This window comes from Pleurodeles waltl, chromosome 3_1, assembly GCF_031143425.1.
Source record: "Pleurodeles waltl isolate 20211129_DDA chromosome 3_1, aPleWal1.hap1.20221129, whole genome shotgun sequence".
Classification (NCBI taxonomy): domain Eukaryota; kingdom Metazoa; phylum Chordata; class Amphibia; order Caudata; family Salamandridae; genus Pleurodeles; species Pleurodeles waltl.
In genome coordinates, this window is record NC_090440.1 from 906,819,144 (window position 1) to 906,891,232 (window position 72,089).

Here is a 72,089-nt window from a genome sequence, read left to right on the forward strand (position 1 = left end):
TGTGGAGACCCCTAAAAAATAAGGATTAAAAACCCAACCTATAGACAAGAATGCAATTTAGTTATTAAAAGCATACTCAAAAAAGTGAGATTAAGTTTAGGGTAACTCTCATGATCTTAGGCTCCAATTATATGGTGGCCTAATTTATGAGCAGGGGTACTTTGTGCCTGGAAGTAACATTTCCCACTTGTATCCCTAACCATAAATCAAGTTATGATTAGTGTTTGCCCATGGAATGCAGACGTGTGTGGACTCATAATTACTGGACCCAAATCTGCATCCAGTGTCCCCATTCTGGTAGCAAGTCCGCTTACAATTGCCACCAGCTCGAGAAGGTGGTAAATGAAAGAGGGTGCTGATTCGGACAGAGGAGAGGAGGGCACCAGGATTTAGAAGAGGCTGTATGCTGGAAGGGGAGGGGGTGAAGTATGAGAAGCGGCCAAGGCCAAGCTGAGCTAGCAGTCCAAGCTTCATGTGATTTCACCACATGGATTTTCTGGCCAGTAAAATTGGTTTTAGTATTCCTGCACTTGAAAAATCCAGTTGTGGCAGCACCATGCTGGTTATAATTTTGCATAGTGGTAGCCGATCTGGAAATACCACTCCCCAAATGTATATATGCCGTGTAGCAAAAGACTAAGCTTGCATCCCCCATATATTGGCCCAAAATGTGTGTTTGCCTGCCTCGCTAGAGTAATTATGTAATGCTTCAAAGTAATATGTTCTTTAAATATGATGCCCCAAAAAATCACTGCTTATGTATGCACCATGTACTACTACCGCAAGGAAGGATCGGTATAAACCAGATCTACCCTCCATAACCCTTATCCACCCTTGCACCTAGTAATCTCCACAACATTTACTTGAAAGCCTGGAAACAATTACATTTTGCAGTGCACCATTTTGAGTTACTGACCATAAACCGTGCTTTTATTGAAAATGAGGGCTCCAATAAATAACGATAAATATTAACATCGAGTACAGAACAAAATAACTAGGTTGTGCAGCCTGTTATTATCATTATGCTTTGAAATTGCCCTGACCTCATCTCCTTCGTCACAGTATTTCAGAACAGACAGGCACTGATGTCACAATCACCGTCTTTGGTCACACTCAGAGTCAGGTCTCATCTCCATGGCTTGCAATACCAGTCGTTCATCCTGTCAGCTGGCTCTCTGCTGCATCTCAGCCCTGGAGCCTAAATCAGAGGAGTTTGTGTTCAAATTCCGATCTCGGTTTCTGATCTGCCCCCATTTTCCTGTCAGCTATCTGGTGACATGGATCCCCTTGCCTCATTTGTAAGCCTCCCTCATGCTCGGGTAACTGCTTTGTATCTTGTCTTCTGACACAGTCTTCAATATTTAGCTTTCATAACTATGCCTCTGCTTTGCCTTCAGACTTCAATCTGCCCTGGCTTGTGTGTTGATGCAGCACCACAAGGTCCACGAATGAACGTTGGTCAGGCCACAACTCAAACAATGGTAAGCAATGGTAACAGTTTTCTTTAATTTAGTGCCAGATGTACGACCCATAGTTTTACAACTCGCAAATTGTCAGTTGCAAAACCATATGTACAACAGTGTACCTCACACTGTTTGCAATTCCCAATGGGGTCGAAAATGACATACCTCATTAATATTCATGAGGTAGGTCGCAATTTGCGACCCCATTGGGAATTGGTGCACTTACAGGGATGGTGGCCTGCTGGGGACAGCAGACCACCATGGCTGTGAGTGCTTTTAAATAAAGCATTTTTTTTTAAATGCAGCCTGTTTCCCTTAAAGGAAAACGGGATGCATTTAAAAAACAGGAATGAAAAGATTCCTTTTCATTTTTTCAGATCAGGAAGTGGTCCATGGGACCACTGCCCGATCTGAAAAAATATTTTCGGTACCATTCACAAAGGGGAAGCGGTCTCATGGGGACCCCTTCCCGTTTGTGAATGGGTTAGCACCAGTTTGAAATTGGTGCTAATTGCAATTGTTGTGTGACTGCATTCACGGTCACAAAATAGTCATACATCACACTGCGACTCGCAATTAGGAAGGGAATGCACCTTCCTAATTGCGACTCACTAGCCATATTTGCGATTCGGTAAAGAGATTACCGAATCGCAAAATTGGGTTTGTGCATCGCCAAATGCTTTTTTCTTTCTGCGAATCAGGCCGTTTGCAATGAGAAAAAAGCTTTGTCATGTGGCCCTTCGTTTCTTAGATGTTTTTCAAGTTCCTTCATCTCTGAAGCTTATGACTCAGATCTGCTCACGACATTCCTGGCTTTCTACATCCCCGCTAATCTCTAACACCCTTCTTAGCATCTGCCCTTTGTCTGTGCAGACATGCCCAAGCACTCATCCCCAGATCAGCATCTAAGTAAAGGCACCATTGAAATACAACTGAATTATCGCCTTTCTGGGGAATCCCATAAGCATGTTGAGGCACAAGTATAACTCGTTTGGGTCATAAATGGAGAAGATGTCCCCATTCATCAAGCTCAGAACATTGAGGGTCTTTTGTTTTTGTCTCTTGGTTAGCCAGTTCTTCCAAACCATTGGTGTCACATCCTTCACGTTATAGAGGGAAATGTGGAATCACGTTTCAACTGGGGCCTACCCGGGATATACTATTTCAGGTTTTCAGGCGGAAATCATGCACATTTTTGCTATTTTGAACCCGTTTCCAATATTGGTCCCTTTAATATTGGAGACTATATAAGTGACCTCTACATGCTTTGTCCTATGATGTAGGGTCATAACCAACTTTGAAGAAATCTCTTTGGAGTCATTAGAAATTATTCAGTATTTATTTTTTGATGATCTTGTCTACTGTGGTAGTCATGAAGTGAAGCAATGTACCTCACATTTTCAATCGTAAAGAGAAAAGATTGTGTTTTTTTCGAGAGGAAATTGGTTATGAATTGAATCAGAATGTTTCTTCAAAAAATCTAAGTTGCATCAACATAGTCTTGTTACATTTTCAAAAGTGTTTTTCACGTAGGATTGGAACAAAGTTGTTTGCTTAACTGCTAAACAGTCTACAAGATATGTTTTCAGTATTCATAATAGGTTGGCCTTGCAGCATCACAAGCTACTGTTTAATAGTCGGCAAAGAAATGGAGTATGACCTAGAATGGCATGAAGCTAGTAGGATGTACCTTGGGAATTTTGTAAGGAATTCTCTAAGATATTATTATAACTACCAAATGAAGTTTTTCACTGTATGTCTCTATGGACGACTGAAAACAGTTTAGGTTGCCTTAGGCTGTCAAAGCCTAAGTTGTGGATGCGCAGACTGTCAAAGTTGTCCTTTTTCTTCTGTCAAATGATTTGCATTGCTCTTCATGTTGTTGTAAGCATTTCTCTGACAACTGGCAACACATGGACCACTTAAGGGGAAATATTAGTGCCTGCAGTTAACATTTGATTGTAGATAGTGAGTTGCTGGTACTGTGGACAACACACAACGTTTTATTCCATTCGTTGCCAGCCTGGATGCACGGATCCTTCTTCGTCAGCATTTAATGACTCTGCATTTCATGCACTCCTCCCATGGCCACAAACACAATGTGCACACCCATATTCCATTATCAACTCCATTACCAACACAACTCATTTTCCCCCAATACAACAGATAAAACAGCAAAGGTGTAACTGGAGGAAAGGAAAAACTATTAGACAATGACAGTGTAAGCTGTTATGGATGAATACTAAGCAAAAAAACAACAATTAAAAAACAGAGGCCCAGATTTACTAAAATGTGGCACAGCCACTTTTGGAACTCAGGGATGTACCATATTTACATAAATATGGCCCACCCCTGTGTTTCCCTCTATGCTAGCGCTAAATTTAGCTGCCAGCACCAACACAGGGACCCCTGCTCCATAGTGCAAAGGTTTCTGCATTGAGGGATGTTATTGTTTGTGTGCAGGAAGGTTTCCCTTCCTACAAATAAACAATCTACAATAGCAATTTGGCACTTCTATGTGTGCTGCAGGATGCAGCACACATAGACGTACCAAATTGTCATTTTTGAATGCTTGTTTTTGTGCAGGAAATGCACCTTCCTGCACATAAACAATAATTTGTGGCCTTTTGCCCTTTCTATGTGTGCTGCAGAATGCAAACCCGAGAAGGAATAAATGTATTCCTCCTCATTGCGTCATGCTAAGGCCACCCCTGGGGTTGCGTTAGTTTTTGGCACTGCCACAGATTTATGATTTCTCGTAAATCTAGGGGAGCATCAAAAGCAATGGGTGTTGCAGTGGTATGCCCACAGCAACACCCATTGCATGCCCCTCTGCCACAGAAAACTGTGTCGCAGGAGCCCATATTTACAAGGGGGCGTTAAGCCACAAAAAGTGTCTTAGCACCACTTTGTAAATATGGTTCAGTGAATAGCTCCACCAGAGCATCACTAAAAGTGACGCTCCGGTTGCACTAGGGCCGTGTAAATCTGGCCCACCTCATCTGAGAAAAATCACATACAATTGAACATTTGGAATGATAATCTATAAACCACATTGGAGGCCAACTCATCCTCTTTTATATGAATGCCTCTAATTCATATTCATTTTCATTGTATTCGAACATGGTTTCACTTACCCATTTCCTTATAATCACAAACACTGGATCCTTTCCCTTCCTTGCATTCAGCGACACCACGATCAAAACCCCCATTGCTCCATTCTGGTTTGCACCAATTTTCACTTCCTTCTATATCACTGTTGAAGCCATTGTCAGCAAACTGCCTGCTCACCTTGATTACTGCCATACATACTTGCTTAGTGCTCTCTTTTCTGCACATCACCAATCAACCCATATGCCAACATTTCCCGTCTTCCACCCTAACAGAATTCCACATAACTTTAACAACCGTTTAACAACCCTTAACAGTTTTTAAAAATTACTCTCATCCTCAAGTATTTTGTCGAGTCTCCTCACCCTAACTAAATGTCCCAAAACAACCTGTTTCCCACATTTGTTTAATGTCAAATTGTATCTTGTATCTCACAAGCACCTTGCAAATTCGCCCTCTCACTATCTCCATAACTCCCATCCCCTCATCCCATTAGTACCTCTATGGAACAACTACTCAGTATTTACATTTTGGCTTATGGTAACACCATGTAATGATGAAGTCTGTGGCAGCACATATCATTGACTTATAAGACTATACCGTATTAATTCCTTGCTGTTTCCAGTCAGACTCACACCTACGTTCAGCTTAATAGCACCCTTCAATAATTTCATCATTCCACCATACCATTGCCATTTGGATTTCATAGCGAAGCAGACCTGTGCATAATCTATAACACTAAATTATATGATAGTTGTGGAAATTCGCCTTTCCTGGAAGGTTATCCTGAACTTTTTTGCCTTTTGCTGAACCCTATTTTTGCTAGCAATAGACCTCTGTGCACTTTACCTTTGCTAACTAGTGGTACGTTACTTATGCTCCTCCTTTCAGCATGATAAAATAGTTGTATTCCTGATTAGTACATTTAACTTACCTATAAGCGCCTAGTATTTGGTAGCAAAGTGTGTCCAGCACCTATAAGTTAAATGTTACAAGTGGACTGCAACACTTCTTGTGCCATCCATTACAGTGACAATGTAAACATGACTGAAGGACTTCCACCAGCCTCAAATCAGACATGTTAAAATAACCCTTTTTAAAAGGCCTAAATGTTCCTTTTAAATATTTATAAGTCACCTCCAACTGGGCTGTGTTGCTCATAGGGCAGACCTCAAAATATTTAAAGTTAGGATATATACATTTATAATGTTAAATATGTATTTAAAGTGAAAAAGGCCTGGCTTGTTTTGATTTTTAGAAAGGCAACAATTACCCAACAATTACCCGTGGCCATCAAGGCCTTATATTCACAACAGTCTGCTACAGACCAGCGGCACATCAAACATTTAGCTAACTAGTAAACAACCAGATCTTAAGTGCCTTTTTCAAAGGCAGGTTTCCAGTCAGATACTGAGGGAGGGAGTTCCAGTATCTGGCTGCAGCAACTGAAAAGGCTGTACCCACCACCTCTGCTTCCAGACTCTAGGCACGATAACCAAATTATGATGGGCTAAACAGAGAGTTTTACCTGGAATACACCAGGGGAACATCTCCCTGATCCCAACTGGGCTCGCTTGATAGAGTGCCTTATGTACATAACAGGTGGCCTTGAACAATATCCTCTTTCTAATGCGGAGCCAGTGCAGCTCACGCTGCCCCACAGCAGCTGGTTGGCACTTCAGAATATCTAGAACCATCCTGGGTACAGCATTCTGTTCTACCTGCAACTTTGCCTGGATATTAATATTTGAGTCCAAATATAGGGTGTTGCACTAATCCATTCTGTACATGACCAATGCCAGGGCCACCTGTTTCCGTGCTGATAAAGGAATAAAGGGGAAGATTTTCTTAAGCTCCTTTATGAGCTAGAAACAGGTCGCAATTATCTGATTGACCTGTCCTTCAAGTGAAAGTTCGTTATCTAATATCACCCCCCAAGATTTTTGGCCTTCTCCACTGGAACATGAGCAGTACCCACAGTGTCTCGCCATCAGTTGCCATTCCAAATCGAGGCTTGCATCCCAAAAAGCAATACCTCAGCTTTTTCTCCGGTTTAAGAAAATTCCTTTCCATCCAAACTGCAACCACAGACATTCAATAGGAAAAATTATGTGTGGTAGCTACTGAGTTCTGAGGGATTGACAAAATAATATGTGTGTTGTCAGCATATGCGATTGCATGCAACCCATACTAGCGTTTAATGGTGACAATTGGAGACATGTAAAGGTTAAATAAGATAGAGCTCAAAGAAGAGCCATGTGATACTCCACATGGCAAAGAGAAAACATCCGAATGGTACTAATTTAGCATCACCCTCTGACAGCGATCCTTAAGGAAGTAGTACAACCATGCTTGGACCCTATCTGTGATTACCGTTTCTTGTAGTCGTTTTATCAGCCAACAGGGGGACAGCTAAAAACAATTTTCAGTCTATAGCAGTGTTGAGTGTTCCATAGGGAAGCACTGGGATACATTATTAAGAAAACACTAGTGCTGTATCTCTGGAATGGGGACTAGCTAGAAAATGAATTTATATGTATTCATTTTATACTTATGAAAATCCAATTCAATGGTGAAATAGGATGTTTACTAAATATTATAGAAAAGTGACTTTTAGAAAGTACTATTGCTCTGCTTGAGATCCCTGGAAGCTAAATATGCATTTTGCTTTCCAACTTTAGCCACCAAGTAATTCGCATCTCAACAGGTGTGAATGAGATGTAAGTTTGCTCTAAAAAGCAAACAATAGGCTGAGTCGATTTGTCGGAGATGACCCATATAAACCTGGCAGAACAACAACATTATATACTTTATTTGGCTAATTAAAGCCATAAAAGCACCATAAATCCACACAATATAAAATAATAAAGCTTTACAATTTCTGCAGTTAGACATTTAGCATCAATATAAACCCATAAAAATGATATTCACAAAATTATTAAAAATCTATAAAATATGACCAAATTGGACGTGCCATATACATTTGGCCATTTTTACATAAAAATATTATGTTAACCACACAGCTTTTCCTGATTCTAAGAGCTGACGCCAGAAAACTTGCCACTCCAAAACATACCAGTGGGCTTGAAAGCATTTGCAGATATATTAGAGCAGGATTGTCTTGAACAAAATGTATTCCTTTTAGAAATGGGACTATGTATCCTTGTCTTAAGATACACTAGTGACCACAGGACAGGATGAAATTTAAACTTTCCTGTGTTGGAAAGTTGTCACATTAACACAGGGCCATGTCCTCTAGTCTGTAGTGGCCATGTGACACAGCCATAAGCCGATGTTTAAGGTTAATCCTGAACCTTATTAATAAAAAACAATGTTGCGAGGTAGAGACCATCAATAAATAGGACTTTACTGAAATGCAATTTTTTAGCAAAATATAAGTTCACATTAATGATTTTACACTTTCCCTCGCTTCTCTCTCCGGCCAACTTATATGTGAGGGCATGCTTTTTTAATACCCTTTAACCCTATTGTTGCCAGGCCTTTTGCCCCTCTGGTGCCAGCCTTTTTTTGGGATATTTGCGGCAGTTTGCACTTAGGCTCTCATAACCTTTTGTCCACATAAGCTACCCACACCAAAGTTGTTTCCTTTGTTTCCAACATCCTAGGGATTCTAGAGGTACCCAATGTTTGTGAGTTCCACTGGAGGAGGCCAAGAAATTAGCCAAAATACAGCAAAAATTTCATTTTAAAAAGAAAATAGGAAAAAAGGGCTGCATAAGAAAGCTTGTGCATTGTTTCCTGAAAATAGAATCAACAAAGGATTTACGGTGCTAAAATCACCATCATCCCAGCTTTCAGGAACAGGCAGACTTAAATCAGAAAAACACTTTTTTCAAAACAATTTGGGTATTTTACTGAGATATACACAATTTTTACTATTTTTTGTGCTTTCAGCCTCCTTCCAGTTAGTGCAAGAAATGGGTGTGAAACCAATGCTGGATCCCGGACAGCTAATCATTTCTGTAAAGTAGACAAAATTCTAAATTCAGAAACGGGTCATTTGTGTAGCTCCTTCAAGGTTTTCCACAAAAAGTAACAGGTAAAATGTAAAAACAAATTGAAATTGAGGTAAAAAAAGAGCCATTTCTGTCCACGTTTTCTTCTATAACTTTTTCCAGCTATGGCACTTTTTTGAAAGCAAAATACTGTTACGTCTGCTGGACTCTTCTGGTTGCGGGGATATATAGGGCTTGTAGGTTCATCAAAAACCCTAGGTACTCAGAGACAATAAAGGAGCTGCACCCTGCAATGGGTTTTCATTGTGTACAGCAATTCATTTGGTGAAATATAAAGAGTGAAAAATAGGTATCAAGGAAACCTTTGTATTTCCAAAATGTGCAGAAGATAAGGTGTTGAGATGCAGTGATTATTTGCACATCTCCGATTTCTGGGGTCCCCATACTAGCATCTGAATTACAGGGCATTTCTCAAATAGACGGCCTTTTTACACACTGTCTTACATTTGGAAGGAAAAATTTTAGAGAAAAACAAGGGGAAATAACACCTGTTCTGCTATTCTGAGTTTCCCCTAGTTGCCCGATAAAAATGGTGCTTCAGTTGTGTGGGTAGGCCTAGTGGCCGTGACAGAAAACGCAACATGGACACATCACATTTTTACATTGAAATCTGACGTGTTTTTTGGAAAGTGCCTAGCTGTGGATTTTGGCCTCTAGCTCAGCCGGCACCTAGGGAAACCTAGCAAACCTGTGCATTTTTGAAAACTCAACACCTAGGAGAATCCAGGATGGGGTGACTTGTGTGGCTCTCACCAGGTTCTGTTACCCAGAATTCTTTGCAAACCTCAGCATTAGGCAAAAAAACTCATTTTTCTCACATTTCGGTGATAGAAAGTTTTGGAATCTGAGAGGAGCATCATATTTCATTCCATCCAGCATTCCCCCATGTCTCTTGATAAAAATGGTACCTCTCTTTTGTGGGTAGGCCTAGTGCCCAAGACAGGAAATGCCCCAAAACACAACATGGACTTATCACATTTTCCCAAAGATAACTGACCTGTTTTTTGCAAAGTGCCAAGCTGTGGACTTAGGCCTCTAGCTCATCCGGCACCTAGCAAACCCTAGCAAACCTGGACATTTCCCAAAACTAGACACCTAGGGAACCCAGGATGGGGTAACGTTTGGTGCTCTCACCAGGTTCTGTTACCCAGAATCCTTTGTAAACCTCAAAATTTGGCAAAAAAAAATACTTTTTCTTCACATTTTGGTGCTGCAAAGATCTGGAATCTGAGGGGAGCCACAAACTTCTTTCTACCCAGCGTTCCCCCAGGTCTCCCGATAAAAATGGTTCTTGAATTGTGTGGGCAGGCCTAGTGCACCTGACAGGAAATGCTCCAAAACACTACGTGGACAAATCAAAATGATCAAATACAAAAAAACCTGTTTTGCGGAGGGCACCTGCCTTTTTGGTCCTGGGCTCAGCAGCCATCTAGGGAAACCTACCAAACCCAGACATTTCTAAAAACTAGACACCTGAAGGAGTCCAGGGAGGTGTGACTTGTGTGGACCCCTGGTGTTTTTGTACCCAGAATCCTCAGCAAAGCTCTAATTTAGCTAAAAAAATCAAATGTTTCCCACATTTCTGTGTGGGATCACCGCACCAGCAGAAATTTCCTACCACCCAACGTTCCTCTCAGTCTCCCGATAAAAATGATACCTCGCTTGTGTAGGTGTGCCAAGTACCTGTGACAGGGAGGAGCCAAAAACATGTCGAAATTGAGGAGGAACCAAAGCGGGTCCAAAAGGGCAGTTTGAAAAAATGTTTTTAGGCTGACAAGTGGGGCAGAATTCTTATCAGTATAGATGGGACAATGCTGGGTAGTATGAATTTTGTGGATTCCTGTGGATTCCAGAAGGTTCCATCACAAAAATGTGGGGAATATGTGTGATTTCCAGCAAAGTTGAAGGTTTGTAGGGCATTGTGGGTAGGAATATGGTGCAGGGTGCATGTGAAGCACACCACCCTGGACTCACCCAGATGTTTAGTTTTCAGATATGTCTAGGTCTCGTAGATTTTTCTAAATGGAAGCGTCCCAAAGGCCAAAAAGTGCAGCCCTCACCATTCCAAGTGGGACGATTTTGAGAATTAGACAAGCTCTCATGGCCCAAATGTAAAACCAAAACCCAAAATAATCAAATGTCCTCTTGCTTGACGTTGGGATAAAATCTTTTAGTGTGCAGGGAGAGAGGTGAAGGCTGTTACCCCCTTTAGTTGGGGTGGGGGTATACCAATGCCCATGCTGGTTGGTAGCCACCACCCCACTATTTTTTTATTTATTCCATGGCATCTAATAGGCTTTCTGCCCACCAGGAGAGTGGATCGGGGGTAAATACCCCATCTGCTCACCAGTGGGCAGAACAACTTTGTCCCCATTTATTTGGGGTGGGGGTATGGCCATACCCCATCCTTTAAAAAAAAAAAAAACTTACCTGGTCTCTGCTGTGCTTTCTGCCCCCCTCCCCCTTGGGGGCAGATAGGCCTACCAAAATAGGCTGATCTGCCTCAAGGGGGGCAGAAATGGCCAACATTAACATGCCCCCCTGGAGAGAGAAACATGCCCAATGAGTTGCCACACACCAATCCCTGGTGCCTAAGTGGTTTCTGCCCCACCAGGGAAAGATCAGCCTAATAGAAATAGGCTTACCTGTCCCCAAGGGGGGCAAAAATGGCCTAAAAACAATTTGCGCCCAGGGAGTAACCCTTACCTAAGGGGTCGCTCCCCACGTCTAAGAAATAAATAAATAAAAATCTCTGGGTTTCTAGTGGCTTCTGCCCCTCCTGGGGGCAGACCAGTTTAATTAAAATAGGCCAATCTGCCCCTGGGGAGCAGAAAAAGCCTAATAATAAATTGCCCCCCCTGGGGAGCGACCCTTGCTCAAGGGGTCGCTCCCCTCAGAAGTAAACATACACAAAACAAAACAAAACACAAAATCCCTGGTATCTAGTGGGCATTTCTGAAAGGAAAGGCCTTTCCTTTCCTTTGATGCCTCTCTGCCCACCCCCACCGTCTAATCAGAAGAGAAATGCTTTCACTTCTCTTCCGATCGTGCTGGAAGCTGAGCTTCTAGCATGATGTGGGACGGCCTTTGATGAGGTCAGCGTGCGATTACCTTCAATCCCTGCCCTGGAATGCCCAGGTGCAACACAAGGTGGTTACGTCCCTGGCGCCTGAACGCCATGGCCGAGGACATAACCACCTCGTCCTGCACACCCGAGGAGTTAAGTGTTCTTTAACAATGGACTTTGTCTTTGAAATAGCTGTGGGTGTCCCAGGGTACATACTATGGCCCATATTTATGCTTTTAGACGCAAAACTGCACATACGCAGTTTTGCGTAAAAAAGTATAGCACCGGCTTGCATCATTCCAGTGCGCCAGCCGGGCTCCAAATTTATGGAATGCCACACGCTGGCGTAAAGGATGGGCTAGTGTAAAAAAAAAATGACGTTAGCCAGGTGGGGGTTGCGGTATGAGAGAAGGGGATTTAGCACAAAAAAATGACACTAGGGGGCATATTTATACTCCGTTTGCGCCGGAATTGCGTAGTTTTTTTTTACGCAATTCCGACGCAAAACTAACTCCATATTTATACTTTGGCGTTCGACGCGTCGAGCGCCAAAGTCCATGGAGTTAGCATCATTTTTTAGCGTGGACAACTACTTTGCGTTAATTATATGCAAGGTAGGCGTTCCTGTCTAAAAAATCGACTCCGAGGCATGTGCGTCGGATTTATACTCCCGGGCAAAATTCACGCCCGGGAGTGGGCAGGTCAAAAAAAATGACATACGGCCGCTTTTGCGCCGTTTTTTAGCGCCTGCAAAAGGCAGGCGTTAAGGGACCTGTGGGCTCTGAAGGAGCCCAGAGGTGCCCTCCCATGCCCCCAGGGACACCCCCTGTCACCCTTGCCCACCCCAGGAGGACACCCAAGGCTGGAGGGACCCATCCCAGGGACATTAAGGTAAGTTCAGGTAAGTCATTTTTTTTTTTTTTTTGTGGCATAGGGGGGCCTGATTTGTGCCCCCCTACATGCCACTATGCCCAATGACCATGCCCAGGGGACAGAAGTCCCCTGGGCATGGCCATTGGGCAAGGGGGCATGACTCCTGTCTTTGCTAAGACAGGAGTCATTTCTATGGGGGTTGGGAGTGAAAAAAAATGGCGCAATTCAGGTTGAGGCGAAAAAATTGCCTCAACCTGACTTGCCCCATTTCTTGACGCCCAAGCCCCATATCCCCCTACGCCGGCGCTGCCTGGTGTACGTCATTTTTTTTAACGCACACCAGACGGCGCCGGCGGCTAACGCCGGCTAACGTCATTCAATAAATACGGCGCCCGCATGGCGCTTCAGAATGGCGTTAGCCGGCGCGAATTTTTTTGACGCAAAACTGCGTTAGCGCAGTTTTGCGTCAAAAAGTATAAATATGGGCCTAGGTTGGTTAGAGGCAAAAAAAATCCACACCACCCTAACGGCCAGCACAGGGGACCAGTGTCCCCTGGGGATGGGCATTGCACCCTGTGCCATGCAGTGGCCTCCAAGTTGGGCTTCCAATGGCACTTTAATTTAAAAAAAAAATACTTACCTATACTTACCCTACTTACCTAGGATGGGGTCCCCCGTCCTCCGGTGTCCCTTTTTTGGGGGTGGGGGTGTTCCTGGGGCTTGAGGAGGGCACCTGTGGATCCATTTCATGGTGTTCAACCATAGACATGGTTCCACAGGTCCCCTAACATCTGGTCTGAACCAGGTTTTAAATAATGGTGCAAAGCAAACTTTGCACCATTATTTTGCTCCTCCTCCCACCCATGAGTCATTTTAGCATGGGGGATCAATATGGGGCTATGGGGTTAGCACCATTTTTTAGATGGGAACGCCTACCTTGCATCTCATTGACGCAAGGTATGTTCACGCATCTAAAAAATAGTGCAAACTCCAATATTTTGATGTTAGACGGGTCTGAAGTCAAAATATAAATATGGAATTAGTTTTGCGCCGAATTTGTGTAAAAAAAAAAATAATTATGCAAATTTGGCGCTAATGGATTATAAATATGCCCCTATGTTCTTAACCTTCTAAGGTCCGGCAGACCTCAATCACTGCCTGGTTGAGCTCCAAATTAGGTTTCATCCCTATCTGATCCATCTGATTACAGGACCAAAGCCACAAGGTCAAGAATATAACCCATAACCAGTTCTTTGTGTGGCATGCATAAGGGGACTCCCTGAGCGACTGATAACAGTCTATGCAAGAAATTATTTTCCACTGTTTGTAGCTCTCTTTTGTCCTGATAACCCCATACCTCACACCAATAGGTCACCATTGGGATACATTTGGCTTGGTACACCTTAACCAGGGCCTATACTGGCTTAGCCCTCAGGCTCTTTCCAAAGTCAAAAGTCCCATCAACAGCTCTTAATAGAGTGTTTTTCTTGACCTTTCTTTAGGGTAACCGAGACCCATGTTCATCAAAAAGGACTGCCAGGTAAGGAAAGGTGGTTTCTCTGGTCACTTTGGTACCACCCACAAAAATGTTTTTGGGCTTTCTTTCCTGGTCCCAGTACAATGGTATGTGACTTGGTATAGTTCATACTCAAGTCTACATCACCCATAAAGTTAATAAAAGTATCCTGCAAACACTGTAGACCCACTGGTGTCTTGGCTATCAACAGAGCATTGTCTGCATATGAAAGTATGGGAATGAGGTGAGAACCAGCCCGGGAAAATATCCTTACATGCAGCACTTAGTGTTGGCCCTAAGTTAATAATGTAAAGAGTAAACAATAGAGGGGCTAAAATGCTCCCTTGTCTATACCCTTCTTTGCGCTCTCACTGGCGCAGAAATACTACTGTCCATGTTATACCTGACCGATGCCTGTAAGTCCAGGTGGACCTCAAGTAAGAAATTTACTATAGTCTTGTCTATTCCCAACTTGTTAAGTAGCCCCCAGAGTTTAGATATATTCACTCTGTCAAAAGCTGACATGAGATCCATAAACACCATATAAGGCAGTTTGTTTTAGCTACTGTGTACTTTCCAATAATCAGTTAGAGATTTATACATTGTTCGACAGTCACTTTTCCCAGTCTAAACCAATATTGAAGGCTAGACAAGACATTATTTAGCACCAGCCACTCATGGAATCTTGCAAAGGCTACCCTCCCTATAATTTTCACTGTTGAGTCTATTAATGAGATTGCCCGATAACGCTGGGGCTCAGCTCTTGATCACTTTCCAGACCAAGATGATATGAGGCTGATATTACAAGTGGCATTAAAAACTACTGCAAGTATTTTTTAGCGAAAATGAAGAGTCTGCCTTATATAGGTCAGCAGGCACCCCATCCGGTCTGAGCGCTTTATCACTGGACATGGATGCAATAGCGTCATAAACCTCACCCTCCCCAATTAATATAGGAAACTGTTCACTAGGAGATGCCCGAACAGGATTATGAACCTCTGTCACAACCTTACTATACATTCCCGAAAATGCCTAACACATATTTCAGAAGAAATAGTCCAATCCATGACTTTTGTCCTGGACCCTGCACACATTGGTCTATTCACTATTTCCCAGAACTTTGCACTGTTATTTAGTACACTTATCTGCAAAAGATCTTTCCATGCTTGATTTCTAATTTCTTGTTTACAGGCTTCCCTTGTCAAGTTATAAGCCTTCCTACATGCTCTTATCTTCCTCCTATCCTTTGGATTTTGTTTTAAAGCTGCCCACACATTTTTAAGGACTTTTGAGCACTTTTTCATAGAAACTTACCCACCACCCCCGAGTTGTTTACTCTCATCAGGATCGTAAGATATTTTGCAACCTGTTCCCAAAGCCTATTAAAAGCATTCAAAATGTCCTCTTTTCCGGTATCCTCTTCTAACATATATCAATAACTTGTTCATTAGCAGTAACAGGGTTTTCAATGAAGGACTCCAGAACCACTCTGCTCCATTTAAGCCTCCAAGCCTGATCCTTAGGAGAAATTTCCGTATTCCTAAGACCCATCTTCTGAGTGACCGCTTCCACCATCACCCATTTCATTTCCAACATGAAGGGATTATGGTCACTAAAGTTAAACCATTTGGTGCTCATCTGTATAACTTGATTTACCAAGGAAGCTGATACAAAAATAAAATCAATAATGGAGTGAGAACCTCTCTGAAAGAAGAGCTCCCCCTCTCAGTAACCTGATCAATATGATGCAAATTCCTGACAGCTATGATATCTTCCGGTCCCTCCCCTTGTGCTGAATGTTCGAAGTGGGTTCTAGTTGCACTTTCACAGCTTGCCTCGTCATAAATTAAACAGCCTCGAAGGCACAGGTGGACATTAAAATAGCCCAGGATAATCACAAAATAGGTGTTAGTTTGGTGCTCATCATAACCCTCCAGAAAGCATCTTAGACATGATAATCAGTGGTTTCCCCCCACATAAACATATTATAAAAATGAACAATTAACAAGGTCCGGTGGATTTAAATTCCAGCTGTGCCGCCAATTAACTATTAGAGTCTGTCTCTACTAGGTGAGTAGTGTATGGGATCGTCAGGGAGACTAGAATGAGTACACCTAATTTGGCTCTTGCTGAGTTTGAGGATGCCACAGTACTGAAAAAAAGGAGAACCTGTTCAAATGGAAAGATTTGTCAGTGACCCAGGTTTCTTGCATCACTAATATATGCTGACTAACAACTAAATTCAGCTCATCACCTTTTTAAACTGTTTAGCTCCGATATGTTCCAACTGGCAAATTTCAGGCCCGACTGTGGTCGACCTGTGCTGCGTGGGCCTCTTGTCCATGAACTTTGCTAATACAAGTGTTCAGGGGAGTTAAGGGGGGTGGGTACAGTCAATCATTGCTGTCTCACCCACTCTGAGGTTCAAATCGACTCAAAAGGGGGACTGGCCTGAAGTGTATGTCATCCATCGTTTCTGGGCCTATGCACCGTGGAGTGGAATTCTGCCTTCTACAGTGCATACAGTTTGGGGTGTAGGAAAAAGACAGGGAGACAATCTCAATCTCAGCAATGGATTTATAACTATGTATTCTACATTGCACAAAATCCCTTGTGAACCCAGGATGTGTCAGGTTTATCACCACACAGTCCCCTTTGATGCTTTTCTCTTTATACCCAACCCATTCTTCTCTCCTAGCCATAATTATATGTCGGGATAGGGCAGGACCATTTTCCAGAGAATTATCACTCCAGAATTTTACTTTGCTCAATAACTCCGGGGTTGACTTCAACATGCCCTCCTTCAAGTGTGGCACTCCCACTTAAACAGCCACTAAGGACATCAAATTAGGTGGGAGATAAAATCTGGTAGTACACCCTGCCCCTTCCTTGTGCTTTGTTTTCAGCCCCTCGTGTTTACTTGAGTCGGCACTGTGCAAATTGGGAGCATTACACTTTCTGGACAATATTTTCCCTCTCCGCTGGGGTTGTGATGATCCACTTGGCACTGCCTCTGGGGCAGGCCTGGGCCCTCATGACTCTTCCTGTGAATTTCAACACACTGTGCCTGTGGGCCTATTCTTCCCCATATTACTCTCCTCCTCAGAGCTAACGGGGCCTGTGTGTTAGGAAAGGGGCACTGTGGTTAGTGAAAAACCTTGCTGCTCTACACAGATTATATAAGTTAGCCTCAATTGTATCCAGATGATCGTACAATGAGTTTAGAAGGATTTTTAACATGGTTTTGCCCCTCCTACTTATTTCATCACATATGAGCTTATCTTGGGTGACAGTTAATTCACCATTAGCCCTTTTGTTGCACAGGAAAGTCTTTTTCTTCACTGTCTCTCTCTTCTTTTTTCTAGAGGGTTCGATTGGTAAAGAGCCATCAGCAGGGGCATCTTCAACATTGTTAACAAGGCATGTGGGTGAACAGGGGACTCTGCAGTGTCATTTGGGCCCTGCCAGACAACCCCACATGATGGTGAGGGGCAAAACAAAAACCCCTTATCTCTTCCATAGAGAGTCTCCTTTCCGTTAGCTTGATTTTTTTTGTGAGAACTCCAGTCGCCTGCACCAGAAATGAGTCAATTGTGGCGATTGTGTCGCCCACCACTGAGCTGTTTCCAATCTTTCTTTTACCCATTGCAAATTGCCTCCTAGGCCCTCTCAGCTACAAGGAGAACAGTTCAGCCTGAACTGCCAGGACAGGTCTTCTTTGAATTGCAACACAAGCAACTCAGGACTGGTTTCACCATGATTATGGATCATCAGCCATGTATAGCTTGGTTCCAGTACCACAGTATGCACGGGACCCACATCTGTGCAACTGGTCCCACTTAGTGCAACATACTGCAGTATACAAAAAAAGTGATGGATGGAATGCTTGAATTAATCTCATCCACTGGTAATTACTTGGGCAGCATCCTAATCCATAATTCCTTTGCACAACATGCCACCTTATTTTGGTCCTAGCCATGTTCAAATCAGTCTTGGCCCTGCTCAAATGGGAACAGTCCGACCCAAACTGCCAGGCCAGGCAATGTGGGACAGACTGAGATGCCATGGTGTGCAAAATCAATCCCCCTGTGTTCCTGCTTCCCTAGGCCCATCCAATCCAATCCATCCCATTCTGCTCTACCTGTCACCCTTTTTGCAATAAATTTTCACTTTTTTATTTTTTTCCACTTCCCTCTGTGTTTACTTTACTTTTTTCCTCAGGTTAATCTTTTTTGTACCCGTTCGACCCAACTCCTTGTTATTGCGTAGCTGGTTAGTCCCACCACATGTTTAGTGAGACAGAGGTAGCATGCTAGTTTTTATGCACAGAGCCACTTCTTCCTCATGCTTGCAGCACTTATCGGGCCAGGTCCAGACTGTGGTCCACAGGAGCGTCAGCTGAGGTGCAGCAGAGTGTTACTCTGAATGCGTCGTCAGACTGGGGTCCATCCGGCAACCGATGACACACTGCTAGGCTGAAATAATGAACCAGAGAGGAACTGCTGCACCATCTGGCAGTGGAAGGGATGGATGTATGATGTTCTGTAAATTAAAATATTGTTTACTTTGCATTACTTCACATATATATATATATACTGGAAAAAAACAAAGGTTACAGAGATGTTAAAGTTAGGGGTGGGCAGAGTGAGCGGAGTGGGTGGAATTGTTCTAAGCGGATCTCCGCAGAGCTCCACGGGCGGGAGGAGTTCCCTGATGTGCCCGCTCATGTTATACGTCAAATGCAAGTCAAAGTACGTTCCTGCATTCAAAATCACACACAAATGCCACAATGCATTTCACATGGGTGCGGCCATATTGTTTTTCAGTCTGTTTATGGTGCCGGGCCTGTTTTTTCATACCTCAATAATCTTTTCAATCCACCACCCTTCTAATTAATCTACCCCTCATTTGTATTTATTGGATTAATGTGTCTTTTTTTGCCTGACTATTTTTACTTTTTTTTTTGTTTTTTCCACGCTTTTTGTGTCTTTTTGTAATTTTGTTTAATTTTCCCTTATTTCTTCCTTCATGCTCCTCCTGTTTCTTTTTATCTTCACCCCCGCAGCATGGCAGAGCAGGGCATCACAGGCAAACACCGGAGCAGCAGTGCCCACCACCGCACAGCCAGCAGCAGTCACCTACCTCGGGGGCGGCAGCGTCACAAAGGGGTGTAGCCTCAGCTCATCTTTAGTGAGGAGAAGGTGGCAGCACTTGTTTTTTTACATGCATCACCACTCCCCTCCATGCTGGGCAGCAGGCCTGTTTGCTGTTAACCCCTGCAGAAGCATTGGCTGCATTGGGCTATGGTGCCCTGGTGTGTCCAATGCACCACACAGGTCCAGTGCACCACTCATCAGCTGATGCACCCCTGGGCAGATATCATCGACCGTGAGCAGGACCTGCTCGATCTGCAAGGCATTGAGATTCTTTGGCTCAGTGAATATTAATTATATTATTTGTTGTGTTTCTGTTCTACAATGCAAACATTTTTTCCAGAATAGCATGTTGCTCACAATCAGAGGTGAATATCATTTAGTTTACATTAAGAATATTATTATGTGATCCAGTTTGAGGCAGGCGGGTGCTTGGTGCTACCTAATTGTAATTGCCAGCGCTCGCTTTGGCTAACTTTTTAAGAAGCCATTGCAGTGCATACTCCTCTGTCCTCCGGTCGCCACAGTAAATTAGGGGTATCAGTGAGTTAGCGTTCTCTGTGACTTTCTTTATGTGGCTCATACAGTCCCAAGCAATTTCACAGTGAGGTGTAGTACTAGTATGCATCTATGCATTGCTAAAAAGGGAGACTGAGTTGGTCCATTAAGGGGGGTTGAAAAATGAGAATAAAATCAAAGATAATTCATTGCATAGTTCCAAATGTAGCTTTTGTTAAGGGAATTTGGAATAGGGATTTTAAGATCATAGCCAACTCAACGATAGTCAATCAGACTAGTGCCGTAGGTGATCCGTTTGCCTGTTATAATAATTTTGTGGAGATTAACTTTACCACTAATCTATTTTTTTATCTTCTTTATTTCTTACATCAGCATTGAAGGGCATGAAGAGGGACATCACAGAGTCGGGTCCGGCAGGAACTGGGAATGCGCCGACCATCAGTGCGAATGCTGCGGGCTCTGCTCATTCCTGTAAGTCCCATTATTTAATATTATTATTTTTCCCTAACTTTTACCTCTGTCCACTACTATGAGATAGGGTCTAAATTTACTTGCACAAAACCATAGAATATCAGCAATTATAGTTATGGTTAACTCAAGTAACTATAACTCATGCCCTAAGGTAACTTGTGCCCCCACCATGCACAATTTTCTCATCATCAAATTTATTGTAAATGTTGCAGTGATAATATCAATCATGCCATAGAAGGTATCAACAATGATATACTATGAGGAGTAATTAGCTGGGCATGGCAACGGCACAAGTTATAGTTACCTTAGGGTGTAAGTTTTGAAAATGTTATGATGATTTGTCAAGCAGCGCCAAATTTATTAGTAAAACAAAACATGCTCTTCCTATGGAAAATAGGTCTATGTAGGATCAACACAATGGGGGTGTAGCGGAGACAGTTGGAAATACTAGCAAGCCACCGAGTCACTCAGCTCGCTCAGTTCATGAAGTTTATTTCAGCAAAAACAGCAGACACTGTTTGGTCTCTGATGTTCTTAATCACCTGATCAGTCTCCTGAACACAGCATAATTTAAACAGTTCAGAAACAAAAGAGGACTATGCGAACAAGTTAAAGATTGTGCCATCTTAAAACATGTTTAGTACAATAGCACAAATGCTTCCTATGTGTGTCTCATAAAGTTAACAAGGGTATAACTGAATTGTATACAATATTGTTAAAGAAATTGTACCAAGACATAAATTATGAGCAAGTGAAATAAAATCGACTAATATATATATATATATATATATATATATATATATATATATATATATATATATCAACACTCAACTTGCGGTTGCCGGTGTGCTTCCAAATCGCTGGTGGTGCAAGGTAAAGCGCTACCGCCAATGTGTAAAGAATAGAAATCAAGCACGGCATTTTTCAGTTGACAATGGCTGTGTAATCAGCCGAAACGCGTTCTGAATTGGAGAAAGTTTTTGAGAAAAGGATTGACTGGCACCACAAAGATTGCTGTTTGATTGAATAAATAATATTTCATCCCAGTTCGAGTGCAGGTGTTTCTCTGTAGTGAGGGAAATTAAGTTTTGATGTCTAAAGTGCATTGGCGGTAGCGCTTTACCTTGCACCACCAGCGATTTGGAAGCACACCGGCAACCGCAAGTTGAGTGTTGATGTAAAGGCCGGAGTGCCCCCGGAGCCGAGGAAGATTGTTGAAGGTGGAGATGGCTCCGGTTACAGAGGAACCTTTTCCCCAGGAACTGCGAGGTATTCCGGAGCTGGGCACCACTTCAGAAGCAAGAGGTGGAACGAGGGACAAGATATTTTGTCTAACAGCAAATATAAGGCATTTAAACCTGAATTGGCATGAGTGCCATATAACTGAATTGATGTTTGCATGAACGAGTGCAGGTGTTTCTCTGTAGTGAGAGAAATTCATTTTTTATATATATATATATATATATATATATATATATATATACATATATATATATATATATATATTGTTAGACCTGACAGCTTTAGGGTGGTCTGCCCTAACATTTTGCCTGCCTCCCTCCACTCTTTGGACACTGTTTTTGCTGGTTTTTAGACTTTAAACATGGTAACATTGGATCATACTAAGTTGGACTATTTAATTTACTTATAAGTCCCTAGTACTGTGCACTGTATGTGCCCAGGGCCTGTAGATTAAATGCTACTAGTGGGCCTGCAGCATTGGTTGTGCCACCCACTTAAGTAACCCCTTAACCTTGTCTCAGGCCTGCCATTGCAAGGCCTGTGTGTGCATTTTCCCTGCCAATTCGACTTGGCATTTAAAAGTACTTGCCAAGCCTAAAACTCCCCTTTTTTGACATATAAGACACCCCTAACGTATGCCCTAGGTAACCCATAGGGCAGGGTGCTGTGTAGGCAAAAGGCAGGACATGTACCTATGTAGTTTACATGTCCTGGTAGTATAAAACTCCCAAATTTGTTTTTACACTGCTGTGAGGCCTGCTCCCTTCATAGGCTAGCATTGGGGCTGTCCTCATATATTGTTTGAGTGGTAGCTGCTGATCTGAAAGGAGTAGGAAGGTCATATTTAGTATGCCCAGAATGGTGATATAAAATCCTGCTGACTGGTGAAGTTGGATTTAATATTACTATTTTAGAAATGTCACTTTTAAAAAGTGAGCATTTCTCTGCACTTAAATCTTTCTGTGCCTTACAATCCACGTCTGGCAGGGTTTAGTTGCCAGCTCCTTGTGCATTCACTCAGATCATTCACACTGGATCGACGCACAGCCGACCTGGGACGACATGGCCAGACTTCCAGAGGGGAAATTGACGTAACGCCTGCCGTGCGGAAGAAACTTCCACGCAACGCCTACTGGAATGACACAGCGCTTGCGACTTCGCTCCACAAGCCCAGGGTTCCACGCACAGACCCCGGGGCATCTGAAAACCCCGCAGCCCGAAGAGGATCCACGACCGAGCACCGGAAATCGAGGCACAACCTTCCCTGCGTGAAAACTAAACGATTCATCACTGTGTGCGGCCCGAGAAATCGACGCACACCCTCTTTGTTTCCACGCTTCTCCTCCTCTGCGGCCCATTGCGGAGATTTTTCACACAAACCAGGTACTTTGTGCTTAAAAGAGACTTTGTTTGCTTTAAAAAGACTTAAGACACTTAGGCCCTCATTCTGACCCTGGCGGTTCTGTACCGCCAGGGCCAACGGGGGCGGGAGCACCGCCGACAGGCCGGCGGTGCTCCCTTGGTCATTCTGACCGCGGCGCTTTGGCCGCGGTCAGAACGGGAAAACCGGCGGTCTCCCGCCGGTTTTCCACTGACCTTAGAATCCTCCAAGGCGGCGCAGCTCGCTGCGCCGCCGAGGGGATTCTGACCCCCCTACCGCCATCCTGTTCATGGCGGGAAAGCCGCCATGAACAGGATGGCGGTAGGGGGGGTCGCGGGGCCCCTGGGGGCCCCTGCCGTGCCCATGCCAATGGCATGGGCACGGCAGGGGCCCCCGTAAGAGGGCCCCGCAAAGTATTTCAGTGTCTGCCTTGCAGACACTGAAATACGCGACGGGTGCCACTGCACCCGTCGCACCTTCCCACTCCGCCGGCTCGATTACGAGCCGGCATCCTCGTGGGAAGGGAGTTTTTCCCTGGGCTGGCGGGCGGTCTTTTGGAGACCGCCCGCCAGCCCAGGGAAAAACTCATAATACCCTCCGCGGTCTTCTGACCGCGGAGCGGTATAATGGAGGGCGGGATCCTGGCGGGCGGCCTCCGCCGCCCGCCAGGGTCATAATGAGGCCCTTTATATCACTTTTCAGTGATATCTCTACATTTACTTATTGCATCTTTGATCGTTTTGACCTGCAAATATCCAGATAAATATTATATTTTTTTCTAAAAGCTATGTGGTGTATTTTTGTGGTGCTATATTGTGTTATTGTATGATTTATTGCACAAATACTTTACACAATGCCTTTTAAGTTAAGCCTGCCTGACTGCTCAGTGCCAAGCTGCCAGAGGGTGGGCACAGGATAATTTGGATTGTGTGTGACTTACCCTGACTAGAGTGAGGGTCCTTGCTTGGACAGGGGGTAACCTGACTGCCAAAGACCCAATTTCTAAAATATATATATATGTATATATATATATATATATATATATATATATATATATATATATATATATATCCATAGTGGATAAATAGTGATAGCACTGCCCTCTTCAAAACAACATACATGAATTGATAATGTCCACATTTATCACAGATTGCCACCACCTTCCTAAAGTAACAGAGTATAACTTACATATAGTATGTCCTGAATTATATTACAGATTTAAATATGTAAGTGTTAGCCCTGGCATCCTTAATGTGGTTCCCCTAACTTTTTGCCCTCTGACCTTTTGTTGTTTGATTTCATTTTCTGGGCAATTTATCACTGTTGACCAGTGCTAAAGTGCAGGTGCCCTGTACTCTAAAACATGGTAACATTGCTTCTCCAAAATTGGCATATTTAATTTACTTTTGAGACCCTCATAAAGTTCACCTTATGTACCCAGGGCCTATAAATAAATGCTAGTAGTGGGTCTGCAGAACTTGTTGTGCCACCCACTACAGTAGCCTTTTAAATAAGTCTCAGGCCTGCCATTGCGGAGCCTGTGTGTGCAGTTTCTGCACATAGACAATCATCCCTGCAATGCAAGCAATCTTGCACTTTGGTGCAAGTGTGCCTGAGTTGGTGATAGGCAGATAAAGTTAACACCAGCACTAGGGAAACACAGGGTGCACCATATTTTTCTAAATACAGTACATCCCTACATTTCTGAAGTGACGCAGCGTGGCACTGTCAGTTTCTGCACAGTGCTGCACTGCACCACTTCCTTAAAAATAGTCCCCAAAATCTTTAAGAATCTTGATTTCTACTGATTGGATTTTTGATTGTGTTTTAATCAGATAATATTATCTATTGATCTAACTTGGTGTTGAGTCTTTTTATGGTGTCTTTCGATGTGTTACGGTAAATACGTGCTGCACAAATACTTTACACATTGCTTTCTAAGTTAAGCATGACTGCTCTGTGCAAAGCTGCCACGAGGTCAGCACGAGTTAATTTAGGGTCTGTATCTGACTTACCCTAAGTAGGATATTCTCAATGATACTGAAGCCATATCATAATCTCAGTAAATGTAACATATAATTTAAACACACAGTGCATAGTATGAGGGCTGTCAGTCACAACAGTATAACCCTATACTACAGTATTGAAGGCATCCACTACTTAAAATATGACAAGCACTAGTTACCCATAGCATAGTGCTTATTACAAGGACTATCAGTCACAAATGTATAACTCCATAGTGGAGTATTGAAAGCATCCACAACTGAAAATATGACAAGCACTATTAACCCTAATAACCAATATATTAAATGAGGTCAGGTTTTAGCAAAATACAATCTAACATCAAAATTAATTAAAAAAGAAGGAATTGTGGTGACCCAAACCTCATCATCACATTAAAATATCTTGAGAGAACATAATATCGTAAAATCAGACATGATTAGCTTCAAGCTTCATGTGTACCCAATATCTTAGATAACCAGCATATCATATATTCCAATAATTGAAATATGCATTGTCGCAATCTTCACAAATCAAAAGCATAATAGTCTGTGAAAGAAGAAAAACATCTAATCTGAACTGTGTCCACCAAAATTTTGGTGTAGTGATGAAGAAAATGGAAGAAGAAAACAAGCCCAAGGAGGCCACATCTCGGATGAGATTCCCTTCCTTCCCTTCCTGTGTAAAAAAAACAAATGTCAAAGATAAGATAAAAATTAAAAACACAGCAGAGAAAGTCAAAGGCACATAAGTATTGTCGACAATAATAATATGACCAATAAATCTACTGCAAAAATTTAGATACCAAGTTTACCAAAGAAAAGGAAAAAAAAATACCAAAAGATTTGAGACGGTGGAAAGGAAAAGGAAAAAGCAGAAAATGAAGAATGAAAAGGAAAAGAGAAGCGAAAAAGGAGTAAAAAAAGAAGAAAAGGGAAAAAGAAAAGAAAAAGGAAAAAGAAGAAAGAAAAAAGAAACAAGAGAAAGAAAAGGAAAGGAAAAGAAAAAAAACGAGCGCATGGGTGAGAAATCAGCAGGTAAATGGTACTAAGAGGGAATTGATCTAAAGCATCATGTACTTCATAGTGATAAAACAATATCAAGGAAACATGATACAGATCCAAGATCAATTATTACAATTTTCACAATTTCCTCCCAGATGTTCACTTAATTCGTCATCAGTATTCCACCCCCCAGTGTACAATGTTTCCAGATCAATTATATATTTAGACCCATTTCTCCTAAGAGTGTTAATTCTGTAATCTCCTCTGATATTTCAAGGTACACGTTCTATAGCAAAATATGTCAATTTAGTCTTGTCACTGAAGTGTGGCCAAACCCCCACTGCGCATAACCAAAGGCAGCATTTGGACTGACATGTGGTAATTGAATATTACTTTACGTTAAAAAAAAACTAAAAATTCACTCGATAAACCAAAGTTTGCAGGGTACATAACTAAAATAATCTTGGTAATTGACTAAAAAAGCAAAGGTTACAGGGGCGTTATAGTTAGGCTCAGATTTTACACACACAAAACCATTGAAATTAAGCAGTTATAATCATAGTTACCTGAAGAAGCTGTAATTCGTGCCCTAAGGTAAGTATAGTTTGCACCCTAACCATGCACAATATGAATGTACATGCTATTCTCGATATGTACAATATATATGAATTTATAATGTATATCATGTACAATATAAATATGAATGTGCTACCTATAAAATATACATCATAATTATATATGTATGTACAGTTAACTGTGTGTATATCATATAATTAATTGTGCTTATGTGTACTATGTATGTTGGACACATAGGTAAAATAGATGCACAAATAGATAAACAAATTTAGTAGTTATATTCATAACTATTTATGTATGTGTATATTGATATGTGTGAATATGTGTGTATTTGTCTAATAGGCTTTGAAAACACAAAGGCTTTAGTGAGATTTAGTAACCCATGCAAAGCCACCTTTTATGGCTCTGTGGGGCTTAGTAAATCAAGAATAATGCAAAGCAGCGCAAATCGATGTGTTGTGTTACTCTGCGTTGGGAATGCGTTCCATGGGTAGAGGGTGGTCCTTTCCATGCATCCACCCATGGATTTGGCGCAATCCCAGATTTACAAATACTTGTGAACCTGGGAATAAATTAAAAAACTACACCTTCACCAGTGAGGGGTTAATGAGAACAAATATTTGTATTTCTTCTCGTCACTTTCTCTTTCTATGCATCCTGCATTCTGCAGCAGACATTGAATTAGGAAAATACCTCAAAATACCTCAAAGGATTGTTTTTGTGCAGGGAAGTGTATCTCCCTGCACAAAAACAATCCTAACTATAACACAGGCACCCTTGCACCATGACACAAGAGTGCCTGCATTTGCACTAGGCAGCACTCAGTGTGCCAGCTCAGCGAGAGAGTAGTAAGAATGCATCATATTCTGGTAGATATGGTGTATTCCTGCTCTCTCCCTGTCAAGTTGTCTTGCTGCATTGTGTGACATTTTGATACATTTTCCTTCATGTCTGCAGCAGACAAGGCTCATTTCAGGGTTTTTTAATGTTGATGTATGCCACTCATAAATAAATTTAAACTTTTTTGCACCAGAGCCTGCCCGCGTCCGGTGTCTTTATTTCAAAGTAGTGGGAATGGTTTGTCTGTACACTTTTGGGTGTGGATGGCGCATTGTGCATATGGTTGACAATGTAGTCAGGCATGTTGGCACTGTCCCAGCCTGACAGGAAGGGTGCAGGACTGAATGACTGGGAGAGACGTGGAGGGGACATCAAGTGAATCATACAATACAACCTGGATTCTATTCCAGGATGAGCAAGTTGCATGATTGGACCTTAAGGGATATTAATTACTAAGGTAGCCTGATATCAGTGGTATTGGGATCATTTGTGGCTTACTTTTGCAAATACAGTTTCCATCTCCATGAGGTGCAGTTCTCAAAGGGAAACTGACTTTACCCATCAATGGATAAATTGTGTGAAGTGAGTGGAGTAGCAATATAATTGTAAGAAGCAAACAATGTGTAAGAAAAATAACTTATTTAGGGAGGATTTTGAAGGCATGAGTAGGACTGGTTAGTCAGACAGTAGAATGTTTGAATGCCCCTTTATAGAGACTACTACATGATGCTTTCAGAAGAACTGAAGAAGACTATATTAGGCAAAAGTGGGAAGGCCACCAGCAACAGTGGCATGGCCAGGGCCCAAGAAGCAAGGGATGGAACTGGTGATGCCCCAGCCACAGAAGGCCTTCCTCCTGCTGGTAAGTCATGTTTGCTTCTTGTTTATTTCTTAGTTAGTGTGTATTATTGTCATATTGTATCATTCTGTATTTTTCATTTTCCCCACTTTCCTTGGTCTCCTTTGATGTTCATTATGCCCACATATTTCTTTGTGTTCTCTATATTCCCTATTTTGGCATCTGATTTCCTCCTGCCTGTAGCCCCAGCCCCACTGTTAGGGTTACAGAAAACTTCACCTCATCTCTCTTGTGCATATATATATATATATATATATATATATATATATATATATATATATATATAGAGAGAGAGAGAGAGAGAGCGAGAGATAGATAGATAGAGAGATAGGCATATATATATATATATGTATATAACACCCCAATCCTTGCAGGTGCTGCTCTTAAGTAATGTTGAATATTTTTGCCTCTAAACTACTATGCATTAGGGTCTTCTGTATTTTCTCTAACTTCCACCTATCTATTTTAATGTCTGCTTTAACCACACAAACAAGTTTTCTACAATATTGCCATAGTTTCTGCTGCTGGTTTCCTTCTGTCTGTCACTTTCTTTCCCTGCCTTTTTAGTCAACTTTCTCTTACCCCTATTTCAAACGTCTTGTGCTAACAGATAGTTGTTGTTAACCTATAGAAGAACACAGGCCTAAGTATAAAATTCACACACCATGTAGGTTGGCAGAGGCTTTGTTGAGGAAACAGTATATAGTACAGGCACAGACTAGAGATAGTTATCGTGGATCTCAACAGGATGTCATGTCATACAAGGTTCCATGGTGTCATGAGTCGTGATAGGAAAGCATGACAGGATACATACCACCACATGTCTTTTCCATTCCCTTCTACCGATCATTGTTTGTTTTTCTGATCCTTTTGAACCAATGTCCCAACCAACATTACACAAAAATATTATATAGCGCTGAATGACTACTTACTTGGTACATTAAACCTTTCAAAGTGATACTTTGGATAAACTTGAGATAACCCATTAGTGACATACTGCTTTTGTAACTTGTGCACATAAATGTGATGATTACTTACAACAGGTATCTAAACTTGTGCATTGTACTTTTGTCTACGACCGGATATATCCCAGGCTCCTGTGAAGGACTGCAGAGACCACCATGCAGTGGAGAGAGGTGTCACTTTTCTTTCTTAATGACAAAAACAGTATTGTTAAGGTATTCCTCCCTTTTCCCAAAGCACACTTAGCAATCCTTTCACAAATTATCCAGCCTCCTACGTTTGTCTCATCATACCCACCATTCAGCTGTTAGAAGCAAAGGTGCTGTGGCCAGTGCTCACTCGCCCAATACTTACCCCATTCTTCCTATCCCACAAAACCCTTTCTTGGCAATCCCATCTCGGTATGTGTCACATCTCTTCCACAGTTTCTGCCTAAGTGATTATTTTTCTGGTTGCATTACTGTTGCACCTTCTACCACCCACTACCCAAGCAAATTAGCCTACTAGTGTATGACCCCCAACCACTCTATAGCCAAACATAAGTAAACCTAGCCCAAGGCCTGCTGTTTATCTTACCTAACCTTAGTCTACACTGTCACTTACTTGCCTCATAGCCAATGGAAAAGGTATTTGTAGAGCATTATTTTGGAACTCAGGGCCTTATTTATACTTTTTGGTGCAAAACTGCACTAAGGCAGTTTTGCCCCAAAAAGTTTTGCACCGGCTTGCACCATTTTTTAGCACCAGCTGGGCACCATATTTATGGAATGGTGCAAGCCGGTGCAAAGGGTAGGCTAGCTTAAAAAAAAATGACGTTAGGCAGTTTTGAGTCAAAATAAATGATTCTGACCAGATTAGCATCATTTTTTGACGCTAAGGGGCATATTTATACTCTGTTTGCACTGAATTAGCGTCATTTCTTTTTTACTCTAATTCAGTGCAAAACTAACTCCATATTTATACTTTGGTGCTAGACCCGTCTAGCACCAAATTTATGGAGTTAAAGTCACTTTTGAAAGTGGAAACCTACCTTGCCTTAATGAGATGCAAGGTAGGCGTTCCCGTGCAAAAAAATGACTCTATGACCTTAACACCATATTTATACTCCCATGTAAAAATGGTGCAAGGGAGGGAGGAGGGGTCAAAAAATGGGGCAAAGCTTGGAACACCATGGAAACCCAAGTCACCCCCGGTCACCCAAGTCACCCCCGCCAACCACCATTGACTCCCACATCTTCAAAAAGATTGCGCTTACCTGATTGAGTTAAAGCATGGAAACAGGAACTGTTGCCCTGTGTAGAGGCTTTTGATGTTTATTTTTTATGAGGGTAGAACTTGGTGTGGGAGCGAAGGATGGGAAGAATAGTTGGGATCAGGGTGCTTTTGGGGTATGTAAGGTTTGTGTGAGGGGCTGAGCTTGCTGTGGGATGAGAGGATGGGAAGGACATTTGGGACAATGTGTTTTTGGGAATTGTTGGGTTTGGGTGAGGGGGTGGGCCTGTTGTTGGAGGAGAGAGTGAGATTTTTCTACATTTCATTTTTGTTTAGTTGAATCAATGGGTATTTTATCATGAGATTATGGGCCTGATTTAGAGTTTGGCAGATGGGTTACTCTGTCACAAACGTGACGGATATCCCGTCCGCCACATTATAATTCCCATAGGATACTATGGCATCATAATACAGTGGAGGGGATATCCGTCAGGTTTGTGATAGAGTAACCCCATCCACCAAACTCTAAATCAGGCCCTATGCCTTTGTATTAGTTAGAGTAGCCCCACACACAGTTAAAGGAAGTACTACCAACACAGTGATGACAGAGGCTATTCTTCTCCGCGTCTGTCCCATCACAAAGCAACTGTCACATTGTAACCATCTTCCTCTTTCAAGTTTGTAAAATTTCCTTACTGGATCTCTCTTTTCATGAATTGTTAAATAACACTACTTACCCTACCCCACCCAGTCGAAATCCCCTTGGAAACAGTATCGCTAAACAGAATGAGGGCCCGAGAATACACAACCTTCCCACCCTTGCTTGATGAGACTGAGCAGCACCTACCCTGCCAGTGTTAATAGTAGCTACTACTACCTTTGTCCTACCCTCTGCAACAATCCCTCCTTCCAGAGAGCTTCTTTTCTTACCTGAGTTGAAAAAGCAATATCTGATACCTCTCCTATAATCAGTCCACACCTTAATGCATGGTTTTCCAAAGGGCTTTCTTTATGATAGCTGCAGTGGACCAACGGCGCTAACAGAGAGCACATCACAAGGATTGCAACATGCCATCGTAAATGACCCTGGTAAGGTGAATTAGTGCATCACAACCTCCTAGTAGACTAAAAGAAAACAGACTGAGTGGAAATCCATGACTGAGGCTCACATGAAAATCAATCAATTAGCAATAGAGTATTGAGTTACTTACTAAAGTAAGCATTATTTATGAGTCCCTTAAGTCTCAGGAGAAGCCAGGAGGATTCAGTAAGATAACTTCAATAGAATACAAGTACATAGAACGTAGATTGTGGAAAAGTGCACTCCACCTATCCTTGGACACACATTGCTGTTACTAAGTCTCTGCACTATGATGTCCTGGGTAGAAGGCAGATGTCAGTCTTGGCACTTCCACCATCTGTAACAGTTGGCATCACTTGAACCAAATTTGCCCCACTAAGTATGAGATTTGTTGATGGTAGACATTAGCCCACAACTCAACTGATCACACAACTTGGGGTAAGATGGTTAGGAGTTTGTATGAATTGATGGGTAGGTGGATTTAGGGAAAGGTGAGATAGACAAATGCAACAGATATCAAGTCGATGAGCCCATCACATCTGTTGGTGGAAGGAAGGTGACAGTTCAGTCACCAAAAGCAAAACAGTCCTTCAGCCCCAAGACTCTTAAGTTATCTAATGAATATGATACCCGTGGCTTGAAAATGCATTATAAGGAGTACCCACACTAAAAAAATAGTTGTAGTTATTAATGAAAAGAAAAATGACAGTGTATACAAATGGATGGTGCATATGCGCTCTTCTGCCATTGTCCTTCTTGGGTGCAGGGCTGATCTAAAAGCTAGAGCATTATGGAGCAATCTTCTTACAGACAAGATGGCCTGTGGGGTGCAGAAATAAAATTTTGACTATAAAGAGCGAGGGCAAGCATGATGGTGCCTGAGGTGCTAGAGGGCTTAAGCTGGTAGAGTAACTTGTGCCATTAACTAAGAAGTGAGAAGAACCAATCTTGTACTACCAGTCATAGACAGCTAGTTTCATGTTCCCAACTGATTACTCTGACAGTAACAACATTTTGCTGCGTGCAGTAAAGCAGACCACAAGTAAATCACTTAACTTGAGTTTTTCATTTCAGCACTGCTCTGGATTTCCTTAACAAACATACTTCTCAAGTCCACAGTGGTAACCCTTTGAGTCCTCTTGATTTCCATTGAGGCAATGGTCTTCCTATGGTTAAATTTATTTCAGCTGACAGAGATAAGTCCGTAGTGTTGATAAGAAAACAATAAGAATTTGGGGATTAGTAGTTTAAGTTTAGGCCTGGTAAATAAACTTACAGGTCTTAGAAAGAACCCAGAGATGATGGACTTAAGCTAATAAAAGAGGCAAGAAATGATGCAGAATGATAGAGCAAACAATACGTTATCAAGTGTAGCTTATCATGCCCTCCACAAACAACATGATGAATCTTTTATTTAGTAATACTCATTAGTGCAAGTACGGTACCTGTTTCAACTGTGTCGTGCCCCTACATGTCTGCCTTCTCCATTCTCCATGGAAATGATATACAAATAGGGCAGTCTCACTTTTTAAAATATATTTACTGGCAGTCTAGCAAGGGACTGAAAGAAAGGATAGGCATGGGAACCAACTTGTTCTTTAATTTCTTTTTTGAGGAAATTGAGGCTTTCTATTTCATCAGACTGTAAACATTTACTAGTTTTCAAAGTAAACAGTCGAACCAAATGTAAAATCAGTCTTTCTCAGCTTTCAATGCTTAGCCAGCTCAGCCCAAATAATTGCTGTGTTCTCGACTGAAGATATGTGCCATACACACTTGACCACTCTATTTCAGTTTACTATTTACAATAAGCTGTTGTCTAAGTAAGATAAGCCATACACCATTTATATATCTATATACACTTTTTGAGCAGTCATTGTATTCAAATTCTGATGTGTTAGTCAGGAAAGTAAAGTTCATCCTCGAACTCGCGGGTGGTCACCCGGAGGATAATCACTGACAAAACCTCTGATGTCAGAGCAATTGCCTTCATTATCCTCCATTGTTTTAGAAGCACCATAATTCTTTGGAATTAGGGCCCAGATTTATGGTAGCCTAGCACCATTCCAACGCCACATTAGCATACGTTTTTTACACTAATGTGGCGTTGGAATGGGAAAAATGCTGCACCATATTTACAAAGTGGCGCAATGCTTACATTGCACCACTTTGTAACCCCTTGCACCACATTGTGCCTGTGCCAGGCATAATGTATGCAAGGGAGGGTGTTCTGGTGCTAGGGGGGCTGTAAAAATGGTGTAAAGGAATCTATGAGATTTCTTTGTGCCATTTTTATTGACATTTTCTGAATGCCTGCTAAGTGCAGGCATTCAAAAGAGGCCCCAATTGTGTTCAATGGGCCACTGGGTGCTTTGCAGGATTAGTGTCCACATTCTTGACGCTAGTCCTGCAAAATGCTGGTACAGCATCACTTTTCATAAATCTGGGCCAAAGTGTTTATTCATTTTAATCATCACCAGTTTCTCTGCATTGAGAGGTAAGAGGCTGGCCTTTCTGACTGTGATAACTAACTGCACCAGCTGCACTAAAAACACTCTCTGAAGAAACACTTGTTAAATGCAAACCTACTGCACTCAGGCTACTGCGCCCTCCTACCATGCCAATGGATTAATGGGTTTTGGTTCAGGTAGACCTCTCTTGGGTCATCCAGAGAGTCTTGGACCATCTCCTGAATTGTCAATGGTGCTGCCACTTGCTGTGCCTGCATCTCGACACATGCCTTAAGTCCTACTGAATAAACCTAACCGATTGCAGAAATTGGCTGGGAACTTGTTGCTGTTGTTTTGGAGTAGTTGGCAATGGCGCTTGCTACTGCTGCAGAGACTCCAAGCAAAGAGAATCACCCTGTGTGAAAGTTGACGGCTGCACTTCAGAAGTTCTTCCATGGCCCCACATTTGCTGTCATTTTCCTTTTAGATCTATCACTTTACTGATGATCCAAGTCTTGTACACTAAGACATCCATTGCAGTAAAAGGAGTAAAAGTGGCAAGTGATTTTTTGTATTATGGATCCAGTACTGTGGCACAGGTGTAGTCTTTGGAGGACACATTCTCCTTTTGCAGCCTTTGATTAGTGTTCAAGTGAAGGATTAAACTATTCACCAAAGAAGCTTCTTCTTCCTTGACACTGGTGATCGTGTGTTCTAACTTCTTCAACTGCTCCAGTAGCAAATGCAACAATGGGATTAATTAGTTCATAGTTCTATCTTCTTTGATGACTTCTAGTGTTGTATTTTTTAAAGGAAGTAGCATTTTTATCAGGCACTCCAGTAGCCCTCAGTTGTCGACTTCCACTGTCATGACTTTGCAGTTGTATTCCCTCTCCTTTGAATTACATAATTGTTGATAGATGTGTACTGCTCAAACAGCCATTCCAGCATATAATGGGCTGAGGTCCAATGTGTTGGCACCTCCTGTATGAGGACTTTTCCAGGTAGTTTATTAGCAGGCTGACGAATCCTGGACTGCTCTTTGGCTTTAAAGAATGACTGAAACTATTCTTGGCATTATGGCATATTCTTTGGCCAGTGACCAGTATGTTGCTGACTACCTCTTCTTTTTTGAGGAAGTCCTGCACAATTAGATGGATGCAATGTGCCAAACACAGGACTCTGAAATATCCACTGTGAACTATGGCTTTAACTATATATCACTGCCATTGTCAGTGGCAACAAATCCAATTGTGAGACCTCTAGGTTTAAGCCATTCGTAGACCTTGGTATTAAATTCTTCCAAGGGATTAGTAGCTGTATGCGATTTCTCTATGGTGAGCATCGCAACAGTTGCAAACAGCGGTATGCCCTGAAAAGCATCATCCACAGTAAAACTAGTAGCAAGACTTTGCCTAACTCCCTAGAAATATACCCAGTATGCAGTGATGCATAGGTAATCTGTGCTTTACAGCTGATCCACGTGTCCATTGTGAGGTGGATGGCCTAAACAGTGCTCTGCTTCATACCAGGGCCAACCACTTGCAGCAATTCATAATGCAGTACTGGCCTAGCCACTCCGGCAAAACAGCTGTGGTAGAATGTTCTGCAGAGAGCCTTCTCAAATTATAGAAAGCCCATTCCTTCCACAAAAGCAAAAGGGAGGAGGTCAAGCGCTAACACTTTGGCCAGCTTCCTGTTGTAGAAACAGGCTTTTTCATGCTTCTGGTGGTATGGCGCTTCCTTGGTAAACATAGCCCTAATAGTAGGTTGTTTTTCTTGTGGTACTACTGCCACAAGCGATCTATGGGCTCCAACAGCAGGTAGGCTGGCTGGCTGGGTGCTTTTGGTTGGAAATTACTGTATCTCGCTGTGTCTTGTGCCATCTAGAGGTTGCTGCAGGTGAGGATTGTATACTGTGGGGGCAGCTTAAAGAGCTGCTCTGCATGATTCTGCATCTACCACTATCTTGTTACTCTGCCTCCTGACTTCCTTCTTCCATTATTTCAGCTGCTGATTCTCGCTCACCACCAGCAGCTGTGCTTTTAAGATCCTCTTCCCACATGATTGTGTGCTTCTTTTTCATTTGTCCTCCAGTACTGTAGTGCCCACCTGGCTTCCTATGATGAGCTTTCTTGTGCAAACTGAGCACATTGCAATGTTATCGGCACGTAGGCTATGCATAAAGAAGTCTCAAACTGGGTAGGAGAGCTTTCTTAGTGTGTCAAATCCTGAAGAACTGGAGGTAACTTGTGTTGTTGTTGTTTGGAGTGCTGCAGTTGTGGTAGGAGTGGTGGTGGCTGCAGGTTTCTGGGATCTTGCAAATATGGAGCTAGCAGTATTGTTGGAACCACATGAATCTGATCAGGTTGAATAGAGCTGACCTGTACATCCTCTGTGCAACTCTCCACACTGATGATCACTAGCTCTACATCATCATCACCACCTTCACTTGTAAGGTTTTGAGGACGTTTCTTTTTCCTGTGTCTCACTGACTCAGCCGGGGTCAAATCCATGTCCCGGTCATCAGAAGGGGCTTGGAGAACATGGGGAGTACTCTTTCTTCTCTGGGCTGGAGATCATGAAGCTGATGTGGAAAGAGCAGTCTTCTCCACAACATTTTGCTCAGCAAGATTCTTAACCTCCTGTTCTGCTCCTATGTCCAGAAGATCTGTTGCTAGTTGCAGCTCCTGTTGTCCAATTTCCTGCAATGATATGGTTTGTGGCTGAGGCAATTCCAATTCAGATTCATTGCTCTCCATAGCTGCAGGCACTGCAGGGCTGAGAGACATGGCCTTAGATTTTGATGGTGGTGGAGTTGCCAATGCAGAAATCTCAGTCTATTTCTGCCTTGAAGAGGCTGCAACAGGTATGTCATATTTCCTGAAAAGGATGAGGGCTTGATGCCAGAGGTGGCTCTGCAACTTGCTTCTTGTCCTCTCCACTGACCACTTTCTTTGCAGGAACCTCCTTCTTTGGGACATCTTCGTAGCGCTAGCAGTAAATATTTAGCACCAGGAGTAGAATCAGTGGAAGACTCAGGTGTCACTATTTTTTCACATGAGAACAACTTTACACAGAAAAGGTTAGTTTGTGTCCCTCCAGAACCATGGTGGGAAGTGGAACACTATAGGAGGCAGGAAATGCAGAGAAATAAATATGTCAAATAATTGCTGGTGAGTGACCTACCAAATCCTAGGGCCTATGGGGACTCTACGGCAGGTATGGGGAGGTAGGCAAAAATAACAAAAATGCATTAAATAATTGCTGGTGGCCCACCAGGCCCTGGGTCCAAAAGGTACTCTATTGGAGGAAGGGGGGCAGGGAGACCCAGACAAAAATAAAGAAAAATGAAATAATTGCTGGTGAGTGACCCACCACTCTTAGGTTCCATTGGTACTCTATGGAAGGCAAGAGTGAGGTAGAAAAACAAGTAAAAAAATATTTAAAAGTCAACAATACACTGTACTACAATCAGCCACAATCACACATAAATATACAAAGTAGATAAAAATGAACAAAAATGTCATAGGTCTCTTCTATTAATGGTCTTAGAAAATGGCTTTTAAAACTGGAATAAAGGGATCAAAGCACACACTGGCTGCACAAAATGGTAGAAGTTAGCTCATCAACCACATAGCGAGTGAGGAAGAAGGCGTCGAAGACAAAGACAAAATGGACACCAAACACAAACACACCAACTGGCTCCACAAAATGGTGGTCACCACATGGCCAACAAATAAGGAGGCATAGAGAACAAAGATAAAATGGCCACAGTGACTACATACACACACATGCAGGAAAAAATGAAAACATGATTAAAAAGCAATGCATTGTTCTGCAATCAGCCACAACCACAAATAAATATATCAGGGAAAAAGAAATAAAATGAACAAAAATGTCATAGGCCTCTTCTATCAATGGTCCTAAGAAATAGCTTTTATAGTGAAATAAAGGGATTAAAGCACACAGTGGCAGCACAAAATGGTGGAAGCTATCTGATCTTCATAGCCACTGAAGAAGAAGGCATGGAGAACAAAGACATATTTGCCACTGAACACACACACACTAACCGGCTTCACAAAATGGTGGTTGTTTATGGCCAGCAAACAAGTATGCTTAGAGAACAAAGACAAAATGGCCACTGTGACCACATACACACATTCACACACACACTACACATGCACAGCTTACACAAAGTGGCTACAGCTGCATGGCCAGCAAAGACAGGGCAATGAGAACAAAGAAGACAGTTGCGATGTCCTGTTTGTTGCAACTCCCATTCCTCAGAAAAAACATTTTATAGTGTTGGAGGGAAAGGATTGCAAAGATGTTATTAGCAACAGACACATGCAGACAAAAAAAATTACCTAATTTTTGCATTAGATTCTCAGCATTCCACAACCCCTTAAACAGTGCGATAAAATGGTAAGCAAGTCAGTACAAAATTTTACGTACACAAAGAATGGAGAAAGTGTATATTTAATTTAACCGTAGGCATCCACTATGAAAAAATTGCAAACATTTCTATTTCCCCTTAAAACTTTTAATCCAATATGGGCCACCATACTCCAGACCAAACCCTATGCCATCCACCAAAAAAGATAATTTTACATTTAAAAAGGAACAAAAAATTACTGCTGCATGCCCTTCCTCAAACAATAAACCTTTTCCCAAAGTGTTGCATTAAACTTATTTGATTTCTTCCAAGCAGTTAAGGTTCCAGTGGTGTAGCAAGGATTGCAGACAAAGAGAGAGAGTGAACCTTACCATCCAAAACTCCAAATCAAAAGTGACCAAGGTCTGAACAAATCAGAGGGAAGAGTCTTCAGGACAGGAAGAGGACGTTGCTACTATATATATAATAGATGCCCAGTCTCCATAGCACTTCCTTAAGTTTTTTTTTAAATTACATTTTGCATTTAAAAAATACTCAACAGGTTAATTTGGACAAAATTCCAACTTGAAAATGCATTTGGAGTTGATTTTCTGTCCGCTCGAGTAGAAAACCTACTTGAAATGCTGCCTCAGGACCTCCTGTGTTAAAGTACTGCTGCTCACGTCAATGCGTTACAGTCAGTAATTCACCATCACAAGAATAAGGTGGAATTACTGAATTATGCCAATCACTCGAGAATAATTAAAAGTATGCCCAGGCCTAGCCTCACAACATTAACACTGATTTCATGACCAAGTTACATCACACTCCCAACAGCAAATCTGCACTTTGGAAATTCATCACTCAACCCATTATCCTCCTGAATTTGTAACACATCCAGATGCTTATCGTGCTCCACTTTATCCATCCCCATAACTAAAATACCATCATGGAAGAATTTCATGAATTCCTTAAACTGTGCACCAGCCTTTGTAAAACCACAGAAGTGGACGCTAATCCAAAAGGTTTGTGTTTACATTGGATGCATCCATCAGAAGCAATAAATCCAGTGCACTGTTTATGTTTGTTGTGAAATGGAATTTGATGATACACCAACAATAAATCAACAGTGGAGAACCAGTGTCCATCATTATTCATGACTGATCTTTGGGAAAGGAAATCTGTCAATAAAAAATTTAGCTACTTAAATGCCATTTGTACAGAAGACATCTGCCATTTGCCTATGCACAAATGGGATTTTCCATTGGCTCAGTATGCTTTTATCATAGTGGCAATCCAACTAGATACTTTGATAAGTTCAATTACATTGGATAACCTTCTCCAGTTCATTAGATACGTCATCCCTCAACAAGATAGGGACATTTCACATTTAAAATGACATTTTTGGGGAGTTATCTTATGTTCAAAAATGTCCCACTCTATCAGTAATGTAGCCAACATTTTATTGCAGTACTCCTCTTCATCCATGAGTAAAACTTGTTCTGGACTATTCAGCTCCAGGACAATATGTAGGTTCCAATTATTTCACCACATATACCTTTCCTAGTGCTTTTCTTACCTTAAATCTGAAAACCAATAACCAGTATCCAAGCATTTCTATTGCTTCCTCACTATACCCTCTAGGACGAATATTCAACTCACATTATATAACGCCTAATTTGTCAACAATCTTCTACATCCACACTTTCTCTTTCACAATTGTTCCTTTAATTCTCCACTCTCTCCTTTATGGACTTCCTATTCATCATCTGATGATGACTCTTCTTTTATCACGTATCTTACTTTTAGTTTCTTCTCCATACACACCTTTGCAAATTGCCCCTTTTCTCCACCCAAACTGCAACATTGTTTTATTGTAGGACATGCTTTCATATACTCCAAATGACTTCTACTATCACATGGGTAACACCTCAGTGTGCCATTGCCTGCTGCATCACATTTAACTGTCACCTTTCCAACCATGTCACTCTCAAGATTCTGTGATTCCTACTTGAAAACCTTTGTGCAACACTGAATTTGGCCTGTGCAAAATTAGCAAAATTTCCATCAACTTCTGAAACTCCATCCATGCAGAGCCTCTTCTGTAAGTTGCGATCGTAAGCATACATTACAAATTGATATCTAATTAATCTAATGAATTACTCCTGTAGCACACTAACTTTTCATTCAATAGTAAGTATTGATGAACCTTAACATAATCATTGATTGTCTCATGTCCTTAATGTTTCCTATGAAAAACCATGTATCTGGTGATGCCAATGCACACCTTTGGTGCAAAATAAGATTTCAAGGGCCAGATTACGAAGATTAGGAATAGCGATTTCCTATTTGTGATTTCCTGCAAATCACAATTAAGAAATCAGTATTTCCACTGTATGAAACTCTTTTGAGTTTCATTAGAAATTCCTAATGAGGCCAAATAAACCTGCCTCATAAATTTTAATGAGGTAGGTCGCAATTTGTGACCATCTAGGACTTGCTGCCATCTCATGGATGGTGGTCTGCTGGGATCAGCAGACCACCATGTCTTCAATTGCTTTTAAATGAAGCAATATTTGTTTTAAATGCAGCAAATTTTTCTTAAAGGAACAGGGGATGTGTTTTAAAAGAAAAAATGAAAAGTTTAAGTTTCATTTTTAAGTGTACGTAGTGGTGCTTGGGACCACTGCCTGCTCCTAAAAATATTTTTTCAACATTCTCAAAGGAGATCCATATGGATCTCTTCCCATTTGCAAATGGGTTGCCACCACTTTTTAAATGGTGGTAAAGTATTACTGTTTTGCAACTGGAATTTAATCACAAAACAGTAACACATACTATACCGATTTGATTGGAAGACACAAAAAACATGCCCCTTCCAAATACCGAATGGCAAATGCAAATTGCAATTCAATAACAGGTTACCAAAACACATTTTGCATTTTGTACATCACAAAGCATTTTTCTGGTTGCCAACGGCCTGATTCTGAGAATCAGGCTGTTTGCGACCGGAAAAATGCTTTGTACATCTATCATTTAATCCTTCAATGAATGATCAAAAACTCTGGCATCTCCTGCTCTTTCTTCCTTGGATGCTTCCTTAGACAGCCTCAGTCCTTCTAGACCAAAGGAATGTAATAGGGTAAGGATGTATGGGTTTTTGGGTGGTAAGGGGCTTTAGGGGATAGGATAAGTATAGGTTTTTGGGTGGTAAGGGCAGTTTTAGCTTTTATGGTAGATATGACTTTTTAGGTGTTAAGGGCGTTTTTAGGGTTTAGGGCAGGTATGGGTTTTTGGGTGCATGAGTATCTAATAGGGTCTGTGAGTGAGTGTGTGAGTCTCTGAGTGGGTCTGTGAGTGAGTGCGTGAGTGTCTGAGGGGGTAAGTGAGTGAGTGTTTGAGTCTCTGAGTGAGTCTGTGAGTGAGTGTATGAGTCTCTGAGTGAGTCTGGTAATGGGTGTGTGAAATTTGAGTGGGTCTGTGAGTGGGTGCATGAGTCTTAGAGTGCGCCTGTGAGTGGATGCGTGAGCCTGAGTGGATCTGTAAGTTTCTGTGTGAGTGTGTCAGTAGCTGTCTGAGTGATTCAGCCACAAAGGAACCGCACCTGGCCATTTATCTCATTTTGCATAAAATGTCTACCCAACTACTTTCTACTGGTTAGTTAGTAAGTGGTACCTTGTTGGGTAAATGTCCAGTGTGTACTCTATACTACGGCTGTGTACTGGACCATGAGGAAATGTCTCCAGGGGACCTTGTGTGCGTTTAGCAATGTGATTGTTCCTCATGCCTCTTTCACCAGAATTGTGTGAAAACATGAATCCTCTTATAGAGAGGCCAACAAGACTATGAAGACGTTAATCTCCACCAAACCAGGGTCCTTCCTCTCATTTATTTGACATAAATGTTTCTTTGTTTTGTGGAGAAGTCCTCATATGGCATCAAGCACGCACCACCAAATTCAGTGGGAAACACACTGGGAGGCCTCTTGGTAAGCTGTACATCATCCTGGCAAAAGGCAGGAGGACCTTTTCATACTACTAAGGTGGACAGTGCGGGGCCAAGTGGCCAGAACTTTCAGGTGATTTACACATTTGCCTAGTTGTACAATTTAAGGGGAGACCCAAGGACTCTAGTGGAGAGGGACCACATGGCCCCCTCCGTTGGCCAATTTCAGCCCTGCTGCCCCTCTATCCAGGGGCCCCATCCCCCAAGGCCCAACCTTCACTAAATAGAGTATAAGGTGCTGTGCGGTCCCCCTCCCTGGGCTGATCTCCACCCCAGGGACCCCATTCCCAGGGCCAGGCCTTGTCTGCTGGGTGCCCCCAGGGCAACTAGTGTGCAATGCGACCATGGGGGAGCCTCAAAGCCCCAGTGATCCCAGCTGGCACCCCGCCGCCTGCGGAAGCTGGCATTGCTCTTGCAGACAGGGAGTTGCTAAATATGCAACTCCCTGTGTGCAAAAGCAATCATTTCATCTCTTTACCTGCCCTCATAGGAAAGAGATGAAACATCTGCTTCCAGTGGGTGGGAGAACTTTGACAACTCTCACCCACTGGAAGAAGAGTGTTTGCTCTGACTTGGCGGGAGCTGTTAAAGCCCTGCCAACTCAAAAGAAACAGCTATGTCCCAGGGTAGGCCCAACAGAACATAACAGGAGTTACCCCAGGGGGGTGGCAATCTCCCTCTAACCTCTAATTTAGCCTCAGAGAGGTGGTGGTCCCCGGGGACGGGTGGCCACAACAGACCCCCTTCATCATGTTGTTTTAGCCTTGGGGAGGTGGCGATCCTCTGGGCTGCGGCGGGCTGCAGAGGCCTCCTCGCATCAATTTCAAATTCAGTCCTGGGGAAGTGGCGGTCCCCAGGGCTGTGTGGGAGGCTCTATGGGTCTCCCCATTACAAATAAACATTTTGCCTCAGTGAGGTGGTGGCCCCCAGGGTGGTGGGGGGCCAAGCACCCCCATATATTTTTACATAATCTCCCCAAGAAAGTGGTGGTCCCTGGGGCTAATAAAAGCCCTAGGACGTGGGCCCTGTGTATCCCTCCTTTTTTAAGCCCCCAGTACCTTGGGGACCTGGCCTACCTGGGGGCAAAATAAAAAAAGGGGGGACCACCCTTTTAAATAAAAACAATCTCAGAAAAAGAGACTATCCGGATCTGCAGATTTTTCCAAGATTTCTTTAGTTAAAAAATGCTTTTTAGCCCTGTCGAGGTCTACGAGGGACACCTAGTCTAAGGCTAGGGGCTCAGGGTGACCCTACCCTAGCCTCTTTTCTTTTTTTAAACTTTTTTTGTGGGACTCGACTGAAGCTGAGTCACAAGATGGCTGCCAACTCCTCCTTATTAAAGTGTTGGCTGCCAATCAGATATCAGCAAGGGACATTTGAATCAGCAGAAGATCGTCATTCCTAGATATCTTTATTTATCTCCCTTTAATATCTCCTAAACTACTGAACAGATTTACATCAAATCACAAAAACACAGTCCATGCAACAAGATCTAGCTTCCTGCCAAATTTGGTGTAATTCCATTCAACGGTTTAGGCTGTAGGTGTTTCTAAAGACCTGATGGAAGAATGAAATGGGAAATGTGTTTTGGGTCCCCCCCTTTTTCTTGCCTCCACTTGAGAGATCACCTCAAAACTTTCGAGACAGCAACTGAAACCAATGAAGTATAAGCTTTGAAAATGTTGTAAAGTTGTAGGAGATGTAGCAAACAAACGCATTCCTGGGAATACGAAATGTGAAAAAATTGTGCAGCATCAATAGAGACTACCCTGCTGTTCACAATCAAAAAGCAGTTTAGGCCAAACCCCCACACTGACACAAGCAAGGTCAAATGTTCATTCAAGGATGTATCGAAGTAAGAAACATGAAGGGTCATCTGTTAAAGGCCAACTCATGTCTGACCAACCTGCAGATATTTACCACATCAGCACACAAGTCCCCGCACACACTCTGTGCATACAAACAGATTACAGACTAATTAGATACTGGGCACATAATTGAATTAGCCCAAAGGACACAGGTGCGTGATTTTCAATGGGTGCAGGGAAGAAACCGAATTCCAAATGCTCTGGAGTCTCAGAATCACAATGACGTCAGCATACCCTTCAAATAAATAACATTCACAAAAGAGCATGTACACATTCATAAATCAAAGAATGCTCAATTATAAACCTTTATCAAATGCATAATAAAGAGAGAGTAATATCTTAACCTAGGAATTTGGGGTTATTTGGTCACAAGGTTTCAAATGTTTTTCTAGTTAATCTGTAAACATGCAAGCTATCAACTGTTAATCATGCGTAATAAAGTATTGTATTTGTATATAAGAGCCTGCCTGTGAACAGGCATTGGAGAAAAACCGTAGAGGCAGGTCGTGCAGGGCTGAGATGCAGTCCATAGTGTTTTTCTCCCTGTTGCGACAGTGAGTAAATTACTGTCTTTGGAACTGACAAGAAAAGCGTGCAGGGTCATTTCTGAGTCACAAAAGCATATTCGTTCTCCCCGCAACAGTTGGTGAGCCAGCCAGGAGGTTCGTTTGCACCCCCACCTGACAGCAGGTACCGGAAGACTGCCTGCCACCTGCTTTAGAGGAAGCAGTGTGCACAAACTTGATGAGATAAGCAGAATCCATGTTAATTGAAGTTCTCCCTGTAAACGGGGGGGTGTAAACGTTCCGGGGACCACCATCCCCTTAAAAGTAAGGACAGAGCGAACCATGATCCTCCTTTTAAATACCAATAAGCACGCTCTTCTTGGCAATACATAAACGCAGAGGTAATTGTAATGAAAGTTGCATGTGATTTGTGTTTTTTCTTTGTGAATCAGTAAGGCTCAAAGGGTAACGCATGCGACTTGTGCGTGATTTGTGTTTTTTTGTTGTGAATCAGTAAGGCCGTAAGGTTAACGAATGCTACTTGCGTGCGATTTCTGTTTTTTTCTTTGTGAATCAGTAAGGCTGTAAGGGACTCATGCGACTTGCATGCCATTTGTGTGTTTTCTTTGTGAATCAGTAAGGCAGTAAGGGTAACCCATGTCACTTGGTGCAATTTGTGTTTTTTTTCTTTTTGAATCAGTAAGGATGTGAAGGGTAACACATGTAACTTGCATGAAATTCGTGTTTTTTCGTTTGTGAATCAGTAAGGCCGTAAGGGTAACACATGCGACTTGCTTGCGATTTGTGTTTTTTCTTTGTGAATCAGTAAGGCCGTAAGGGTAACACATGCGACTTGCTTGCGATTTGTGTTTTTTCTTTGTGAATCAGTAAGGCCGTAGGGTTATGCATACAACTTGCATGCAATAGGTGTTTTTTCTTTGTGAATCAGTAAGGCCATAAGGATAACACATGCGACTTGTGTGTGATTTGTGTTTTTCTTTGTTAATCAATGGGGTTGTAAGGGTAACACATGTGACTTGTGTGCAATGTGTGTTTTTTATTATTGAAGGATTCATTGAATGTGTTGCGCAGTCAACAGAAATATGTCCTTGTCAATCAGCAAGGCCATAAGGGTAAAGCAAGCAAACTGTTTTTATTGAAGTTTTGGTTTGTTGAGAGACTGAAGGTGACCACGTGCTTTAGAATCAAGTGTAGCCACAGTGTAATGTTGTTGTGACATATTGAATAAATTGGAGAACTGTTTTTAATGCACATTGCATGTGATGCCAATTTGAGCTGTAATGTGTCCCATAAGACTGGGTAGTCAGAATTAAAAAAGAAAATGATAACCTGTTTTAAAAATAGTACAGTAGAAAAAATAGGTGTCATTGTTTCCCCCCAGAAAGGACGTGTGTGTCCACTTTAGACTTCCAAAAACCTGGTAGAAGAAAAGGTAAAAATAACAGATTGAGAAAACCTGAACATGGACACCTCGCTTAAAACATATGCAAAGGGTTTTCCCCAGTGACAGAAAGAAATTACAAAAGTATAACCAGGAGTGGTTTAAAGCCATCCAAAAGCATACATAACCTTGGATAAAAGATAGAAGGTTCAATGGTAGAGAAATTGAGCATGTTGTCACGCATCCTCGAAGTAAATATGCAGGAGCCAAATTAAAGAAAGGAAAAGCCACCTTAGCGCCATGGAATTTATTTAGTGAAAATTCAAAAGATTCCTCATAGGAAGAGACATTGAGTATCCCTTTTGTTCCCCACCTCTCCTGATATTAGTGCAGCTGCAAGAAGCCACAATAGGTTTTGAAACATTGAAACTGAAAGCCCTTCACACTCCCCTCTGTGACCCAATGTAACTCCACAAATACCAAAACCAAAGAGGGCAAGCACTCCTAAACAGCAAGCCAAGGTAAGAGATCCACAATTTTCAGGGCAATTAGAGGCACAGTTCGTACTGCATCCAGACCCTACCTTTCTCGAAGAGGAGGAAAGCAGACAGCAGATAGCAAATGATCAATCACATATTTCATCAGCTACGTCACAGTTGCTTCAGAAAAGGGACACTTCAGGGGGATATAAGCCTCTACCCCACAACAAATGGATGCATGAACTGCAGGGTGGAGTGACCATAAGGCCGGGACTGTAGAGACAGTGGGACAACTACCATCCCAGGAAAGGGAACTGGTTACAACAAAAGACTTAAAGTAGTCCTCCACCTTGGCAGAAGGAGAGGGAGGGTGTAATAGTCTCACCAAAGAGAATGCAGGACTGGCTATCACACAGGAGAGAGACAAGTGAAGTAAGAAGTGCATGACGATGACTGTAGAGAGTAAGCTCAGAGGAGCCTTGGGAAATTAGAAGACAGGATAGAATCCATACGCTAGTTTGTGGAAAGCATGTGTGAGCTCCTCCAAACCCATGAAGCAAGTCACCATATTTATAGTCTCGAAGAAAGACCACTCATTGATCTAAATTGCACAAGTGGCACTTGGAGACTGCCTCACCCAATTGATACAATAGGAAGAGAACAAGATGCACTCCCTTGAAGCATGAAGCCCTGAGCTACAGAGCTTGAGAAGCTAAAATTCCAAAGCATCCATGGCCAGCCGGACCCGGGAATGGGATCAAACAAGGTAAGGGGACAGGTGACTCTCCACAACAGACCCACCCAACTAATTAGTACACAAGCAAATTCACATAGCACAGGCCTCACCCCCAGTGAGACCGCCGAGGAAGGAGAAGATAGCTGGCATTTTGGCGTGCCATTTGTAGAAAACATAGTAAACTGGACTGAGTGGTTAGCTCCACAGATGAACTCCTGGCCATAAGAGGGTTCCTTTGACCCACATTATATGGCAAATGTTGACTACTGCATTCCGTATGGTGAGGGTGATCCTGATTGGGACCACACTTACATAAGAAAAGGTCTGCATATTTGGCACAATATGCCAAATATGCATTCCTCATAAATACAGGAGCAACACAATTCTGTATTAAAGGGGCAGGACTCCCAATTTCCAAAAGATTCATGGACACACAGGGATCCTCTGGGGAAATTATAATGTTCCCTTTACCAAGCCAGAACAGTAGAAGTAGAAGTAAGGGGGAGACATATTGATAGCTGCTTACTGTTCTCACCATCTACCCCAGTGAATTTGTTAGGCAGAGACTTGATGGCAAAATTGATTATGACCACTAATTTGAAGCAAGGCAGTAGCATGGTTTGTTCCACACCTAGAGTTCCATCCTCCAGAGTCATGGTACTAACGGTAGACTCCTCCAGCATAGACCAGACTAGAGCACAACCTGCTGATGTGCAGGCATTTACTGCAACAGTATACAACATCAAAGCAGAGACATTGGCGCTGTTGGTGAGGGAGGTTCAATTGCCCAAATAATTCCTTTTTAGGCAGCAAGAACAAGACCTCAGATTATCAGACGCAGAGCTAAGATTGCAGGTAGAGGCATTGCAACTAACACCCATCTATGGCGCATGGACAGCCAGTGACCACAATGGTGCTTTGTGGGCATGTGTCATCTTCCTTCAGCCAAAAAAGATGATTAGAGAATTACTGGTGCCACCAGGACCCATTCCCTCCCGGACGACCTCCTCGACAGAGAAGATAAGTGAACGCCCGAAAGGGGGTGGGAAGTGTTGGGTGCATGTGTGTGGTGTGCGCTTGTATGTGTGCAAATGGGGGTGTATGAGTGCGTGTATGTGAGCGAGTGAGTGGGGTGTCTGTGCGCGAGTGTGCAGATGAGGGGGGTGCGTATGTGTGAACGTGGGTGTGTGACTGGATGTGAACGGTTGGGGGCGTTTGTGGGTGCGTGTATGCGTGTGTGAGTGCATGAGTGCGAGTATGTGGAGGGGGAGGAAGAAGAATGTGTGCATGTATGTAATTGAATGTGAATGTGTGTGTATGAGTGAATGGGGGTGTCTGCATGTATGAGAGTGAGTGGGGGTATCTGTGTGAATGTATACGTATGCCGAGGGGTGTGTATGTGACTGCAAGCATGAGTGGATGGGTGGGGAGGTGTTTGTAAGTGTGTGGACGGGTGGGGAGTGTGTGCATGTGTGTGGATGTGTGGGGGTGCATGTGCCATCGACAGGAATGGGGATTCCTGTCGCCGGGTGTGTTTCTGCCAGGGTTTTCATGGTGGGATGACCTCCACGGAAAGCCTGGCAGTGTGCATGCTTGTAGTCCTGCCGGCAGGCTGAGGCCTGCCGCCGGGTTGGAAGTGCTCCCCATCGGCCGCAGCGGTGCAACTGCCCTGGCGGGCTAGGCGGCGTTATGAGGTTCGTCTTGTACTTGCTGATGACTGCCAGCCTCATAATGAGGGCATATATCTCTTTTAACCACTTTTGCCCATGAAGGTGGAGAAGTGGAAAATTCAGTTCTGCAAGGAAGAAGTCCAACATTTACGACAATTACTGTCAGCATTTGAAAGATGTGTAACACCTGAAAGGGCAGGCCCCATTTAGCAAATGTCAGAGCCAGAAATGGTCAGAGGAATGCAGAGGTTTCTGGGCCTCTGTAACTACATGAGTCAATGGGTATTTCATTATACCACTCTAAAAGCCCCATTGTTGATGGCGATCAAGCAGGCAAAAGTTAGGGAGGATAAGATAATTTGGACACCAGAGATTAGGGAAATTTTCCAAAAACTGAAGGATGAGATAACAAATTCTCCTGTCCTGGGAACCCTAGATTACACCAAGCAGTTCTACTTATTCTGCCACTGCAATGGCCAGGTGATGACAGTTGTCCTCACACAGAAGTACCTGCTAGGACACAAACCAATTGCGTACTTCAGTGGGCTTCTGGACTCTGGACACCATCCCTGCAAACAAGTTTTGGCCACTGCAGCATTTGCAGTACAGAGGAGCACCCCCATAGTTATGGGGGCACCAATGATGTTCTATGCAGAACCCGCAGTGTTCGCTATGATCCAGAAGGCCAAGACCACTCTGAATACTCAGAGAGTGTCGGGATATGAGGTGATACCGTCACTAACATCCTCGAAGGTTGTGAAGTGTCATACGATCAAACATGACAGTAAAGCCATGGAGGACCCTATACCAGACAGCGTTGTTTATTTTGTAGACGGTTCCTCCATGAGTGACCAAGAAACAGGGATGAGACACACAGGGGCAGCAGTAGCCAGGGCTCAGCAACACAGCTCCTTGGATACACTACAGGTCATAGAACAAGTACTCCTGCTCGCTCACTATTTAGTGAAGGCAGCAGAGCTAACAGCATTAAGAGCGGCCCTTAAGGCAGGAGTGGGAGAAATAGTTGCAATATACGTGAGAGAAGTAGGCGAGGGTTCCTTAAATCAGATGGTATTCTTGTGATGATTAGAGTACTCTTAGAAGCCCTAATAGAGGCTCTGGTGCTACCGCAGGCAGTGGCAGTGGTGAAATGCGCAGCACACAAACGGACAGGATTTCGTGTCCCGGGTAAAGCACTGATGGATCAGGCATCTAAGGATGCAGCCAGAAATACACCCCCAAAGGTACCATCAGACTTGCAACCTGCACCTGTCCAGGTGGTTCAGACTGCCCCACCAGTGGAGACCAAAGCAAAGCCTACCATAGATAAGGACTCCCCCCACTACACAGTCAGCAAGGTTATACCTGAGGGAACTACATGTAGTTCATTCTCCACATGGAAAGCAGTTATGGGAAAAAAGAGGGTGTGTCCAGTCCGGGAGCGACCTATTTTATAGACAGCTATCTCCAGGAAAGCCAGTTATGCCACAAGCTTTGCTTGCAATCTCCCTGGCTCAGATTCATTTACCTGCTCACATTTCCAGGGACTATTTGGCAGCACAAAAACAGCAAGATTGGTTTGTCCCCAAGTTGCATGACACAATAACAATATATCAACATAGCTGCATGATTTATCAGCAGTGTTCCCCTAATCCTACTCTAAAAGTGGTAAGCTCCAGCATTCTACAACCATAAGGTCAATTTAAGGCCCTTTATTTGTACTTTGTAGATATGATATACTGGTGCAACAACTACAGGTACCTCATAGGGGTGGTCTGCCCATTCTCCATATGAATTGAAGAAGGAGCATGTCTCCATTGTGATGCCAAATCAGCAGCCACGTTCCTAGTTTGGGAAGTGATTGTCCGATGGGGAAATCCCAGAAACCATAAGATCTGACAATGGTACTCATTTTTCTAATACAATTTTTGAACATACCTAACAGCTCTATTAGGGGTAAAGCACAAATTGTCCTCCGCATACCACCCATAAAGTACTGGTATTGTAGAGCACCTGAATGGCCTCTTGAAGAGTAAAATCAGCAAGTTGCGCTCCACCCTACAACAAAGTGCCTACACTGCTTACCAATAGCATTGTTTTACCTAAGGAATACCCCGAGCTCAGACCATCATCTGATTCCTCACCAAATAGTGACAGGAAGATCCATCAATGTCCAAGTCCCTGCCACTAGATGTAAAATTGAGGGAGAAAGTTTGTCCCAAGCACTGAGTGATAAAATGCATCTGTATTTGTGCGAATTAACAAAATGTGCAAAGTTAATTTCCAGTTAGGTAACCAAAGGAAAAGAGAAGTGCGCCAACGCAGAGGTTGACCTCCCAGAAGTAAAAGTAGAAGATCAAGTGTTCATACAGAAATGTGCTCACAAATGGAAAGAGAAACATTTCAAGGGCCCCTACACAGTCACCATGGTTACACCAACAACTCTCAAAGTGGATGGCAGGAAACCTTGGATTAATCAGAGCCATGTGCATCTCAACCCAGCTTCTCATCAAAACTAATGGACAGCTCACATGAAACAAGAGGGGGGAAGAAGATTGTCACCCTGAAAGAGCCACCCTCCAACTATATTTTTTGACTATCTTTTAAATTAACAACACCAAAGATATGCTTTTGTTGTTTTTGTATTTAATTTCTATCTCTTAAATCTATCCTTTTTCCTCTTGGCTAGCAAAGTACCCCTAAACTTTAAAATCTTTCTTGTTTGAAGAGAGGTCTCTAGTAAAAATTTGACATGATGCTGAGGGCCTGGGAAGAGGTCTGCTCCCAAGAGAATGACAGGTTAGGGGAGCATGGGAATGGCTCTTCTGAGGAGCTACCTGCAGCAGTAGAGGGGGATACCCCTGGAATTGTGCTACCTTTGAGGACAGGGAGCAGTGTCTCAAGTCGCAACCTGACCACAGAGGAATGGAAGAAGGAGCGAGAATTTCAGCTGCAGTTGGCAAAATTTTAAATGGAGATGGAGGAGAGGAAGGCTGAGGCTAAAGGAGCCTTAGCTGAGAAGAAACTGCTGTTGGCTCATGAACTGAGTCTGAAAGAGCTGGAACTCAAGGCCAGACAGGCAGATTCCAGCAGTGATGATAGCAGCATACTTATATACCTGATGGAGACAAGAAAGATTGTATACCTAAGGATTTGCTGCCCAGTTATGTGGTGGGAGATGATATTCCTGAGAGAGCACATACTCAGTATTTGTTTTACAGAGTTGTTCCAGCACCTAGTTGACACTAAGCTGGCTAATCCCAGGAAGCTTGCTGAGGAGGTGGACCTCTGGGTTAGCGCCAGAGTTTCCAAAATGTATCTGGGTGGGGCACCCACAAACATGGTCAGGGTTGAGAACAGAAGAAAGAGGGAGGACAAAAACGTAAACATAAGGAGTTCTCTAAAGGCTCCCAAAGTTACTCTCAATTGAGTAGTGGTAACCAGTCCTAGTCGGATCCTAAAAAGAAAGGGTTTTTGATCAGAAGGCAGGGAGGTTTGTATCTCAATGTGCAGAGTGCCAAGGAGAGGGACAAGGGATGTGGGAAACCAGTCCCCAAAGTTCCTGTGATGGCCTGCCTGCTCTGTGCCAAACTACCAGACGGTGAGCACAGGTTAATTTAGAGTGTGTATCTGACTTACCGTGACTAGGATTGTGGTCCCTACTTTAATAGGGTACATACTTCTGCCAATGAGAGCCCACATTTCTAACAACACATTCAGACAATTTCAATAAAATAAAAAGTTGTAAGTCTTGGACAGATAACATCTAATTTCAGCCAGTGAGATGCAGATGTCTTTTTGGGAACAGGACAGCTTCTGCTGACTTTGTAAGTTTTAACAAAGAACATCCTAAACACATGATACATTTAACTATTCTCTGAAATATTTTATTAGTTTTTAATTTCTTCCCACCACTAGAGACTGCAAGACAAAAGCAAGTCAAAGTACTTACAATACATTCCAAAATGAAGCCACTCCTGTTCTTATAGGCCTTTAATAATAGTGCTTATTTTTAGCAATGTTTTAGGATTAATCTGACATTGCAGTTATTTTAAATAGGTCAAATGGGTAGAAAAGCTAAGTTCTAACACACTCTCTATTCATTCTATTGTTGCCATAGGACATTTGCGTAATGAAAAGGTATACACTTTTGACCATGACAGAGGTCAGAACAAAAAAAGAAGAAAGGAAGAGGGAGAGAAGGGAATTAACATTTGCATTTGTCAGCAGTTTAAATTAAATGCACATCTCTGTAAGCTTCAATGACAAAAATGTCACGTTTAAATGCAATGCTTAATTGAGACCACAAAACATTCTTGCGCCGGTTAATAATATAGTATTTTAAATTAGTAAAACTCTTCAGTGGTATCACGGTAGACAGTTCTGCCTCCAAAAGTTCTTTAGTGCTAAGTTCCTTTTTGCCTTTAGGAGTTCTCCATATTTAAGGCTGTGTATCAGATTATTTGGGTGAATGCTATTGGCATGCAAGATACTATTGCCTGCAGCCTTCTTCTTGTATAACTTGGTACTCAAAGTGGATCCCTTAACAAAAACAGCAATATCAAGAAACTCATTCTGATCCTTGCTGATGTTGCTGCTGAAGCATACATTGCGGTCATTTACACTGAGTATTTGAATGAATGCAGCCTAATCATGTTCTGATCCCTTCAAATAGCAAAAACATTTTCAATAAATCAAACCCACTAAATGTTTTAAACTCTGGAATTGGCACTATGTAACTAATCATTTTACAATATGGTGTTGTATACAGTTGCACTTTTTTTTATTCATTTGATTGGGTAATGTTTTAGAGATGGATATGCTATCTGTGGGCAAGGCCATAGACTGAAACATCAGACACTGCTTCACGGATGTGGCACACATATTTGACGGCTGCCTAGTTTTTTTAAACGCACAGTTTTATGCTGTCCGCATAAACGATTTCCGTCTGCAATTAAATAGTTTTCCTGTGCAATATGGCGCTCTACGAAGTACTGAAACATTTTGTGAGCTCCATTTTTGGACTATGTGTGAAGCCCCTGGCTTTTCAGGTGCTCTGGAGCACTGTGTTTGGATATACACATCTAACCTATCCGTATCATTTTTATGTAACGTGCGCACTCCTATAAATATCGCTTATTTTTTATGTGAAAATTCAGCATTTTACCACAAGTCAAAGAAATAAAAATATCTCCATTCTTGGTTCAGTTTGTGGTCATTTAAACACAATCATAAATGCAACAGAGCGGTTAAATCATGTAAAACTGCAGCTGTATGTATATCATTGCCTGCCTGTCTAACTTATTTCCGCTAAACCAACTAGTTCGCAACTTCTAATCAACTTTGATGTCTGGGTACTGTAAATTACAGAATGAAAATAAGCAGGTGGCCCAAGTGACATCCATTATAGGTAGGTGTCAGCGGGGGGTGTGGCGCGCGCACGCTTATTGATTTGAGAAATATTCCATCCAGATCGTTTATTTTCATTAGGCGTCTGTCAACGTCTTCATACGCCCGTCCCCTACGTAGGACGACATCTGTCCTCAGGAATCCTCTAATTGCATTTCTCTCACTTTGCACAGCTCTTAGCTAATGCGTTCTGGCTCCATTAGATTACAAAGCCTATTGTCCTGGGGATGATGTCGTGTCTGAGAAAAGGCTTTCAATCAGGTAGCCTGCGAGGCCGGCCATTTCCAAAGACTATAAAAATGAAACGTTATTCACCCAGATTGAGTAAGTGACACGTGCTTTTCATTCTCTTTCTTTCCCCTTCGCCCCCACGTACCCCCTCCGTCCCCCTAGGTACAAGACCACATGCACGGACATTGACTCTGAGAAGGCTGACATCTTGCGGGATGTTGACATCGCGCAATTAACAGCCAAGTCTCTGCGGCATAGTCTCCACTGCTTCTTACTGGGTAGCAAGAATACCTTCGCGGAAGTAAAATAAAATTTTGTGGAATTCAATTTTATCTTAATGAAAAGTGCATTCCTGGCTATGTGTCCTTCGTCCACTCAAAGATCAAGATTAAATACACTTTGCACTGGTATAAAAATGAAATAAATGCTCTTTTGCACCTTTGTTACTGCCCTTGTTAGGAGGATTGTCACAAACAGATTTTGCGTCAGTTCATCTAGAAAACCGGAACCTTATTAGTGATTGATTGCACGGCTCTTGTTAAACATGTTTGCTTCATCACAGTGATAGCTCTAACTTGGGATCTGTTTGGTCAGGGGATGGGGGGAGGGAGGGAGTGGGGTTAAGACTTCGATTCCTGTCAGTATCCTCACACCAAATTCCAGGGATTACTAGTTTTCTTTCTGGGATGGGAAATAACCACATGGACCCAGAGACACTTCACCCTTTACTGTGTGGTTTTCTTCGATTTGAGTAAAAAAGAATGGCATTTGTAGTGTTGGGGGCCCTAGGCCCTCATGCTACCAAATAAAGGTGACAGACACTGTGGCATGGTTGTAGGAACTGGCCTTGGGCACATGCTCCCAGCCCTTTTTATTGGCAGGGTCACCTGACTGGTGACGCCTGTGTTGGATGGGTGTGGGGTGTGAGTGTATGGCCAGCCCTCAGCCAAGTGGCTGGTGAAATACTAGAATGTGTCCAGCAGGACACTACATCCCTCCCAAACTTTATTGAGGAACGAAACAACAAAGTCCAACCTGTGGGAGAGAAACCAAGACACAAAATATATACAAAGTCTCTTCAGGTGGTCTGCCTGACCCGTGGCATGGAACAGGGGCAGCTGGGCACTCAGCATCACAGCACGCCACTGTTGTTCAACCAGTCTGTGCTGGACACGAACAGCAGTGCAGATGACATCGGGATACTTCAGTCACTTGTCCACGACCACACAGTTCGCTGGGGATTGTCAGTCCGGTCCAGCCTGGGCTCATGTTGTCAAAGTCTATGTACAACTTCTGATGTGGGTGCATCTGGAGCAGCGGGGAGTCCACTGTACACAGTTCTGGATGGCACTCCGGCTCTGGAGATTGTACACCTCCTAAGACTGCAGATGACATGACGGCCTGGTGTACCTGGGTGTCCAGCGGCAGAGCAGCAGCAGGCTTCCCTCTCCTGCCAGAACTCCATCAAAATGGAGTTTCCTCAAAGCCCTTTGGCGGGCTGCCACGGGACTGTGTGGACTGCGCCGGCCTATCGCAGGCCCAGCAAAGGCATCGCAGAGAAACCACCTACAGGACCACATCCTAATCTCTCATGGAGCCACAAGGGTGGTTGACGCAGGGTAGGCTTGCTTGAGCAGTCAGGATTCAGATGCTCTGGCTGTAGTGCAACAGTCTTTGGGTGACCATTCTCTGTATGAGACCTCCGTGCTTCCTGATGCCTCATGTGGAGCTGTCTCAGACGCATCTCTCGAAGCAGGATTTCTCTCTCACCGGAATTCCTTGAAGGCCCTTGCCCCTGGATTGCCACAGGACTGTGTGGGCTGTGCAGGCCAACATAGGCCGCGCCAAAGGAGTCGCTCTGAACTCCCAACAGGGCCACGTCCAAGTCTTGTGCAGCCCCGAGGGTGGATGGTCCAAATGGTCTGGTCTGCTCTCACCGTCAGGTGTCTGGATCACGGGGCTCATGGCAGGTGTTCGGGTGGTTAGTTTCCATGGTGCCAGAGATGCCTTGTCAGCATTGGTTCTTGTTGCTGACTCTGGCTCCACTCGGGTGGTGCTGTGCTCTTTTGGTGGTTGGGTGATGCACCTCATCAAGGTGATGATCTGTTTTTCATCCTTCTGCAGATCAAACAGGTGGTGGCGTCTTAGTCGGCAGAAAGATCACTTGATGGTCTTCGTGGCCACTGGCGGGTCTTGCGTGGCCTGTGCAGTTAGTGACAGGAATGCCATTGCAGCGAAGCAGCTGGTGACAAGTGGCAGGACTGTTGCACTGAGAAGCATGGGGGTCCACCGCGTAGCTGTCTTCAGTGACGTCTGCTCACCCCGGTGGCTGTCTTGTGCTGATGGATACCTTCTTATCTTCTCACACGAGTCCTCAGTTGTGTCGCTCTTCTTCCTTTTGCTTGCGCACCTGTGATGGAGTTCATCTGTGGTGTGACCGGTCTGTCACACTCCTCTCTTCTTCTTGTCCTTTCTTGTTGTGGCATAGTACCACACTCTCTACTCCTCTTTCCTCCTTGGTGTGGCGTTGTGCCACAGGTCACATGCTGCGTCACAAGGACCTTCCGCTGCAGCTCTGCCAGTGCATCTTGCTCTCCGTCCTCGATGTGGCGCCGTGCCACAGGTCACATGCTGCATCACATGGACCTCTCACTGCACCTCAGCCACTGCATCTTGCTTAGTCGCAGCCTGTCGCAGGCTGAGTCCCATCAGTAGAACTTGTTCCACTATTCTGGCAGACCTCACGCCAGTCTGGTCCATTCTGGGATCTTTTAGGCGGACCGCTCCGTGGCAGGAGGGTCAATGTTCTCTTCACTCAAGGGCGCCACTCTTGCACCCCGAGACTGCGCTGTTGCTGCGCTCACTCCTGCCTCCATCTGCTTGGCAGGTCGGTCAGTTCTGCTGACCTGCTCAATGATGGGCCAACGGTGGCCATCTTCTGTTGCTGTGTGGCCGGCTGGTGCGGCCTCTTGTCCTGTGCATTACGTCACGCTCTTGGGTGCTCTGTCCATGTTCTCGGACTCCTGCCCCTGTTGTCAGCTTTGGTGACATTGTCTCTTTTCCTTCTGGGTGTCCTTTGTTGATGCCTGGCATGTCTATCTTGCGGTGATGTCCATCACTGCTGGGGCATGTAGCATTCTTTTGGCGGTGGCGGCAGACGGCAGCCAGTGGTTGCGCAGGCCATGCGTGCTCTCCTAGTGCCTTGCATGGCACTTAAGTCCATTTCTCACTGTTGCAGCTTGGCTGGGACAGCTGCAGTCTTCTCCTTCGCTGTGCAGCACGGTACACGTCTGTTAGAAATGGGTTTTTGGTTGGCAGTCAGGTTACCCTCTGTCCAAGCAAGAAACCTCACTCTAGTCAGGGTAAATCACACACAATCCAAATGATCCTATGCCCACCCTCTGGTATCTTGGCACGAGCAGTCAGGCTTAACTTAGAAGGCAATGTGTAAAGTATTTGTGCAATAAATCATACAATAACACCATATAGCCCCACAAAAATACACCACACAGTGTTTAGAAAAATATAGAATATTTATCTGGATATTTGTAGATCAACACAATAAAAGATGCAATAAGAATTTGTAGAATTATCACTGAAAAGTGATATAACGTGTCTTAAGTCTTTAAAAAGCAAACAAAGTCTCTTTCAAGCACAAAGTACCTGGTTTGGAGTGGAAAAATCTCTGCAGAGGGCCGCAGAGGAGGAGATGCGTGGAAAAATTGTGTGTGTGTTGGTTTTGCCCCTTCACACACGGACTTGCGTTGTTATTTTTCACGTGGGGGGAAGTGCGTCGTTCTGCGGGAAGAAAAATGGTGTGTGCGTTGGTTTCGCCCCTTCACACACGGACTTGCGTTGTTATTTTTCACTCGGGGAAGACGTGCGCCGTTTTCCGGCATGCAGGCCGGCTCCTTCTATGGTTCGCGGGATTACCAGATGTCCCAGGGTCTGTGAGTGGATTTCTCGGCTTGTTATCCGGCTGTACATCGTTCCGGGAGGCTGTGCGTGGAATTTTCTTTCTCACAGCATGCGTCGCATCGATTTCCTCTCTGGAAGTCGGGCGGCGTTGTCCATGAGAGGCCGTGCGTCGAAGTTCCGGTCGCCCCTTAGGCGTCACGTCGAGCAGTGTCGGCGTGCGGCGATTTTCTCACCGCGGAGCAAGCTGTGCATCGAATTTTTCAGCGCACGAGGAGTCCAAATGAAAAAGAGAAGTCTTTTTGGTCCTGAGACTTCAGGGAACAGGAGGCAAGCTCTATCCAAGCCCTTGGAGAGCACTTTGGAAGCCAGACAAGAGTTCAGCAAAGCAGCAGGCCAACAGCAAGGCAGCAATCCTTTGTAGAAAGCAAACAGGTGAGTCCTTTGAGCAGCCAGGCAGTTCTTCTTGGCAGGATGCAGGTTCTGGTTCAGGTTTCTTCTACAGCAAGTGTCTGAGGTGGTAGGGCAGAGGCCCTGTTTTATACCCAAATGTGCCTTTGAAGTGGGGGAGACTTCAAAGAGTGGCTAAGAAGTGCACCAGGTCCCCTTTCAGTTCAATCCTGTCTGCCAGGGTCCCAGTAGGGGGTGTGGCAGTCCTTTGTGTGAGGGCAGGCCCTCCACCCTCCCAGCCCAGGAAGACCCATTCAAAATGCAGATGTATGCAAGTGAGGCTGAGTACCCTGTGTTTGGGGTGTGTCTGAGTGAATGCACAAGGAGCTGTCAACTAAACCTAGCCAGACGTGGATTGTACGGCACAGAAAGATTTAAGTGCAAAGAAATGCTCACTTTCCAAAAGTGGCATTTCTACAATAGTAATATTAAATCCGACTTCACCAGTCAGCAGGATTTTGTATTACCATTCTGGCCATACTAAATATGACCTTCCTGCTCCTTTCAGATCAGCAGCTGCCACCTCAACAATGTATGAGGGCAGCCCCAATGTTAGCCTATGAAGGGAGCAGGCCTCACAGTAGTGTAAAAACGAATTTAGGAGTTTTACACTACCAGGACATATAAACTACACAGGTACATGTCCTGCCTTTTACCCACACCGCACCCTGCTCTAGGGGTTACCTAGGGCACACATTAGGGGTGACTTATATGTAGAAAAAGGGGAGTTTTAGGCTTGGCAAGTACTTTTAAATGCCAAGTCGAAGTGGCAGTGAAACTGCACACACAGGCCTTGCAATGGCAGGCCTGAGACAAGGGGAAGTAGCTACTTAGGTGGGTGGCACAACCAGTGCTGAAGGCCCACTAGTAGCATTTAATCTACAGGCCCTAGGCACATACAGTGCACATTACTAGGGACTTATAGGTAAATTAAATAGTCCAATTGGGTATGATCCAATGTTACCATGTTTAAAGGGAGAGAGCATATGCACTTTAGCACTGGTTAGCAGTGGTAAAGTGCGCAGAGTCTAGAAACCAGCAAAAATGAAGTCAGAAAAAGAGAAGGAGGAAGGCAAAAAGTCTGGGGATAACCCTGAAGAAGGGCCATTTCCAACATATCCCCCTTCCAGCCTAAAGCCAGGGTAGACTAATCAACACTCTGATGGGCTTCCCTGCTTAAGGCGATAGAACATGGACAATGGCCACTACTGCAGGGGCACTTGCCAGTTCTACGCCTTTCTGAACTCAGTGAGGCTTCTTTGTCTATACTCTCTGGGGCCACTGATCTGGCCCATGGGGAACCCTTCTTATCACCTGAGGACCCCATCTATAAAGCTCCTAACTTTAATTTGCTTACAGATGCATCCCAGTATGCAGACAGTACCACCATGGCCAACAAAGTGATGTGGCCCATTCTATTCCTTGGGTCTGACTTCTGTCCCCAACCCAGGGAAAACTCCGCCCACAAGGACAGAAACCAACAGATGCCACTGACAGCTGTCAGTGTCATGAGCCAGGCCCCAGGCCATCCACTGCTAAGTGGAGACCCTGAGGGGGGCCGTTGGATGAGCTTCTCCTCCAGCTGGGGGGCTGGTATGGAGCTCCCAAGGGGCTCCTGAAGCATCCCAGAATGGGGGGGGGGCAGTAGCCCCAGGGGTCTTGCACCCCTTCTCCATTCTCACCAGTTCAGGGGTGGATCCCTTATACCAGTCACTCAGCCCAGGGTCTGTATCCTGAGGCTGAACAGAGGACAAGGGTGAGTCCTTCCTCACCGTGCCTCCACATCTGGGCTCACATACCCTCCTCTGGGGAGTGGTTCGGAAGACATCGGAACTGTCAGGGCACCCTTATGGGTCAACCCTCCCAGCTCTCTTGACACTAGGGGAACCTCATTCCCCAGAATGCAGTCAATGGGCAGCTGGGGACTAACTATGACCTGCCTCTGGGTCACCTCCCCATCCCATTCTAGGGACACCCGGGCCATGGGGCGGAAGAAATTTTCCCCAATGGCTGGAGTCACTCTACACACCTGTCCGGTGTACTGCTCTGGTGACACTAGTCTCTCCACAATCATGGTAAGACTAGCCCCTCTGTCTCTCAGAGCGGTGACTGGGACCCCATTCACTCCCATCTGGTGGAAGTGACGACTCCCACCCTCAGGGATCACCAGTTTATCCTCTGAGTCCACCTCCCAACTAAAGGAGATGAAAGCATGGTCTACGACCTGCCCCTGGGGACTACTTTCCCCTAAGGCCACATGGGCCACCCCTGTAGAGGTCCCAATACTAGGTGAGTTCTTTGGACAGACAGAGTCCCCCTTCCTGTGTCCTATCTGGGAACACTCAAAGCAGCGGGGTTGGGAATGGGATGCTTTGGGCCACTGCCCACCAGAACCACCACCCTGTTTTTCAGATGGGGCATGGGAACCCTTTCCTCCCCCGCACTCTGGGACTTGTCTGGGTCATCTCTAACCTCCCCCTCACTCTGTCGGGGGTAACCGGAACCACCCTTTTCGGGGTCACTCCCAGATACCTTTTTGGACACCCTGGTACTAGCCCAGAGGTCTGCCTCCTCAGCAAGCTTCCTGGGACCAGTCAGCTTACTATCTACCAAGTGCTGGCGCAACTCTGTAAAAGAAATACTGAGTATATGCTCTCTCAAAATCAAGTCATATAACCCTTTGTAATCATCTACTTTGCTGCCCCGCACCCTTCCATTCAGTGCCTTACTGGAGAAGTCAAAGAAAGCTACCCATGTTTGTGTGGATTGTTTGATGCTGTCCCTGAACCTCTGACGTATCCCTCAGTGGTCAGCCCAAACTTGGTAAGTAAAGTGGCTTTCTGAAGTGGGTATGTGTTTTGATCAGGTTGATCCAATGTGAGAAGTGTGTCCCTCCCCAATGGTGGCACATAACCCCACATAGCTGTACCCCATTGCCCTTCAGGAACCTCATGAGCCCTTAGTGCAACTTCATAAGCAGCTAACCATTTATCTATGTCATCTCCCACCACAAAACTGGGCACCACATTTTTGGGTATACAAACCTTCTTTTCTCCAGCAGGTCCTGTCTGTATGCTGCCACCATTACTGCTGGATTCAGACTGTCTCGCCTTGATCTCCAGCTCCTTGAGACTCAGTTAATGAGCCAACAATAGTTTTTTTTCAGCCAAAGCTCTTTCAGCTTCCACCTGTTTGGCTGCTCTTTCAGCCTCAGCTTGTTTGCCTTCTCTCTCTGCCCTCTTTTCCTCCTGTTGGGCCTCAATTTTCAGTTTTGCCATTTGCTATTGGAACTCCCTTTCTTCTCTCCTTTCCTCTGCGATCAGGCTGTGCTCAGAGACACTGCTCCCTGGTCTGGAAGGGGGCACAATTGCAGTGGTAACATTACCCACTGATGACAATAAATCCTCTGAGAGGACATTTTCTGGCTCCTCTTCCTCATCATTTTCCTCTTAATGGGCTTCTGCCCAGGCCCTCAGCGCCACTTGAAAGTCCTCCTTTTTGGAGGCCCCTTTGGTGGGTACTCTCATCACCCTGCAGAACCCTTTTAGCTGTTTGACAGTATATGTCTCCAAAGGGCTAGGTCCAAATCTCCTACTTGAGACCCAGCCAGAGACATGTTGAGTGAGGATTTAGTTTTTGAAAATTGTCAGGAAAAACAAATTTGCAAAAAGAGATAAAAATCAAGTTGAGCTTCAACTGTGGGTAGGTAGTGAAATACATAGCTACTGTATGTCACTGCACAAATACAAGTCCTATCCTCACCGCTGACCACCAATGTTAGAAATTGGGTTTTTGGTTGGCAGTTAGGTTACCCTCTGTCCAAGCAAGAACCCTCACTCTAGTCAGGGTAAGTTACACACAATCCAAATTATCCTGTGCCCACCCTCTGGTAGCTTGGCACGAGCAGTCAGGCTTAACTTAGAAGGCAATGTGTAAGGTATTTGTGCAATAAATCATACAATAACACCATGTAGCACCACAAAAATACACCACACAGTGTTTAGAAAAATATAGAATATTTATCTGGATATTTGTAGATCAACACAATAAAAGATGCAATAAGAATTTGTAGAAATATCACTGAAAAGTGATATAAAGTGTCTTAAGTCTTTAAAAAGCAAACAAAGTCTCTTTCAAGCACAAAGTACCTGGTTTGAGTGGAAAAATCTCCACAGAGGGCCGCAGAGGAGGAGATGCGTGGAAAAATTGTGTGGGCGTCAGTTTTGCCCCTTCACACACGGACTTGCATCGTTATTTTTCACTCGGGGAAGACGTGCGTTGTTTTCCGGCACGCGGGCCGACTCCTGCTATGGTTCGCGGGATTACCAGATGTCCCAGGGTCTGTGCGTGGATTTCTCGGCTTGTTATCCGGCTGTGCGTCGTTCCGGGAGTGCGTGGAAATTTCTTTCTCACGGCAGGCGTCGCGTCGATTTCCTCTCTGGAAGTCGGGCGGCGTTGTCCATGCGAGGCTGTGCGTCGAAGTTCCGGTCGCCCCGTAGGCGTCACGTCGAGCAGCGTCGGCGTGCAGCGATTTTCTCAAGGCGGAGCAAGTTGTGCATCGAATATTTCGGCGCACGAGGAGTCCAAATGAAAAAGAGAAGTCTTTTTGGTCCTGAGACTTCAGGGAACAGGAGGCAAGCTCTATCCAAGCCCTTGGAGAGCACTTTGGCAGCCAGACAAGAGTTCAGCAAGGCAGCAGGCCAACAGCAAGGCAGCAGTCCTTTGTAGAAAGCAAACAGGTGAGTCCTTTGAACGGCCAGGCAGTTCTTCTTGGCAGGATGCAGGTTCTGGTTCAGGTTTCTTCTCCAGCAAGTGTCTGAGGTGGTAGGGCAGAGGCCCTCTTTTATACCCAAATGTGCCTTTGAAGTGGGGGAGACTTCAAAGAGTGGCTAAGAAGTGCACCAGGTCCCCTTTCAGTTCAATCCTGTCTGTCAGGGTCCCAGTAGGGGGTGTGGCAGTCCTTTGTGTGAGGGCAGGCCCTCCACCCTCCCAGCCCAGGAAGACCCATTCAAAATGCAGATGTATGCAAGTATGCTGAGTACCCTGTGTTTGGGGTGTGTCTGAGTGAATGCACAAGGAGCTGTCAACTAAACCTAGCCAGATGTGATTTGTAAGGCACAGAAAGATTTAAGTGCAAAGAAATGCTCACTTTCTAAATGTGGCATTTCTAGAATAGTAATATTAAATCCGACTTCACCAGTCAGCAGGATTTTGTATTACCATTCTGGCCATACTAAATATGACCTTCCTGCTCCTTTCAGATCAGCAGCTGCTACCTCAACAATGTATGAGGGCAGCCCCAATGTTAGCCTATGAAGGGAGCAGGCCTCACAGTAGTGTAAAAACGAATTTAGGAGTTTTACACTACCAGGACATATAAACTACACAGGTACATGTCCTGCCTTTTACCCACACCGCACCCTGCTCCAGGGGTTACCTAGGGCACACATTAGGGGTGACTTATATGTAGAAAAAGGGGAGTTTTAGGCTTGGCAAGTACTTTTAAATGCCAAGTCGAAGTGGCAGTGAAACTGCACACACAGGCCTTGCAATGGCAGGCCTGAGACAAGGGGAAGTGGCTACTTAGGAGGGTGGCTCAAACAGTGCTGCAGGCCCACTAGTAGCATTTAATCTACAGGCCCTAGGCACATACAGTGCACATTACTAGGGACTTATAGGTAAATTAAATAGTCCAATTGGGTATGATCCAATGTTACCATGTTTAAAGGGAGAGAGCATATGCACTTTAGCACTGGTTAGCAGTGGTAAAGTGTGCAGAGTCTAGAAACCAGCAAATATGAGCTCAGAAAAAGAGAAGGAGGAAGGCAAAAAGTCTGGGGGTAACCCTGCAGAAGGGCCATTTCCAACAACGTCGTTTCCGTCTTCTGCGCCATTTTCATCCATGGGCACACTGCTGGTCTTGCGCAGTCACTCTCTGGGGTGTTGCTGGCAAATTGCTGTTGCTTATGCCTGTTTCCTGCTTTAAAATAGAAATAGGTTGTAGTACCTTTCTTTGGCCACTAGATGCCACTGTGGCGCTTCTTTTCAGGTTGAAGACAGTCTTTCCTCCAACAGGCCTCATTTGTGAGAAACAGATGTCGGTAAGGAGAGCATGCTGGCTGGAAGCAGGTCATCAAGCTGGTGGGGGCTGCAGGTAAGTGCAGTTTTCTTTATTTTTTCCTTCTTTTCTTTTCTTAATTTCTTTTTTTTTTCTGTCCTCTTTTCCCTTTTTCACGACAAAAAAAACACAGCCTCATGGGACGAGGCAGGCAAACTGCACAATGCTCTGTGGGTGTGGGGGCCCTGGGCATTTGACTTTCGCTTCGGTGCAGGTCAGCACCTCTCGGTCGGGTCACTTGTGCAGAGGGGGTGGCACTGGGCACTTCTCTTTGGTGTAGGTCAGCACCTCTCCACGTGGCTGCAGCAGCATTTCCTCACACGACGGGCCGCGTTACCTACCTGGTGGTAGGGGTGGGGGAGGTCGGCCCGGTCATTGTTTTATAGTTTTTCTTGGTGCACAACAGCACCTTTGCCTTCCGTGGCCGCAGCAGCCTTCCCTAACGGTGCAGGCCGTTTCTGCTGACAAGGGGGAGGATGAGGGGTGGCTCCGGGGATTACATTTAACTCTTCTTTGGTGCACAGCAGCAACACTTCCTCGTCGCGGCCACCTTCCCTGTTGCTGCGGGCCAATCTCAGGCATTTCTGGGGCAGGGGAACAACACATTTGTTGGTGTATAACTGCACCATCGGGCTTTTCTCCCTAGCAGCCGCATCAGTCTTCTCAGCGCTGAGGTCTGCCGTGTGCCATGCTGGTTCTTCTTAGGTGTTGGGCGCCCCCATGGTGCAGGTGGAGACGGAGGCTCTTTTACGGTGCCCATCCCGGGCGTCAGGTGATTTCACCCTCTCTTCCTTTCTCACACCGTCGCGGTGCCACACTGGCATCTCCGGGGCTTACCTCACACCCGACGGGTCAGCGGGCACGTCTCCTGACCCCTCGTGTTTTATTGGGGTCTCGGCAGGCCAGCAACTGCAGGGCCCATAAGCCTGATTGCACACTCTCCGTATGAGGTAGCCAGCATGTTTCTTCGTGCTGGCAGGGGGTTCCTTGTTCACAGGCTACTCTTCCCCCCTGGGAGCAATGGTGAGCAATGGTGAGTTTGCCGTCAGCGCTCTCGTGGGGGTAGACCCACTCATCGCCATTGTAGTGTTGGGGGCCTATGGCCCTCATGCTATGAAATAAAGGTGACGCAGACACTGTAGCATGGTTGTAGGAACTAGCCTTGGGCACGTGCACCCAGCCCTTTTCATTGGCAGGGTCACCTGACTGGTGATGCCTGTGTTGGATGGGTGTAGGGTGTGAGTGTAAGGCCACCCTTCAGCGGAGTGGCTGGTGAAACACTAGAATGTGTCCAGCAGGACACTACAGCATTTTCCGTGACTGAGAGAAAAAGCACTGACATTTTCTTTCTGCCCGCTCTGAGCAGGTGGGAAGTGTCAGGATGGCTAGTGTGTTTGCCGGTGGGTGGATGGGTGGTAGGGGGATTTTGGGGGGGAAGGGGTAGGGCACTATCTGATCCCTTGGATTGCTGCAGGGTGTGGGTTGGAGCCCTAAAGTGCTGCTCTCTATAAGCCCTGCAGGATCTGAAAGAGTGTGATTTCTACAGGCCCAGAATTAGTGGGTCGGGAGTTTGCAGCCCCAATAAATCCATGTCCAGAGACACTTGGAATTATGAATTCTGGTATTTCGTGTCGAGGTGGCTCGTAATATGAGCCATCATGAGTTAATTCATGTGTTGTAGGCAGCCCGGTATGGAAAAACGTAGGCCTATATTTATACTTTTTGACGCAAACCAGCGTTAGCGCTGGTTTGCGTCAAAAATGTTACTGCCGGCTAACGCCATTCCTACACGCCATGCGGGCACCTTATTTAAGGAATGATGTTAGCCGGCGCTGCGGACTGGTCAGAGTAAAAAAGTTTAAATTCTTTTCGCGCTCCCGCTGTCGTGGGAAGCGCGTGGGCGGTGCCAGGGCAAAGCCCGGGCCAAGGGCGGGCCCATCCTTCGCCCGTCAGCGCCCGGAAGAGGCTGGGCTGGGCCCCCCCTCTTTCATCTGCACTGTGGTAGCTGCAGGTTTGCTAGTGCCTGGTCAGAGCCGCCTGTCCCAGGCACCCTTGTTCTTTTCCTATACCCAAGGGATCCGTGTGGGCTGGGTCATTATTATTTAATTTTCCCCTTGCCTTCGTCCTTGGGGGATCTAGCCCTTGGATTGGACACACCGTAGCAAACAATGGGGAAGCGCAAGGCAGACGATGTCCCTGCGCCACCCTCCGGCGCCAAAAAACACAGGAAACGAGTGGGTCGGAAACCTGATGACCCTTCTAAACCCGTTTGGAATCAATTTCAAGCCATTGCCTCCCTGTTTGAGGAAGTAGAGGCAATTTTGAGGAGCCCATCTGTCATCGCTCCTTCCATTCCTGCTACTTCGACTATCAGAAAGATCCCGGATCTATTTACCAAAAAACCACGGTCATCCATTTTGTCTGTAGAAGCGGACCTCCACCCCCCCCCTTTATCTGAGGCTGCAATTCCCTCACCTTCAATGAGGCTTACTTCAAGTACCAAAGTTGCAGAATGTAATCAACGTAGGGATTCTCCGAACTTGGGTTCTAAGTCTGTAGTTTCCAGTGACATTCTCTGCTCCAATAGATTTCAACTCCTATCTACTTCTAGTGAGAGCCCAGGCCGCTCTCAGCCCTTAATTTCTGCAGAACCTGATACAGAGGAACTGGTTCGGAAGACTCAACGCAAGATGTCACTCGAACTGGAGAACGTCTCCCAGAAGTTGGACAATTTAAAATCCTTAGTCATGGTTATTTTGGGTAAAATTTCAGGACTATCAGAGACGAAGGTATTGTGTAATTGTAATTCATTTAGCATGAATGACCACCCTCCTGAGTCTATTGGAGGGCCTATTGTGTTAGCTTCATTAGATACTGGGGACAACTTAGCCTCTCACCCTAAATATTTTATGCAGGGGGCCAAGCCTACGAATATGGCAACAAACAAAAAGGGGAGTCGCCTCTTTCTATCCAATAACAACTCCATCGACTCCGGTCGTATGCCTATTTCCGCCCCAACCAACTACGATTTATGTCCTCCCTGCACAAATTCTGTGTCCTTGGGAGCTCTGGTTGGGAAGGATGTACGAGTGCCCGTAAGCCCACCCAGAATCTCACGTCAAGGTCAATCCAAATTCTTTCAGGCGACAGTTCCCAAGGGGAGAAATGATCAGAGTAGGAGGGATGCACACATCTACATGACAAGGGTCCCTAGGTTATCTGCTGGGCAGAGAGAGTCTCATGATTCTTTCATTAATAAAGTTGTCTACTGGTTTCGTATTCAGAGGAAATGTTTGTCTGTTATTTGTTCTGATATATGGGAGGCACATAGACATGCTCAACAGACTCAGACTTTGATTATATTTCAATCCTCTTTTTTGACACCTCTATGGTAGATAACCTTATGGCTTTCAACCTCCGGACCCTTCCTCTGATATCTGGTAGAAACATCGGAATTGGCCTCTGCATGTTTTCTCCGGGGGGGAGCCACGAAGGACCGATAGACATTTCAATACTCACAAGGGAACGGCTCTGGGTCCACTAAATAGCAACCGACCAGTCTTGACCCAGACCCGCTCCCCCCGGTTATCTGATTTAGATTGACTAAACATCATCTCTCCCCCAATACTCCCCTCCTCAGATGCTATGGTTTATAGAGACAAACGACCCAGGGTTCTGAACCCAATCATATCCCCGAGAGCTAGTCCTACACCTGTGTCCTCTGCACTTAATATTGTATCTTGGAATGTAGCCGGAATAAGGAAAAAGTTGGGAGATCCTGGGTGGGTAAATTTTATCTCTAAGCAAGACTTATGCCTTTTCCAGGAAACCTGGGCGGAAGAACCAATACATGTTGAGGGGTTTACAACTCATTTTGTCGCAGCCAAGCCTGCCTCGGGAGGATTTGGTAGGCCTATGGATGGGCTCATGATCCTAGTGAACAAGAAACTACAATGTGATCACCTCGTCCTACCCCTAACTCATTAGATCTATTGGGTGTGAGACTTAAATTTCATCCTGGTTTCACAATGACCCTGGTCAACGTGTATGCGAGGTACGTCCCCCCCAATATGGAATCTAGAACACTCGCTCAGCTAGTTGAGCACATGGAATCCTTGCATCCTTCTAACCATCTGGTGATAGGGGGCGATATAAATTGTTTCTTTGTATTCAAGAACATTGTGGGTAATCTAACATCTGAAGAGGATGACTCCTGGGGAATTCCCAAAGTGAAGGATGATTCTCTTAGCATTGGTTCTTGTGCGGCTACGCAGATGGCCTCCCTTTGCCTACGCCATGGACTCAGGGAATGTAATGGTCAGACCAGATCTGATCTTAATCTTTCCCCCACTTTCAAGCGGGGATGTTCGTACAGCACTATTGATTATTTCTTTGTTGACATCAGGCTTTGGTCACATGTTCTGGACATGAAGGTTGAACTCCGTTATGACAGCGATCACTACCCTCTATGTCTTACTCTTTTTAACAAAGCACTTGAGAGAACTCAACATCTAGAGACCACTGATGTTCCGTTCCCTTCCCTAAACTCCAGGCAAACTCGTGTTAGTTGGCCAAAAGTTTCTTCTAACCCACTTTTGGTTAAACTAATTTATTCTTCCTTTCTACAGTTGTTCTCCGGTATTGAAAAGCAAGAGGTCGATAGTCTACCAATCATGGAACTACATGCTGAATTGATAAAATCTCTACAGAAGGTTTTTTATAAAGAAACCCCTGTGAGACACACTCCAGATGTTATTCGATCCAGGGAATGGTTCAACAATAACTGCGACCTTGCTAGGCTAAATCTTAAATTGGCCCTCCGCATGCATTCACAGGAGGAGATCAGGACCGCTAGAGTCAGTTACACTAAGGCCCTGAATCTAGCGAAGAAAAACTGGGAATTTGAGATCTGGCAGAAGCTGCTGGAGGCAGTAGAAAATCGCGACAAGAGTTCCTTTTGGAGGTTGCTGACTCACAGGCAACGAGAGGGTAATGTTATTCCTAATTTTCACATCCAGCCTGAAAGATGGGTGTCTCATTTTTCCGAGATCTATGCCTCTTTTGAGCAATTACATCATGAGACATATGTGGGTGGTAAATGTAGATCCCTAATTGAGGGTCCCCTGGAGGACATTGTCTTTACAATTGCTGAAACCACGGCCTCTATTAATTCCCTGAAACCTGCTAAGGCCCCCGGACTGGACAAGATACCGGGGGACCTGTTTAAGTCTGAACCCGTCATTTGGGCGTGGTACATTAATACTTTATCAAATGCCATCGCAGCAGGTAGCCCCATTCCGGACTCGTGGCTCGGAGCCGAAATTATCCCTATTCACAAAAGAGGAGATGTGGGTCTGCCAGCCAATTATCGCCCAATTAGCCTCATTGACAATCTTCAAAAGATTTTCTCTATGCAAGTTCTTGATAGGCTAATGGACTGGGTCCAAGCTAACCAGGTTCTTTCCCCCCTTCAGGCTGGGTTTCGTTTAAAAATTAGCACTATGGACCAAGTCTTTAGATTCTTTTTGTTACTTTGGAAATACGCTACCCTGGCCAAACAAAATTTTTATGTTGCTTTTGTTGACCTTAAGTCCGCGTTTGATCTTGTTTCAAGGCAGAAATTGTGGGAAGTCCTAAAGAAAACTGGGTCGCGCTGAACCGGTGCATCTAATCCAAAGATTACACAAGAACACCTATGCTCGAGTAAGATGGGGCAGCCAGGGGGAACTCACTGATCGTATTAACATCAGGCGGGGAGTACGCCAGGGCTGTATCCTGGCTCCCACCCTCTTCTCGTTGTTTATTAATGAAGTAGTGCAAGTTGTAACTGACTGTCGAAACAACGCCCCTAATTTGAATAATACAAAAGTTCCAATCCTTTTATTTGCAGATGACTCCCTTCTGATCTCTAAAACACCTATGGGCCTCCAGACCCTCCTGGATAGGTTTAGTGTGTTTTGTGCAGATCATGGATTGGAACTTAACTCCAGCAAAACAAAACTTATGATCTTTGGTCCTGGTAGCTCAAAGCGATGCAACATTTTGTATAATAAGGTTCCCTTGAGTAAGGTATGCTCTATCGATTACTTAGGGGTATGAATCAGTAATGATATGAACTGGCAGGCCCAGATAGGGAAAAGCTAAGCCCTCTTAGCACATAGGGCAGGGGCAATTTTGCGTTTTCAAATGTCTAATATTGAGAAAGTTGTTTCCCCTGCTATTTAAATTTATTTAGCTAAGGCTCAGAGTGCCGCGGTCTATGGTGCTGAGGTTGCTCTAAATCCAGCAAGTTATCTGTGGGGGAAAATAATTTTGCAAGATCACTCTTGGCATGTCCTCGTAGTACGCCCCTGGTCCCCGTGTTTTTGGATCTAGGGTTCCCTCGCATTTCCGATGTAATAGCCTTAAGGCCTTTAATTTTTTGGGTTCGTATTTGGACTACCCCTGAACTAGACACTTACAAGGAATCCTTGCAAGACTTATTGGATAGACCAAATGTACTCTCTATCCCCTGGTTCAAGCACATTTCAGAATGGTTCCATACTTTGGGACTCAGTCACTTTTGGAGCCAGCCCAATAAGTTAAGGAGGGCTCACAAGGACCACCTGAAATCTGCTTACTGGTCCCATGTTAGGGAAAAATATCTGCTTTGCACTTCACATGGTAGGCTGACATCGCTTTTCCTCGATTATAAGTGGTTTCCCCAGTTCGAACCCTTTCTGGACCTGATTACTGATCAACTAAGCAAAAGCTTGTTTGTTCGACTTAGGTATGGATGTCTCCCTCTGAAGTCTTTTTCCAGTTCATGGAGCTCCACCCTGCTATCCGACAAATGTCCGTGTTGTAATGACTCTGTGGAAACAGTAGTGCACTTTTTGTTCATTTGTCCTGCCTATGGAACTGCCCGGCGGAAATGGCTTCGTCCCGTTTGTAGAAACATGGGGTTGAGACCATGTAGAGATGCCCTTAGGCTGATGTTGAGAGATTGCTCCTCTCCTTTAATTTGTGGGTCAGCAAGTTCCTTGCGTCCGCTTGGTATATACGTACATACTTTTTAAAATAAAATAGGACTATAAGTGATTTGTTATTAATTGTTTTCTGAT